Source organism: Pinus tabuliformis, chromosome 7 (genome assembly GCF_031772625.1).
Source record: "Pinus tabuliformis cultivar Carrire ecotype Pingquan chromosome 7, CPIR1, whole genome shotgun sequence".
Classification (NCBI taxonomy): domain Eukaryota; kingdom Viridiplantae; phylum Streptophyta; class Pinopsida; order Pinales; family Pinaceae; genus Pinus; species Pinus tabuliformis.
In genome coordinates this window covers 1,961,098,080-1,961,170,168 of record NC_142293.1, presented here as the reverse complement: position 1 = coordinate 1,961,170,168, position 72,089 = coordinate 1,961,098,080, and positions in this window count along the sequence as shown.

Here is a 72,089-nt window from a genome sequence, read left to right as displayed (position 1 = left end):
TTGTAGGATATAATTTCAGATGTAATTTCCAGCATTATTTCTCAGTGTGCCCATAAATCAACACTGCAATGATTGCAGTGATTCCTGGTGTTGTCTTTTGAGTCACTGAGCAGTGGTGAAAGTCCTATTTCTGTTCGTTTGCTTAGGAGATTTTTGATGTTAGGTACCTTTCCTTGGTTTTCCATTTCCCCACTGCTGGTTTTCTGTTCTTGTACTCAATAAATAGAGCCTTCTTACCAGCATCATTAAGGTTCTTTACTTCAAATGGGGTAAATTCCTTTCTGATGTAGCCATGTAGTTCTCCTCAATTTTTTATCAACGTTTGAGGAACTTCTACTTTGAGATTTAGCAAGCTTGTTGGTTTCTTATATTCAGTGGTGTAGTCCTGAACAATTTTTCTTTTGTTTGTGAAAATATCACAATTAAATGGATCTTCTTGATATCCAATATCGTAGAACTGATCCTTCAACAGCATTTTGAATGTCTGCCATGATACTATCGAGGGTCTCCTTTGCTGCTTCAAAGATTGCATATAGCTGTCTCACCTTAAAGCATGGTGGAAGATAACGAGGAAGTCCTCAAATTCAGAAGGTTTCAGGCTGTTTAACCTTAGTATCCTCTTGATGAGAATTTCCTTCTTTCTTGAAATTTACTGAGCATTCCTCTTTCTTTGTCATTCGATGGGTCATCATTTTTGTTAACATACCAATATTTGTTTTTAACCGACTAAGGATGATCTTTTGTTATTCTCTTTCTTCTTGGTATTGTTTGTCAATATGAAAGACCAAATACACAATGCATGGGAGATGTAAAATATGATCTTTATATCAAATGGGGCCATTGCATACAATGAGGCAGATCTCCTTTTATATTACTGGTTATTTGTTGTACAACTAATTTCCCTAATCACGTTATTTACAAGTGAATTTGAATTAATCTTACCAAATTTTTTAGTTCCTTGAAGTTTATCTATTATGTTATCAATGCATGGCAATGGATATCAGTTTTTAAGGGTATGGATCAACAATCGTCAACACTTTTAACTGCTTTGAAGTTTTGCTCTGCTCTGTTGGATCAGGTGACACACTTTTAACCGTTGATTTGAAGTGTGACTGCTTTTTCCAAATATCAGTTGAGTTGACTGCTTGTCCAATAAAAAAAATTTAAAATAAAATTAAAATAATTTAAAATAAAAATTTCTAGAAAACATTGGCTTAAATCAAGCCATATGGAAAAAATCTAAAGAAAATAATAAGCTTTCAGCAATTTATCGATTGCTATATACCTAGCATACCTAGCAGTGGGCAGGTATAATAACAAGAAAGAGGCTAGGTACTTTTTTCACTCATTTGATAAAAAAAATCTCACCACTCCTTATTTTTGTTCTAGCAGTTAATGTTGTATTAACTAACTGTTTATTAAAAAAATCAACAATAGAAATCAAATAGAAAGCGGTATGGTTCAATGCCTAAACAGTGGATATCAAGCTCTACAACATCTTACTTAGATTTTCGATAAACAAATTGCACAATGAAAAGGATGCCAACTTTGATGGTTATTGCACATCCACCATAGAACGTGTCTTGACTCCTTATGTTCTTGTTTCTTCCGTCAAAGTCCAATATAAGTGTTTAAACATATAACGAAACTTCTCTTGCAAAGTATTTACAGTAGTTGAATTTAATGTGATTGTACATTTTTTGCATATAGAATATTTTTGAATTTGATTGATAAAAACGATGTCAATTATTTAACATTTTTTTCGTCAAATTTTAAAATAGTTTCGAAATCTAATTAAAATAAAAATAACCAGTATAAAATAACTTGGATTTTTTTTTTTCTATTTGTTTACTACAACGAGTCTTTTAATATTTTTCTGTGCTTGAATTGTACTATTGTGACAATATTTGCACTGGAGCTTATCATGAAAGAGACAAGGTGGTTGCAAATTACATATCAATTCCCAACATTGAGCGAGATGTATGCACTATATGGCAGAGTAATAAAAGCTATGACACACCTGTACATATGTCACTAAATCTGACACACCTGTACATATGTCACTAAATCTGGAGTGGCTTTATTTAGAGTTGGCTCGTGATAGCGAAGAAATTCTTTCAAAGTTGGTGCTGGTCTTTAATGTTCATGTTGATACTCTTCTTTCTTCTTAGTTTTTTTCAAATGTTCAATGGTGTATAATGTAATTAGGTAAATGTTTAATAATATTAATGGTGTACAATGTAATTAGGTCAATGTTTAATAATATTAATGGATTAGGTAAATGTTTAATAATATTAATGGTGTAAAATGTAATTAATTTAATTACATTTTTTTCATTATTTTTGGGTGAAATGTTTGATATATTATATTATAATTTTGGTTACTTAAAATAAAATAAAAATAACATTATTAAAATAAAAATTATAAGTTATTATTTATTTTATCAATTTTTGTTGGGTAGTTAAGGTAAATTTGAAATAAAAATAAAAATAACCCTATATTAAAATAAAAAGTTATTATTTTTTTAATTAATTTTTATTGGGTAGTTATGGTAAATTTGACTTGGTCAAGTTAGTTTTTGAGCTCTGAGTTTATGAGAACCCATGGTATTGTCCATGGGATTTAAATCCCTTTTTAGTAGATAAAGAGTTAAAATGGATCTAGATTGGTATTAATGATAGACAGTTTAACAAATTGTTTAAATTAAATGCTTTTTAACTAAATAAATTATATATAAGAGAGCCTTCTAAGTTATGTAAGTTTGAGCCTTTTAATTGAATTGTGTATAAATGTTAATATCTTTAAAATTTTGAAATATCAATAGTGATTTTAGTAAACTTTTTTAAAAATAATAAAATTTTAATATTTAATAAAAATAATGAAATTAATATAAGTGAGACAAAATTATCATTAAATCTAAAAAAAATAGATTTAAAATTTAATATAAATGATATATTTAATTATCAATTATTTAACAAGTATAATTTCTCAAATATATTTTGAATTAAAAGAAATATAAAGTTGAATTATAAATGATTTAATAACTTTTTATATTAATACAATGTGAATATCAGCTATTTAAATCATTTAATATATTAGCCTAAATCATTTATCAATTATTGAGAGGGGTCAAATTTTTTGAAGTGAAAACCTTTAGTGCAAAACCTGAAGAAATGTTTGCATGCCAAAAAATTTGATCCCTCTTAGCATTTAATAAATTCAGAATTAATATGGATCTACACTGGTTCTAATTAGTGTACCATGTCATTGCTACTCAACAAGTATTTAATCTTATTTATAAATTAACATAACATTTATTATTAGGCTTACCAATCTAGTTCCAAAATGACAATGGTATGTTTACAACATTTGATTGAGTGATTACACTTGTGACTCAATAACAAGGTAATATTCAACTATGAAAGACATAATTCCACTAGGAGGGTATGCTACCATTTGGTTCACTTTCCATATACTTCATGATAATTGTTCTTTTTTTGCAAGGTGTTGGTTCTCATTATTACTTTGATTATAAACAACATAGATAATAAATCATAACACTGGTTCAACATATACCATTCATGAATTTTAAGGTTAGCATTGAATATAGTAGTAATACATAAGCATACTCTTGTATGCTCCTCATAGTACAATGGTATTTCCCGTAAATTAAATCTTGTGATTATGTTGGAGTCCTCAACAATAACTACATCCTTTTGCACAATGCCCTTGAGGAACTTGACTCCTTGATACATTGTTAGTGCTTTCACTTTTTATTAGTTGCTTGTCCCTATCTCCAAGAAAATTTTAATTTATAGGGACCTCTTCCACTTAGCAAAGCACAAAGCAAGGTCTTGATCTCCATTGAATCCATTCCCTCTAGTTTCATAGTGTTGGCATAAAGAATTTTAGCTACTGGCTGCTCTTTGGGTATCCCTAAAATTCGTATACCTTGGCTCATTACAGTGATGAATCAGACAAGTGTATAATGTGATTTCAATGACACCTTATCTCATTTGTAGTGAACATTTCTACCAGCTCCATGCAGAGGACCCTCTTTTCAATATGTTTTCAATTCTATGTTTTGAAATTTTTTTAATTAGAAATGTAAAATCATAAATTTAATTAATTATATGTTTTAAATTTTATTTTTAAATTAAAAATATAAAATCATAAATTTAAATGGTTCAAATTACATTATAATGCACTTAATATTTATAATATGGGTAGCCCTTTCCAAATTTATACTTTCCATTATATATTAAATATTATCCATTAAAATGAAAATAAATATTGACAAATTTTAATAATAATAAAGAATTTGGCATGTTAATATTTTTTATTAGTAATTTTAAAATTATAAATTACAATTTTTGAAATTATATTACATTTTTCATGTATTATTGTATATAATATTTATAAAATTAAATAAAATAACCATATATTTAATAAAATTTTTATTATTATCAATTTTATGGTTTGAAATTTTTCCAAAATAAAAATATAAAATTATAATTTTAAATGGTTCAAATTTCATTGTAATTCACTTGATATTTATAATATTTATGGGCTTTTCCAAGTTTATGTTTTTTACTTTATATTACATATTATTGATTAAGATAAAAACAAATATCTACAGATTTAAATAATTGCATGGAGAGACTTTAGTCCAACATGAATGATTACATGGGAGATTTTAGCCCAAAGTGAATGAGATGTTCTAAGGTTATGTAATGTTATTTAAACTTGTTAATTTAGTTAAATTACATAAATATAATATAAAATAAAATAAAGTAAGAATTATAATTATTAATAATTAAACCATTTTAGATTCATCTTAACTCTAGATTTAGATAGCCTACAAAGGGACCAAATTTCTCAAGGTACAAGCTTTTCCTTTAGATCCATCTTAAGAGTTTGTTCTATTTGCATGGTTTGGGAAATATTACAAAGACCCAGGATTTCACATGAATGAGAGAGACAATTTACTTGATGTGGTTTATAAACATGTATATGCATCTCCTAGACGGGGAGGAGCATGTGGAGGGATATGGAGGTGAGTATGAGATTGTTTTGTGTGAGAAATCCATCACAACTTGTTAGATTTCTCACTCTACAATGTTTCTATGTGCTTCAGTTTGTGCTAAAAGGAAATTTAACACATGTTAGATTTTCTTTTACATTGCAATGTTCTTAATCTAGAACACATTAGACTTATTTAGTCCTAAAATGTTGTTATGTTCTTGTGTTTGTGCTAGAAGGAAATATAGCATGTGTTAGATTTATTTCAAATTTAAATATGCTTGTGTTTGTGTTGAAAAAAAAATTTAACACAAGCTAGATTTCTTATACTCTACAATGTTGTTGTTGGCAACGTGTATGTATTTGTGGTAGACATAAATCTAGTACTTGTTAGATTTCTCACTCTACAATGTTTCTATGTGCTGGAGTTTGTGCTAAAAGGAAATCTAGCACATGTTATATTTTATTTTATATTGTAATGTTGTTAATCTAGCACACATTAGACCTATTTAGTACTACAATGTTGTTATGTTCTTGTGTTTGTGCTCGAAGAAAATATAGCATGTGTTAGATTTATTTTAAATTTAAATGTGCTTGTGTTTGGGTTGGAAGAAAATTTAACACAAGATAGATTTCTTATACTCTACAATGTTGTTGTTGGTAGCGTGCTTGTGTTTGTGGTAGACATAAATCTAGCACTTGCTAGATTTCTCACTCTACAATGTTTCTATGTGCTCTAGTTTGTGCTAAAAGGAAATCTAACACATGTTAGATTTTCTTTTACATTACAATGTTGTTAATATAGCACACATTAGACTTATTTAGTCCTAAAATGTTGTTATGTTCTTGTGTTTGTGCTAGAAGGAAATATAACATGTGTTAAATTTCTTTCAAATTTAAATTTGCTTGGGTTTGTGTTGGAAGAAAATTTAACACAAGCGAGATTTCTTATACTCTACAATGTTGTTGTTGGCAACGTGCTTGTATTTGTGGTAGACAAAAATCTAGCACTTCCTAGATTTCTCAACCTACAATGTTTCTATGTGCTTGAATTTGCGCTAAAAGGAAATCTAACACATGTTAGATTTTCTTTTACATTGCAATGTTGTTAAACTAGCACAAATTAGACTTATTTAGTCCTAAAATGTTGTTATGTTTTTGTGTTTGTGCTAGAAGGAAATATAGCATGTGTTAGATTTCTTTCAAATTTAAATGTGCTTGTTTTTGTGTTGGAAGAAAATTTAATACGAGTTAGATTTCTTATACTCTATAATGTTGTTGTTGGCAATATGTTGTATTTGTGGTAGACATAAATCTAGCACTTGCTAGAATTCTCAATCTACAATGTTTCTATGTGCTTGACTTTGAGCTAAAAGGAAATCTAACACATGTTAGATTTTCTTTTACATTGTAGTGTTGTTATATTTGTGGTAGACATAAATCTAGCACTTGCTAGAATTCTCAATCTACAATGTTTCTATGTGCTTGACTTTGAGCTAAAAGGAAATCTAACACATGTTAGATTTTCTTTTACATTGTAGTGTTGTTAATCTAGCACACATTAGACTTATTTAGTACTACAATGTTGTTATATTCTTGTGTTTGTGCTAGAAGGAAATATAGCATGTGTTAGATTTCTTTCAAATTTAAATGTGCTTGTGTTTGTGTTGGAAGAAAATTAACACAATCTAGAATTCTTATATTGTACAATGTTGTTTTTAGCAATGTGCTTGTATTGGTGGTAGACATAAATCTAGCAGTTGCTAGATTTCTCACTCTTGAATGTTTCTATGTGCTTGAGTTTGCGCTAAAAGGAAATCTAACACATGTTAGATTTTCTTTTACATTGCAATGTTGTTAATCTAGCACACATTAGACTTATTTAGTCCTAAAATGTTGTTATGTTCTTGTGTTTGTGCTAGAAGGAAATATAACATGTGTTATATTTCTTTCGAATTTAATTTTGCTTGTGTTTGTGTGGGAGGAAAATTTAACACAAGCCAAATTTCTTATACTCTACAATGTTGTTATTGGCAACGTGCTTGTATTTGTGGTAGACATAAATCTAGCACTTCCTAGATTTCTCACTCTACAATGTTTCTATGTGCTTGAGTTTGCACTAAAAGTAAATCTAACACATGTTAGATTTTCTTTTACATTGCAATGTTGTTAATCTAGTACACATTAGACTTATTTAATCCTAAAATGTTGTTATGTTGTGTTTGTGTTAGAAGGAAATATAGCATGTGTTAGATTTCTTTCAAACTTAAATGTGCTTGTGTTTCTGTTGAAAGAAAATTTAACACAACCTAGATTTCTTATACTCTACAATGTTGTTGTTGGCAACGTGCTTGTATTTGTGGTAGACATAAATCTAACACTTCCTAGATTTTTCACTCTACAATGTTTCTATGTGCTCGAGTTTGCGCTAAAAGGAAATCTAATACATGTTAGATTTTATTTTAAATTGCAATGTTGTTAATCTAGCACACATTAAACTTATTTAGTCCTACAATGTTGTTATGTTCTTGTGTTTGTGCTCAAAGGAAATATAACACGTGTTAAATTTCTTTCAAATTAAAATGTGCTTGTGTTCGTGTTGGAAGAAAATTTAACACAATCTAGAATTCTTATACTTTAGAATGTTGTTGTTGGCAACATGCTTGTATTTGTGGTAGACATAAATCTAGCACTTGATAGACTTCTCACTCTACAATGTTTCTATGTGCTCAAGTTTGCGCTAAAAGGAAATCTAACACATGTTAGATTTTATTTTACGTTGGAATGTTGTGAATGCTTACATGTTTCTGTTTAGGCTAAAAGGAAATCTAGCTTGTGCTATATTTTTTTTGTCGTGTAATGTTGCCATTGGAAATTTTTATATGTTTGTGTTATAAGTAAATGTAACACAGACTAAATTTTTCTCACCCTACAATGTTGTTATGTGATTATGTTTCCATTAGAAGGAAATATAGTATGCATTATATTTCTTTCACCTTGTAATGTTGTTATTTGCAATGTTCTTGTGTTTTTTATAGGAGGAAATCTTTGTACACTATCCCATTCTTAGACTACATATTCCATATGAAGGGCCTTCTAATCATTTTGGGGTTTAACATTTTTTATATTATAACAACAGTCTATGTAGGCATGGACTAAAACCTCATAGTCTCTAAAAGGCAAGGTCAAATGTCCCAAGAAATATTATTATTACAGTGTTTTTATTGACATTGTGTTTATGTTTTTGCTAGAAGGAAATTTAGCATCCACTAGATTTGCTTTACAATACAATGTTGTTGTTGGCAATCTTCTTGTATGCAATAGAATATAGTCTAGCATGGGTTACATTTCCTTTGCCTTGCAATATTTTTAATGACAATGTGTTTGTGTTTGTGGTAGAAGGAAATCTAGCTTGTGCTATATTTATTTTGTTTTGCAATGTTTTTCTTGGAAATATGAATGTGTTCGTACTAAAAATAATTCTAGCACGTGCTATATTTATTTCACCTTACAATGTTTTTTTTGACAATATCCATGCGTTTGTAATATAAATAAATCTAGGATGCGAATATTTCTTTTGCTTTTTAAGATTCTTGTTGGCAATATGCTTTTGTTCGTGTTAGAAGTAATTATATCACATTTTATATTTCTTTCACCTTGCAAAGTTGCTATGTGTTTTTCTTTGTGCTAGACGAAGATCTAGAAGAAAATCTAACGATCGCCATAGTTAATGTTCTTTCATTGTGTTTTGCTTTTATTTTTTCTAAAGCAAACTAAGAATGTACATGACTAGAAGAGATAAATTTTGTGTACATATGATGTTGTAGTTTCTACAATTGTTTTTATTTATTCACAATGTAATGTCTTTTGGAAATGTTCTTATGCTCGTGCTAGAAGGAAACCTAGTAGATGTTTGCTTTCCTATATTCACGATTAAAAGAACATAATAAATTATTTGGGGGTGCCCTTTTTCTAACCTTGATTAGCTATTATTGTGAGTTCTACACTTGTTATTGTTCTTGTTCATTTTGTTACACATATAATGATGTGAGTAGTTATAGTATTTATAAATTCATATTTTCATCAATAATTTGAAACTATGATAACAATTTTTTACTTTATTTTCAGATACCATGGACTATGAAGCTAGCGAGAATTCAAAGGAAGCACCCAAGGAAAAAGGAAGTTCAAGAAACACGACACCAAATTTTTTAAATGGTATGACAATTTTAGTTTATACTTTGTTACAATTGTTAGACATTGTGTTAATAACTCGTTGTTGATTAATAAACCTATGGAAATAGCCTTAGGAGTGAGGTTTTAATGAGGACAACCCATACTAACATGGGTATTTTTTTTCCAAGAAATTTTAACTATGTGATAACTTTAGTGTCATATACTAAACTTGCATAACATATGTACTCATTTATTATTGTGCGTGTAAATGGAAATCGTGTATTATAAGGTTGTTTAATACTATTTGTTATTTCATGTCTTCCATAATATTTTTCTTTCTAGAAACCATGGAAACTGCTAGGCATGAAATTTGAAGTAAAGTAGCAAAGAGAAAAAGAAAAACAAATGATATACAAATGATGCCCCCTTCAACTGATATGGTGGTTTTATATTTTATGTACTCTTTTAGAAATGGTTGGATTGGGTGGTTTCTTTTCTTAGCAATTTTACCCACGTGATAACTTTTGGTGTCATATAGTAACACTTGCATAGCATATGTACTCATTTATTATTGTCCATGTAAATGGAAATCATGTATGATAAGGTTGTTTAATAATATTTGGTATTTCATGTATTCCATAATTTTTTTTCTAGAAACTGCGGAATCTGGTGTGCTTGAAATTCAAAGTAAAGTAGTCAAGAAGAAACAAAAAAAAGTGATATACAAACATTGCTTCCTTCAACTCGTATGGTGGTTTTATATTTTATGTACACTCTCTTACAAATGGTTAGATTAGGTGGTTTTTTAGTATTTATAAGAACATTATGTGACAATATTTGAAATTATATTTTCATTTTGATTAATGCAAATATTTTTTTGTTGTTATTTGCAGAATTGGTTGGCCCAAAAGCAAATGAAATGTTACAACCATCACTTAAGAAAAAGAAAAGTTATTCAACTGAAAAGGTAGTATTAATAACACCTTCTACTTCTACTTTTGAAATGATTAAAAAATACAATACATATAATGAGTTTGTGCAAGATTGGTACATCCAAATAGAAGCTCCGATGAATATGTTTCATGATATGTATCTATTTGGATCAATAGATGGAAACGAACCAGAGATATTAGGAATAATAATTAATTGCTATGCTTACAATGAAAATGACATTGACTTTCAAGTGGAAATGATTAAAGAAAATGAGGTAAAATTAATTTCATGTCAAGTGGAGTATACAAATTTTAAACCAGATTTGATTGAAGCTTCAAGTATTGATTCAACAAATACGATAAAGATTTCAATGTTCAAGTTGGATAACTTTGAGAGCTTCTCTAAATCTGGACTAAATAGTTGTGCAGATCTTTTAAAATGCATCGCCATTGTTTTGAGATATCGCTATGTAAGAAGTAAAAAAACATCATATGTACTTCATTTACAACAAAAAGGTAAATTTCTTGATAAAATTGATTCTCAATTACTTGCTTTGAGAAGAGTATATTTATTTGATTTGGAGGAGAATATAACAAAAAGTGATTTCAAGCTCACTATAGAATTTCAAAAAACTAGGAAAGTTGAATTTGAAACAACTATAACCTTGCAAACCAATGTGATGAGATTCATGAAGCCTTCAAGCATTGCTATCTATTTTCAAACTCTTTTAATACAAAAGTGGTTGTCGAAAGATGTAAAAAAGCCCCCAAAGTGTTCAAATTAAGATCACAAGATAATTTAAATGTTCAAGTATTAGTGAAATCATTCCTAGAAAAAATTCAAACCTCATTACCCGATGCTCTTCTGATTCCATTTGACATCAATGAGCTTGATCCATTGGTAAACTCTATCAAAATTATAAATGAGACAGATCTAAATTCTAAGAATATCAATTTTTGGATAGTTGATGGTCAACATACCATTCAAGCAGTGAATTTTTTTTTAACAAATCCTAAGTATAATGTATCGAGAGAAGTGAAAAAAATATAAAAAATGTAATGCTTGATTGTTGCATCCATTAGTTGAACCCACTGAGGTGATCCGCATTTGTTGTCAATTAATTATGCAAATAAGGTATTCTTCAAAACTCCATTTATTGATTGTGTGCGCTCGGCAAGACATTTCTTAATTGCCAATGACAAATTAAAGAAAAGGAGGATTGGATGTTCTGAGACAGTTGAAGAGAAGGTATGTAATTTTAATTATTTTTACATTTAACATTTTATTATTGTATCTATTTTTGTTGTAGATAAATGACTAAAGCTGATAATATAAGTCATATTTTTTTTATATTTATAATGATTTCTCATTAGATTATAACACATTATTTAGTTTCATTTTTCCATTGAATTTTTATTAGTTTATATTTATTATTTTATCATGTTGATGATGAAATGTTGTGCTCATTCTTTGTCTCTCCAATTACAAATTTTTCTTATAAAAAAATTCTCTTATATTTTGATGAACCTATTTGGGATAAATGGGACACTGTTTTTAACTGTTACCAACTAGGCACATTAAAGTGTTCTCCAAGCCAACTTGATTTTGAGAACTACAAGAGAAATAGTTTACACAGTTTGACACCAGCGACTCTTCAGCCCATTCAGGGATTAACCATGGAAGAAATTGCTTTAGTAGCATATAAGCTATTGGATGAAACCATTTGGTTTTCTATTCCAATTAATCATCCATCAAATGCCATAAAATTAAAATATTATTGTTCTAAATTGAAAACCAACAGAAAAATATTGGATGCAATCGTTACATATTGTCAAAGTCATGATCAAAATTTGAATGAGATGACTCTTACTACATTCAACATTCTTGAGCATTATGAAATTAATGATATCATATTTACCAATTTTTGCAACACGGTGGAGGGGTCTACTTATGTCAAAGGAACACGTAATACAAAGATAGAGTCCCTTTCTCAGCAAGCATGTGGAGTCCTTGATAGAATGATAAATAGATCAACAAGTGTTCAACAGGTTGATAACAATTTTGAATTTGGTTGTCATTTTGGGGGCCCTCATCTTTTGTCAACACTTTTGCACTATTTCCATGTCAGTTGCAACCAATTTTACATATGACCTTGTTGGTTTGGATACACTTGCTTTGAAAAAAACAATTCCACAAGCGATATTACATTGAATTTTTTTGATTTCTTATCGAAAAAAATGAGTTGAATGACTTTACTATAGTTCTCTTAGTAGAACTTTGGTTTTGTAATGATGTATGCCAGTCTTTAGAAATTTTCATAAAGAAATCCAAGTTCAACTATAAAATGACTAGTGACATTTATGAATATAAGTCCCAAAACAATTATAGTTATGATATAGTTCTTATTATACATTTCTATACTTCAGAATTAAAATTTTTGAAGGCTATAAAAGACTCACATATTTGAAGACACATTTGATGAAAATGAGAAAGATTATGATTTTTGGATGGATTTAGTGGAGAAACACCAACAATGTAGTGATGCAAAAGTCGTCAGTTCTCTTTATGCGGGGAAAAATTTAATCAAGGCTTGTTGTACATAGATGATTCTTTTTTTGTATAGTTGTTTAATGAATTTTGTTCATTGTCACAATTTATAACATTTTTTTAATGTTTATTATAGTGACAAGCAAAGAGAACCGAGACATTGATCAAATGAAAGTTAAACAAAACTTTAATCAAGAACAAAATATAACATCATGTACTTATAATTTGTCCACTTGTTTTCCTTGTTATTTAATGATTATATTCATTTTCACAATTCAAAATATTTTATATGTTTAATTTGGAAATGCAACGTTACAAAGATGAAGATAATGTCATATCAGATACTTATAACTTGTCTTCTTGTTTATCATATTATTCTTCAAACTCAAATGCTTGTAACTACAATAACTTTGTATATTTTTATTATAGGAAGAAATAAAAAGGATAAAGTTAACAATCAAAGTAATGTTAAAGGTGTGTGTGTGTGTGTTTCTTTTTAAAGGTTGCATTACTAATGTTTTTCTTGGTATTGGTATTTGATTGAAGGTTTAATATGTTTACTCTAGGTCCTATCAAGATGATAAAAGAAATTATTGTTTCATTTATAAATAGTGCAAAAACCACTCAAGGTAAATGTATCGTTTCAACAATTATTTTAGTAATTTTTGTAACATGAATAAAATGGTTTGACTATATTATTTTCCATTGTGTTGCAGCCAAAATAATTGAAAAGAAACTAGTTATTTTTGAACTAAAGGACATTTTTTTATCATAGCATCGATGATGAAGCAACAAACAACGAGCATATTGAGAAAATGGGAGCTGATGCTGATTACACAATAGAGAAAAAATTATTTTGGATTCATCCACATGCAAAATCATTTTTTGAAATGTGTTTCAAAAATGAATCTCTTGACATTGCAATTTGGACGACAGCTTTGAAATAAAGCACAACAAGATTTCTGAAAAAATTGGTTTTAGAGACATTACAAGAAACTTGTGTTTAAGTGGATTGCTTCAGACTGTAAGCCACAAAAGGGACATAAGGTCATTGATAATCCAATGAAAGTTATACACACTAAATCATTGAAAAAAGTGTGGGAAATGCATACCCAATATGATGCAACCAGTACTATTATAGTTGTTTGTTTAATTGAGAGGGTGAAAGAGAATCCAAAAGAAAATGTGATTCTTGCCCCTCCATTCATTGGAGCAAATCAAGGGGATAATTGGTTGATCAATGAGCTATGGAGAATATTGCATAAACTCAAAAGGCTATGGATGTGCGAGCTATTTTGAAGGATGTTCAATTACATTTAGAAGTACCTTAAGATTACAGATGTTTATATCATGCTATTATATGTATGACATCATGAATTATTACTTCTATTTAACAACACTAATAAAAGAATTGTTGATTTGGTTTGTCATTACTGAAAATAAAATATTTTGATTTTCTTTATTTTTGGTGAGATGAATGGTCATTTAATGTTTTCATATCAAAATTTCCCATGCTATATATATATTTTACAATGGATTACATTATATGTAAAATTAATAGATAATTGGTCTATTTGTTTTAATTAGATCATTACAATTATTTGCTTTAAATGTGGTTTAAGTTATCGTTATACCTCTTAGAAATTAGTAATGTGAAGGATGACCCATTGCATTCTTATAACCCTTTTTATTCCATATAAGTTGAAAAATTATATTAAGTTGTATGTAGCACCAACAATAAACATACAATTTGTACTAAAAGAAACAACAAAAAAAACTAAGGTAGAAACTCTATAAATTAACATATAATTAATTAGGTTTGAAATTTAAAAATTGTATTATATTGTATGTGAAAATTAATATATAATTAGTTTGTTTACTTGCACTAGACCATTGTAATTATATTTTTCAATTGCAATTAAATAAATCGTTACAAGTCTTAAAATCAATGATTTAAATGGTGGGTCAATGCATCTTATAAGACTTTTATTGCATACAAATTAAATAAAGGTATTAGGCTCTATGTATAAAGTAAACATATTATTTGTTTGTTCATTTTAATGGGGCAATTGTATTTGTATTTTGTGATACTTTGAACTCATTGTAAAATTACGTTTGCATACAAATGGAAATAGTTCATGATAAATATTAACATCATTTTTAAAATGATAGGTTTTTATGTCCTTAAACAATGAAGTGTTGAAGTGGAGATATATTAATATCATACATGTGGTTGCAGTGCAGATGCAGTTGGGAATTACTACAAGTCAAAAGATGTTGTTGATATTTGAAGTGGAAGAGTATTCTTCCAATCATACACCAAAGATGAACAAAATTTTCATATTCAAAGAGAACCAGATTGGCAGATTGGTGATAGGTCCTATTTTTTAAGGCCTTTTCAGTAAGAAGTATTAAAATATTGCTTAAGAAATTATGATGTCGCAATATGGACATTAAATGTCACTGACAAGTACATTTGAAAAGTACTTGAAAAATCAAATATTTTATTGACATAGAGGACATTAAATTTGCATGGGACAGGTCTCATTGTCATTTGCAAACAAAATTGGAAGTAGGGAAAGGAAGATAATTTTACGAGAAAATGTTGATTGATGTGTGGTCCCAATATGGAGATAATTATGAAGAATCAAATGTATTGCTAATAGATACATAAAAGCATACTTCTCATTTCATTAGATATCGATCAAACCACATCTTGATAAAATCATAAACAGGAAAAGAGCGAGATACATGGCTTATGCAAGTTTTATTCCCCTTTCTTAAGACACTTCATCGTATCAAACAAAAACATGAGTACATTCGAATGTTCAATAGAACATGTACTTCATTGTAGTTCATGGAGATAAGCTCTTTTATAAATTTGTTGAAAAGTACATTCTATTTTTTCAATACATTTTGGACATGGTTTTTGTTGAATCAATTTGTATGATTTTATATTTTTTGAAATATATGGGAATTGCCAATTATATTAATATGTATATTTCTTATTATTTATAAATGTTTTTGCAATGACTTTGTTGTATCGATTTTTTTCTAAGATATGTGTGCGCGCGCACGTGTTCTTAAATGAATTATTTGCCATTCAAATTATCTTACATGAACCATCGAGGTGTGTTATTTTTAATGACTTATGTTTACTTATATGTATCAATAACCATATATAAATGTGAAATATAAGTTTTGAAATAGGACTCCTTGCAAACAAAGGTGCTATTCTTACTAAAGAAATTATAATAATTTACTTGATAAATGTTATGTGCATTATTCACTATTCACAATGCATTATTCACTATTAAGGCTAATGATAAATGTGTCATAGGTAAATGATTTGATCTTTTTGAAGCATAAGATATGTGATTTCTCAATTGATAGTTTTCATAAATTTATATGCTAAAATCAATTAATGGTTGTAACTGCAATCATATCATATTGAAAATCAACAAGGCACAAAGTTAGTTATTCATTGTTTACATATAAAATGCACTTATATGAATGCATAAATGAGATATGTAATTTTTTAGATAAAAATATATTGTAAATAATTTTGCATTTCTTAAAAAAACATATATATGATGATAATGATTGATAAGTGGATTATCAAGGTTTGATTACATACTATCATGGATGAATTATGTCATTGAACTTTTTGAATCGTAAGGCATCTAATTTCATTATTTAAAGTTGTTTTTTTGTAAATTTATATTTTAAATAAACTGAAATCATATCACTTGAGCTATAATTATATTATTGACTTGTACTTAGTTATGTCCATTAATATGAGTGTATAAAAGTGATTTATAAGAACCATATACTATGATGCATTTTTTCAAAAAATAAGTCTTTTAATTTCTTGATAATAAGTATTAAGTGGACTATTTAGGCTAACAAGTGATGGCTCATAAGTGAATACTACTCGTTAAATTGTAGGGCATTCAATTTTTAACCCATATTTTTTTCCATATATTCTTGAATCAACTATTTGTATATGTAATCATCTCATCTCATTTAATTTAATAAGGAATCCATTTATTGACTTTTATTTGTCTATTACATAATCTATTAAGAGTGTATTAATCTCATATTGTATTGTTTTGAAACAAAACTATATGAAAAACAAAATTCTTTTCTTAATAAAACATGGAATAATTAATTAACAATGTGTTAAGTGGATCATCTAGACTCATTAAAGAGATGGGTAAAAAATGGTTGTATTTAAACTTTTTGCACCACAAGACATTGATTTTCCAATCCATATTAGCATTTTGTCATTTTCAATTCCTAAATAGTTTATTTGTGGTTTAAATAATTTCATAGAATTCAATATGACTTGAAGAATTCTATTTGGTTATATGCATTGATAGAAGTTCATAAATGTGATGCAATTTTTAAATGTAACCCTTAATGTAAGTAAATATATATATTTTACAAAACACATTATAATTAATTGATAATGAGTTTTAAGTGGTCTATAAAATAAAACTCCATGTAATATGAAATGTTTTTCCTAACAACACATGGAATAATTAATTGGTAATGAATGTTAAGTAAATTGCTAAAGTTATTTCAAGGTATGGGTCATAAATAAGTGTACTTAAACTTTATGTAACATATGACATTTGATATTCCCACCTTTACTAACATTTGGTAAATTTCAATTCTTAAATAAATTATTTGTAATTGAAATAATCTCATAGAAACCAACAAGACAAGTATGTCTTAAATTATGTTTAGAATGTATGTATGTATAAATGGAATTTGTTTTTGAAATAAAGATCTCAAAGTAAGTAAAAAATATATTTTTTAGAAAATTAATAATTTAAAATCAATTATTTATGAGTTCTAACTAGTTTATTCTATTTTGAATTGACAACTTTTTCTAACTATGCTTTATTAAATCAATTGTTCATATATGTAATCATGTCATATAAGTCAATAAGTCAAGAAAATATTAATTGATTTTTATTTAACTATCATGTGGTTTAATATGAATGTATAAATGTGAAATTGTTATTTCTAGAATAAAAAACCATGTAAAGAAAATGAATTTTCTAATAAAACATGGATTAATAAATTCACCACGAGCATTAAGTAGACTGTTTAAGCTCATTCAAGAGATGGGCCATAAATGGATGCCTTTAAACTTTTTACACCATATGACATGCTTTTCCCATCAATATTAACATTTTGTAAATTTGAATTCTTAAATAAACTATTTGTACTTAAAATAATCTCATAGAATCCAACAAGACTCAAAAGTTATTTATTGAATTTCATTTAGTTATATGTATTCATATAAGTTTATAAATGTAATTTATTTTTGAAATAAAGCTATTAATGCAAGTAAAGATTTATCTTATATAAAACTATTTAAGATTAATTGATAATCAGCTTTAAGTGGTTTATTCAGGCTACATGAAAAATCAAGTGTCATAGATGAATGCCTTTTAATACATATTTAATCTTCAAAATCAATATCTTAATGATAATTTATTTGTATTTACATTAAGTATTTAATAATTAAAGAACACAGGGACTTATATAAATTTCAACTAAAATACATGAGTTATGTTTCACATTTATTTCTTCCCCATTAAAAATGCTTATCATTTTCTCTTCTTAGTGAAAGTAATGGTCAATCATGATTTTCCATACAATTGGTTGACACTAAATTTACATCGAGACTGTTATTGGTTTTGACAATGTTTACAAGGAGAGATAAATATCCACACTACCATCAACTGTGCTAATATTTGAAAACCCTTGCTTCCACTACTTACAAGAATTCACCACTAAAGTTTCTTGTTTACTTCAATTTGTGACACTGTCCATCATAATGGAATGACTTGAATACCCATTTAAGAAATATCATTAAATGTACTTGGATTTGAGTGGAGATAGATCAATGGTACCTAACCTTCTTTAAATACCTAGATCAACAATGTATAACTTTTATAGTGGATGCCTGCATGCTATGAAGATGAATGATGACCCCCTCATTAGTGCTTCATAAAGGCACAAAGGGACCGTAGGAAATTGAGCACAAGAACATTTTACTAAGGTTTTAGTAGACTAGTCTAAATGCAATGCAAGGGACACCTATCCTTGTCATTTACAATAACATCCTCACAGCACCGTCATTCAATCAACAAATCCCTCGTAGGTTGGGGGAAAGGGGGTTAGAGTTGCCAAACATAAAATTTAAACATTGAGGAATTTAGCATGTTATCCATAACTATAATATCTTTATTTTATGTTTGACATACTAATATGATTTAGCTTAAATCAATTTCTTCTAAGAGTTTGATTTCACACTCCTATTGTGTATTGATACTATTGTACATAACAACCCCATGTTTGACCTATTCATGATCTCTAATTGGTTTGAAATTACTTGCAAATTATTTTAATGTTGAATCAAGTTAATATGGCGATTTACAAAAGAATGAATGTTGTTGAAGGCCTTGTAATAAAATACTTGCAAACAAAGGTGCTATTCTTACTAAAGAAATTATAATAATTTACTTGATAAATGTTATGTGCAATATTCACTATTCACAATGCATAATTCACTAGTAGGCTAATGAGAAATGTGTCATAGGTAAATGATTTGATATTTTTGAAGCATAAGATATGTGATTTCTCAATCGATAGTTTTCATAAATTTATATGCTTGAATCAATTAATGGTTGTAACTGCAATCATATCATATTGAAAATCAACAAGGTACAAAGTGAGTCATTCATTGTTTACATATAAAATGCACTAATATGAGCACATAAATGTGATATGTAATTTTTGAGATAAAAATGTATTCTAAATAATTTTGCATTTCTTAAAAAAACATATATATGATGATAATAATTGATAAGTGGATTATCAAGGTTTGATTAGACACAATCATGGATGAATTATGTCATTGAACTTTTTGAATTGTAAGGCATCTAATTTCATTATTTAAAGTCATTTTTTTGTAAATTCGTATTTTAAATAAACTGAAATCGTCACTTGAGCTAGAATTATATTATTGACTTGTACTTAGTTATGTCCATTAATATGAGTATATAAATGTGATTTATAATATCCATATATTATGATGCATTTTTTTTCGAAAAATAAGTCTTTTAATTTCTTGATAATAAGTATTAAGTTGACTATTTAGGCTAATGGGTGATGGCTCATAAGTGAATACTACTCGTTAAGTTGTAGGGTATTCAATTTTTAACGCATAATTTTTTTTTCATATATTCTTAAATCAACTATTTGTATATGCAATCATCTCATCTCATTTAATTTAATAAGGAATCCATTTATTGACTTTTATTTGTCTATCACGTAATTTATTAAGACTGTATTAATCTCATATTGTATTGTTTTGAAACAAAACTCTATGCAAAACAAAATTCTCTTCTTAATAAAACATGGAATAACTAATTAACAAATTATGTGTTAAATGGACCATCTAGACTCATTAAAGAGATGGGTAAAAAATAGTTGTATTTAAACTTTTTGCACCATAGGACATTGATTTTCCAATCCATATTAGCGTTTTGTCATTTTCAATTCTTAAATAGTTTATTTGTGGTTTAAATAATTTCATTATTAGAACCCAATATGACTTGAAGACAAAATCACTGCTGATACTGGACATGAATGGGAAGTTATTTATTGAATTTCATTTAGTTATTTGTATTCATATAAGTTTATAAATGTAATTTATTTTTGATTTCACACTCCTATTGTGTATTGATACTATTGCACATAACAACCCCATGTTTGACCCATTCACGATTTCTAATTGGTTTGAGATTACTAAAATTATTTTAATGTTGAATCAAGTTAATATGGCAATTTACAAAAGAATGAATGTTGTTGAAGGCCTTGTAATAAAAAACTTCCAAATTTAATGAAATATGTGTTATGTAGGAAATCAATCAATAGTTGTATTCATATAAATTCAAAAAGAGATTGCAACCAATGCCTTGATGTTGTTAGTCTCCTTCGATGTATTTGAGTTCCCACACTTCTGCTAGCATCTCATGGATAGCCCCAATAATGGGAGTTTTAAGGCCTCTTCCCTTTAGTCTAAAACCAAACCAAGCACACTAATCTCCCTCAAGCATACACTAGAAAGCTACAAGCTATATATCTCTTGCTGATCATTAAAACACACTCCAAAAACTAGTTTAGCTTGGGAAAAGATAGGTTTATATAGCTTGGATTGATGGGAGATGGTTCCTCTCATCATGGGAGAAGGTCTTATCTCTTGAGTTTGTTCCATCCTAATAGGCGAAAGGAGCCCAAACTGACTTCTTCGACTCCATCCAGCCCAACCATCTACCATACATCCGTTACGAAGCTTCTAGATCTGGAAGCTTCGACTCCATATTTAAAAAAAATGCCAAAAGAGGATCAAAACGACTGAAAAAAGGCTCAGTCGCTCTGTACGATGCTAGTACTAGTTTTAATATCTACAAATCAGCATGAGGAGGAAACTGGTCAGTAGCGCTGGTCTTGTAAACTGGGATAAAAGGAATATGCTTGGGAAATGATGCAAAGGGGAATTATTCTACTCATGAAGAGGGACATACTGGGAGTTTTTTCATGATGGGAAAGCATGTAGGGTTCACTATAGAGGTCCTCTGGGATCGTGGATGGGAAGTACAGGGACATTGACAAAATGTTGTGTAACATATGCCCCCTAAAGCATGAAGGTAAAACTAGAGTGGGGGGATAAATGCTTTACAAGTGGATGTGGGGAACTGGAGTTTGTCATCAGAAAACCTGCAAGCAAGCATAGATACATATACATCACTAAAAACTCTGAGAAATGATAAATGAATTGTGGTATGGATGCAGCCATCTAGAGAATGATCATGTAAAAGGATCGAAGGCATGGGTGTAGCCATCCAATAGAAAGGATCATAATGGAACTGAGGTATGGTTGTAGCCATCCAATAATGAGAAGGATCACATATAACAACTCATGGTATGGTCGCAGCCATCCATCTATAAGAGACATGTATATTCACATGATCATGTCACATCACCTCGCAACCTGGACATGGGTAATCTGAGTCCAGGGTCTTGCGCTCTAAACAACCCGATCACTATACACATCCTAACATGTGAATGAATGTACTGAAGTCGAACATGCTAGAAATTCACTTGATTACTGGTCAATGATGTGAACTATTAACAAGCGTGAGAGAAACCACCAATAATGAAAATGGCTCTTAAGGTAACAACAACACAGTTCAAGGAATGTGAATAAAGGAAATGAAGTTGAACACCCGTGAAATCACCCGATCAAAAGCCAATGATGTGAACTTGTTGTCGAATGTGAAGAACTTGCCATTAGGGCATGGAAGCTCTAGGGTACTAGAAGGGAGTCTCTTGGCCAGCTTCCGAGATAATGAGCTGAAGTCAATAGGAAGCGACTGTGTCCAAGGAGGGCCATGATGTATCCCATATCATCGACATGAGACAAAGGGATGCAAAGGATTTTAGATGATATAGAGAATCAGGAATAAGTGTAACTGCAGAGGGACTAACTCTTGAACATATCGGTGAAACAACTCCGGAGTTTGGTAGCTTTTGGATCCATAAGAGCGGTGGTAATTATGACATCGTAGAGATCAAATGGAAGGAAAAAAATGAATGGCCCAACTTGGGAAGGTCAATGATGAAAAGGAGGATATCCCAACCTGACACGAAATAGAAAGTGTCATGTTCAAGAGTGAGCTACCGACACAACCGATAAAATTTCCAATTTTCCCCCAGGATTTATAACAGGTACCCCAATTATTTTTTATCGCAAGCTTGAAGGTGATAACATATGCTTGCATTATAATTTCATCCTTTGGATGAATCCGACCTAGTAAGTTTAATGATCCATAAGAAGGAGAAGCTCATGTCCGTCATAGTGACGAATCCAATGTCGTTTAATGTTTTAACCAGTCTGACAAGGGTGTAACTTGGTATCTTTTCATGTTTAGAGAGTTTGAAAAAGACACATAAAAGAAAAATCCACATGGTCCCTTTCCATACATTTGTGTCTCTCGAGCCCGAAAAGGTAGAAAACAATACTTTAGAGAACTGCTTGACCATTTTAGTCAAGGAGTACCTTTATCATAAATAGTTTATCCCAGCCTGAAAAAGGGGTAAACATATACTAGGCAAATGATGTTTCACAACCTTTAACGAGTTCAAAACAACAAGAACTTGGCAATCTTTTCGTGTTTAAAGAGTTAGAAAAGAGTTGAAAGTAAACCCCCATTTGTATTCTCTTCTACGAGTCAAAAATGGAAAAACACTTGACAATCTTTTCATTGGAGTTTTATGAGTCAAAAAAAGAGCTAAAATGTGACTCGAGTACGATCATTAGTAATCTGTCACATGTTGCTACATAAAAGGTAAATGCATTATCCATTTTCTGAGGCAAGAATAGGTCAAAAATACATTTAAAACTCTAATATTTCATGAAAAATGAATAAAAGGAGGAAAAAGTAATTATTTTTACCATTTACCATTTTACCTTTGTGTGAAGAGATTTTCACCCATTTGTGCCCTAGTTTTTGAGGAGCTGATTTCGGGGGATCTTGGAGGCCATTCGTTGACCTATGAGTTGCAAGTAAGAGGCAAGACCTTAAGCTCCATTTTCATGCTTCTTTTACCTGTTTTGAACCATTTTTTGGATTTTTTGAGGATATTTTGACAAAAAAAAATCGCCCTCGGTCGGTGTGATTTTCGGGCATGGAGTTGCACCGATTGGGGGTTACGAAGACTGTCAAGTGCGCCATCAGAGCTACTATTTTTAAAACAGTCGCGTCGATGCCGTGAACAATTTTTTTTTCAATTTTTTGCCTAACTTGTCTGATTGAATCCAATTTTTTCTAGCCAAAGGTGTTTATTGACTTGATTATATAGTTTTTGCATGGAAAAAAATCGTGAAAAATGGTGGATTGAAAGGAACGTGAGCATCAGGATATGGACACACAAGAAATGATAGACCCAAATTTCTTGGATGCTCTGAGGAACTATGGGCTCCTCAAATTCTTTCTCACATTAGGTCTGCGGGCTCAACCTGAATTGCTACTGTACTTGATCAGCCTTTGGGATATCAATTAGGAAGTTTTCATGATTCGTGACCAAGAACTCGAGTTGGAAACTTTAGACATTTATTTCATCACAGGACTGTCCCGAAGAGGGGAGCCAGTCAATCTATATGGGTCAATGCCTATTGGGGCAAGTGTGACCATGCTTCTTGCAGAGCACTGCCCGAAATAACTCAAATCAAAGATTGGAAAGATCAAGATCATGACTGTTTAGGATGTTGTGCAAAGAGTGTTACTGTTGACCATAAACAAAGTGGCTGGGGCTCAAGCATAGCATGAAACCAACAAGTCTAAGTTTTAGTATACTATCGACTGTACAGCACCAACTATCTTATACTAGGAAGAAGCCATCATGGTAAATATGAAGCGCCAACTATCAAAAGCTAAGGCATGAAACCTGAAGTTGTTCTACTATGGGTTTGTTTTAGTGACCTTCTTCCTGGAGCGGGTTCTGTTGTTTCACTACCAGCTGGCTGAGGTGGAACTGCCATTTCCACGAGACCCATAGATGGTGCGTTATAGTGCATTGATGCCTAGGATTACCAGGGTCCAACAAATGTCCTATAAGCCCGCTTCTTCTCGTGGCTATGACTATAGCTAATCGTAGGAGAGGATTGTCCTTACAGTGGTACCGAATTCCTTAGTGATCTAGATATGCCACTCCCAGAGGGGGAGGATTATGATGATGATGGTAAAAACAAACAATTTTAATTTTTAATTTTTAATTGTCTTTGAAATAAATGTGTTTGTGAAATTTTGATTTTATAAATGCAGATGTTGGACCAGAGCGTCCCACCGAGATGCTCCCGATTGCTAGGTGTGTTGCTCAGCAGTTCGATGTCACTACTTATCAGGAAGGAAGCAATAATGAGGAGGAGATTGTGCGGAAACTCAAGGGATTGAACCATGGTATCCCTCAGTATGCCAGGTCAGTGACATCCCACGCGAGTATCAGAGGCACACAGTGGGGGTATCGGATCGGATCAGCTGACTCCTAACTCATGCAGTTCGAGTAGTTACATGCTACCATGAGCATCATGCTAAATAGTTCATAGGTCTAGCATTCCACATTTTTTAGGCCTGTGAGCCATGGATGTATAAGGCCTACGAGCCACTGATGTATTTGAATGCACATATTACTTTTTGTGGTTTTGATGTATGACAAACATTATCGACATATATATATATGCTATATTTCCTGGCTTACTATGATACAAATGTTTTTGTTTTTGTGATTTTCACATGTTTCGCAAATGTCTATCCAACACATAATTAGCTAATGCATCTGTCAATGTATTCATGTGCCTAGGAATATGATGATATGTAATGTAATCAAAAGTTCTCTCCAATAGATGAATATGTAGATACATTATCAATATCTGAGGGTTTCTGACAGAATATTTCCCGTTGAGTTGTGAATCAAGTTTGAAAACCAATTCTCGGATGCTAAGAGTGATAGCTTCTGACAACAATTCGATAACTGCACTATACTCAACGATGTTATTAGTTTTTCAACCTAGAAGAATACCTTGAATATCAATCAACTCACCATGGGGGTCATAAATGGCCCATGCCGTAGATGATAGATTCTAGGTACTACGATAATCACCATTAACAAAACTGATGTGAGGAGATAGTGACATCTGCAAAGTAGGTAGAAACATAATAAGCAGGAAAGTTGCTTGGAAAAAAACACACCAAACCACACTGCACAAAAATGAATAACACACTATTGTACAAAAGTAACCATGCAAAATGACCTAAGCATAGTAATTTTTGAGATAAAGCCCATTACGGGGCTTGTCTAATGGATTTCCCTCATATTCAATAAGCTCACATGCCCCTTTCTATAACATGCGTTTAACAATGTAGGGCCCATGCCACATGGGTTCTAACTTTCCTGCCCCCAGATTATCATTAGCCTCATCATACAGTAGAACCAAATCACCTTCAGAAAACGCTCGAGGAGAAACAGATTGATCAAAATGGGACTTGACCCGCTTTTTATATGCTTCGATGACCAACCCAGCAAGACGACGAGTCTCATCTAGTCATTCTAAATACAAGAGGTACTCTTCCTCAGATGAGGTCTCGGGGAGAAGTTAGACAACCAGCTTGAGGGATGGAATTTCGCACTCAATCGGTAAGTTGCTTCCAGATCATAGACTAGCTGGAATGGTGTGAATCCAGTTGCGTCCTTGGTTAAGGTTCGATAAGCCCATAGGGCTGAAAAGAGCATGAGATTCCAATTTGGCTTATGCATCCCAATGGTGTGTTGAAGCATTGTAACCAAGACGTTGTTCACGGCTTCAACTTAGCCATTGGCCTAAGGGTAATTCGAGGTTGAGCCATTGTTGCATATACCCAACATAAAAGTTAGCTCAGCCATCATGTAATCTCAAAAATGGGAGCCATGGTCGGTGAAAATGGCCTGAGGCACACCAAACCTGGAAATAACATGATTGAATAGAAATTGAGCTGCCATTTTACCATTCGAAGAGTATGTAGGCATCGCTTCGGCCCATTTGATGAAATAATCCACAACAACGATAATATACCCATGCCCCCCAGCTGAGCGAGGGTTATAGGTCATATAGTCGATGCCCCATTTGGCAAAAGGACCAACAGTAATAACGGGGTGTAGGTGAGTGGGTGGGGCACACATTTTACATTGATAAATTTGGCACTCCTGACACTTGCGAACAACAACGATGCAATCCTTGAAGATGGAGGGCAAAAAGATAACTAGCACGAAGAGTTTTTTGAGCACTAGCATATCCAAACAAGTGACTGCCACATGCGCTAGAATGGAAGTCATTCAAGACTCTCTTAGCCTCCTCAAGGGTGAGACAATGACGAAGAATTGAATCAACACTGATGTGGTATAAAGTATCTCCAATGATATGGTAGGGTTGAGATTGATGCCGAATGTGTCAGCGATCATCTTTGGCCAATTTATACTAGAAAGTGGATGTATGGAGATACACGATGATATCAGCATACCATGGGTCGAGAGTGCTAATTGAGAAAATAGTCTCATCCAGGAACTACTCATCGGCACCAACAGGAAGAGAAGCGGAGGGAAGGGATCAAATCAACTCAACGAAGACCAGTGATTTCTTAGATTTGGCAGTATTGAAAACAAAATAAAATTCTTGTAGGATGACAATCCATTTCAAATACTTGACCCCCAGTAGCTGAGGAGTCAGGATCTAGGTCATGGAGTTGCATTCCAAAATCATAGTGGTAGTGCGGAGTAGAATGTAATGCTGAAAATGCTGAACAACCTGTACGAAAACCAAAGCCAACTTCTCGACATGAGAATAACATGTTTCAGTGTCAAGAAGGTTGCGACTGAGGTAATAAATAACATGTCCATTTCCTTCGTCATCGTCATGTACCAGCACCATAACGATGGTACTAGAGGCTACAACTAGATAAAGGAAGTAATCGCGATGATTGTTTTGGAAGGTGCGACAAAGGAGCATTGATGAGGACATCCTTTAGGTCATTGAAAGACTTTTGGGTGATCTCATCCCAAACAAATGGGGTTCCTTCCTTGAGCAATTGGATGAACCCTGAAACTAGCTCAACACAGTTCGGTACGAAAAAGACGGAGGAAATTTGCTTTTCCCTGCAAACTCTGTAGTTGATGCAATGAAGATGGAGGGGATAAATTAACTATGGCCTCGACTTTAAGAGGATCAAGGTGAATTCCTGCTTTCAAAATGATAAAGCCGAGGAGTCATCTGGATTCGATGCAGAAGACCCATTTATGCAAATTTAGCTGAATATTGTAGAGTCTACAGTGAAGAAAAATTTTCCGCAGATGATCAGGGTGATCATGGTGTTTACGAGAATGAGTGAGGAGATCATCCAAGTAAGGTTTAATGATATTTCGAATGTCATGGAATTCATAATACATCACTCTGTGAAATGTGGCCCCATTGTTCTTAAGGCCAAAAGGGAGGCCTTTGTACTTGAACATCCCCCACAGATAGATAAAGGTTGTCTTATCTTGATCAGCCAACACAATTTTATCTAGTTGTATCCAAAAAAACCATCCATAAAGGAAAATAATTCACTCTCAGCACATTCATCAATGATCTGGTCAATGAAGGGAGTGGGGTAATTATCCTTAGGACAAGCACGATTGAGATTACGATAATCGATGAAAACGCGAATAGTGCCTTTTTTCTTTGTCACCAGTACAATATTCGACACCCAATTGGTAAGAGGGATTGGATAGATAAATCCAGCTTTCAAAAGTTTTTCAACTTCACCCTTGATGGTAGCTGCTTTTCTAGGGTGCACTGGACGAAGCCAATGGTGAATGGGCTTCGTATGAGGATGAGTTGGAATCTCATGCACGACTATACTTGGGTCAATGTCAGGCATTTCTTCATATGACCACACAAAAACATCCCAGAACTCTTGGAATAGATGAGTATAGAGCTTGATCTCATCCAAAAAACAAGTTATCATGATATGGACATTTTCAACGACACTAGGCTTGATAGAAATATCAATTGACATCATTTGGGTAATGTTACCCATGTTCCCTTCCGACCAAACTTCATGAGTCATGATCGGCGTTTGAAGTGGTAGGGACAGAAACTGAGAAGAGAACTCCTTGAGACAAGTAGACATGACTGTCGGGCTAGGAAAGAATGAGGAACGATGATGAGTGTCGTTCCAAGGTACTTCCTCTAGAGACATTACTTCCATGATACTCTCGTCAGAAAGAAAAGTCTCAACTAAGGGATCGGGAGATTTCGAAGAACCAAGCCATGGGGATTGAGAATACACATCGAGAGATGTTCTTGAAACAGGATGATCAGAGGACATCGAAGGTGAAGCTGAAAAAATTTCCACATAATTAATTTCGGTGGGACTTAACAACATAACCTCGCCCCATGTATCAACAAGATCTGGTGAGGGAATGACCCAAATATCATACTTGAATGAAATCATGTTGACAGAGGTGACATGAGGAGGTGGCAGTATAAAAATGGCCATCAAGTCAGGATCTTTAAAGAGTCCTACCCCCACACTCTCATAAGGAGCACCGGTGTGCTTGACATATGGAACATTGTCTTCTAAGGAGGAAGAAGCAAAGAAGGACAGTTGTTCGATTGTTACTATCTTCCCTTGATGGGGAAAAATAATCACACGGTAAAGGGAGGAGGCTATAGCATGCATGGCATGGTTCCAGCTTCATCTGAGTAGAATATTGTAGTTAAGATTAGTGTCAACAATCTCTACTTCGACGTGTGTTTTCTTGCCCTCCAAAGTGATGGCAAGATTGGGAAGGATACCGAATGGTCACGAATCACATTCATGAAAAGCTTCCAAAGTGTCAGGGGACTAGTTCAGAGTAGGTGAACCAATTTCCTTCCAACAAGTGATAGACATGATGTAGGTAGAAGCACCTTCATTGATGACGATCCTATGAATGGTTTTCTCATTTATGATCACCTGAATGAGAAAGGTAAACATAGAATGTGGTTTTCTAGGTCAAAATAAATGAGACTAGATTCAGCTGGATCAATACCCCCAATAACGGATAGTAACTATTTCGGCTGAGAAGGACAAATTTGAAGGACCTCGAGAGTAGACATAGCTTATGGCGCTTGAGCCAAATATTCAACAATGTTATAATGTTGAGTGCCTCGAGCATTGGGATTGTACGAGGACTTTCATAACACACCTTGAGAAGGTGGTCGAATGGCAGAATTAGGATTAGGTCACTCTATATGGAGAGGACCAAAACTGGACCAAGTAGAAGAAGAAGGGGTACCTTCTTTCTCTTTCCATGTTGTTGGGGTAGGATTTTGATAATCTTTTGACCTGGTAGCCACATTAATGATTGTACTCATCATGAAAACTTGTGAACCTGTGGAAGCAGATGAGTGAGGCTGGTCTACCACTTTGGTCTGCTGAGATGGAAAGGGATCTTTCAGGACAGCTGGGGTCCCTTTGAGAAAATGACTAACTTCGGATCGTCTAGGACAATCCTTTGTATAGTGATGCTCCTCGCAGATGAGGCATCGATATTTAGGCTTCTGTTGGGAAGCATCACCAGCAGATGACTTAGGAGGGCCCTGTTTCGAGGCATCATATTTACCCTTGCCTTTCCCTTTCTTCTTACCTTTAGAGGATTTGTTCACTTCGATAGACTAGATAGCCTGAACCTCTCAGGTTTTACCAGAGCCTAATGAATTGTGAGAGGAATCATTGGGAGCAGTATTGGAGATTAACTTTTGTTTGGAAGAAGATTTTGCAGTGGTCTGAGTCACTGAACCAATTACTCCATCAACAGGAGGTGTAGTTGGAGACTTAAATGTTGTCATATTAGATGATGGTCTGGGCGCATTGTGTAACATGTCATATAACGTTCTAGATTGTGAATAGATGAGGTCTAGATACTGGTCACACATGATGGCTTGTTCCTCAATGATGCATCCACCCATGGCAATGTCCTCAGCAGTTTTTTTAACGAATGATTTGGTAAACCACTCGGTCAACAACTGATCAACAATTTCAAACTTAATTAGGTGGCACCTACGTCTCCATTCATGGATGTGATCAGAGATGTGGGTTGTAGTGTCTTACTTGAGTGACATTAGTAGATGGGTGCTAGTTTCATAGTGAACTGACAACTACAAATGTGTGAGAAAGGCCATGGAAAGAGCGTTAAAGTCATGATATGTATTTCAAGGTAACTTGATATACCACTTGGCTGCAACACCTATAAGAGTTTGTTGGAAAATTTGAAGACGAATGGAATCATCAACATAGGAATTCGAGGAGCACCAGAGGTGATATGTCATCACGTGGGCTTGTGGATCCTCTTTTTCATTTCCTTCAAACTTCAGACAATCGCTCGGGATCTTGGATGGAACTGGAGGCGAGTATGGTGAATGAAGAGTTGGGTCATTCGTGAGTCTAGACACATCTGGCAATTCCCGTGTATCCAAGAATGACAATTGGGTATTGAAATGCACTTGAGGTCGATAAAGGCGCCCAACTGGCGGGGCCCATCCCCGCTAGTAAGGATTTTGACCCCATAGTGGAGGATTTTGTCCATATGGCATTTGATTTTTCCCCCACTGTAGTTTACCTTTCCTGTAGGGAAGATTCTAACCTTGAAAACCTTGAAACTTTCTGACCATAGGCTGTTGATAAGAAACATATGGGTTAAAAGGTTGTTGAGCCTGCTAGCCTTGGACATATGGATTTTTCACCTGATGTCCCTGAGCATAAGGGTTTTTGACCTGATGCCCTTTGGACAAAAGGGTTTTGGACCTGTTTCCCTTGGATGTAAGGATTTTTCACTTGATGCCCTTGGACATAAGGATTTTGGACCTACTATCCTTGGACAAAAGGAGGCTCAACTTGTTTCCCTTGGACATAATGATTTTGCGCCTACCGCTACAGGACATGACCCTGACCTTTCCCTTGCAAAGATTGACCCTGTTGATATGAGTACAAGGGTTGTCGCTGCCCTAGTTGACCTTCTTGCTGCAAGGGATCACCTTGCGGCTGTAAAGACTCTCCCTGCAGTTGCATAGGTTGAACTTGCGAAGGCATACGCTGGGATGATTGTGGCACATACTATACTTGCGGCTGCATGGTTTGTTGCAATGGTTGTGAGGGTTTTCCCCTGCGGTTGTTGCAGTTGTCCTTGATGTGGCATTATCTGGCCTTGTTGCTGCATGGATGGCCCTTGCTGCAACAAAGGTTGCCTGCAGAAGTCCTTGCTACTGCAAGGGTACTTGAGTAGTTCTCAGAATGACACCCTCAAAGATCCTAAATTGTATCTAGCCATATCCACCAAGTGTTATACAACAAATTGACCTCCTCATCAACTTAGAGCGGAAAGACATGATAACTGAAGCAAAGACCACAATTATAGGCCTTGATTCCACACTAACGCTAGCTGTGCACTAACAGCCTACTTTATAAAGCTTTTTTGCAATCCTAAGGGAGTGTTAGTGACCCTACTAACTCATGTTTCTAGTAAGGGGACAGCGTTAGTGAAACTTGGTGAAGTTCCAAGGGTCAAAGGAAAGAATTGACTCATAAAGATCGAGATATTTTCTCCTAAATTTACTCAAGAAAAGCAAGGAAACATCCAAAATCGACCTATTTGGAGAATTTCTAATCTGAAAGAAGGAGGCAAATGGGAAAGAGCTGAAAAGCATGGCAAGTTCATTTCTTTTGCCCTAGTGAACTCAAGGAGGAACTTGGCAACCCTAACTCAATTTCTACATAAGCAAAGCTAGGGCTATTATGATAGGGGTCAGAGCATTTGAAAGGATAGCATACTTGACTTTTGAGCATTATCTCATATCATCAGAAGTGGGCAAGAAGGGGGAGAGAGAGAGAAGCTGGAGGGGTAGAGGAAGGTTGATGCAACAGATGGTTGTAATCACTCTTCCAATATAAATACAGAACTGCAGTTGTGTTGTCTACTCTATGGTGTTGGTATTATCATTCATTAAGTTGTTTCTCCAATACATGTTTATATGAGTAGCTTGGTTGTATGAAATTAGATGTCCTTTTATATATTCATGTACTAGTTATCAGAGTTGTACGCTGTGATTATGCTTGTCTATTTTTTGTGTAGGACTTGATCTGGAGCTGGCTTAGGGGATTTCCACCTAGCTGCATTGCACTCTCCTACAAATATACACGAAGGCTTGAGGTAATCTCCTTCTCATACTTTGATAGTTGGTTATTGTCTATGAGCATGCATGTAACTTTGTGACAATTGCAGACAATCTTACAGTCTATCGAAGGTCCCAGGAAGACCTCTGAGGGTATCTTCATTCTCCATACATCGTGCATTTTACCCCATAGTAGAATTAGCGACTCCGCTGGGGACTATACATCTAGTTCCTAGTTCGTCTAGACAGTTTCTTGGTTTTATCCTCCTTCTAATATCTCCCTATACTTCTGAAATCCCTTTCTGACCCACCAAAAATCTTGTTGCATCTTGCCTACATGTATTCATCTCTGAATCTGATCTAGAAAGCCCTAGTTTTGACTGATTTCCCACACTAATGTAGGTTAGCAGACTACACAGAGCTTTATAGAGCACTGTGTCTACTTATAGGGAGCCACTATTAACTCTATGTAGCCACTATTACAGAGCGTTAGTCTCCCAATAACTTGATTTTCAGTTGTTTCTGTAAGCCAAAAGGGATATGAAGCCTTCTCATGGACTGAAATAAGATCCGTTATTGCATTTTGCTAGCAAAATTGGTGTCCTAAAGAATTTTTTTTGGGAAATAAGTTTTGTTTTTCTTTCTTAAAAGCATTTTTTATGAAAGAAAGACCCACATTTTTTATTCATCCTTCTGTTTAGCTAGTTAAAAGCTGCTTTATTTTGGTTTCAAGTAGTTGTTAAGAAACATTGGAAAGAAGTCTTTTGGTTATGCATGTGTTAAATGACTAAAATGCATGGAAAATATATGAATATGTGAAAAAATCTCACTTGTAGAATACAACTTGCTTTCATCGAATTGAAATTTTTTTAAAGCATTGTCTTGTGCATGATTTATTGAGTCAGTGTCTCATCACATTTCATACGTCAACTCCCCTACCGAAGCCAATAATCAAGTACACATAAAATTTGCCTAAAATGAATCAGAAACTCTTTATTAAGCAAACAAACATTAGTGTAGGCTAGGTTCTTGGGCTAAGCAGTGTGAGTAAACTGCCCAAGGTCGAAAACCAAACTAGTGTCATTTAAAGAGAGAAAAATTCCTTCTGCACTCATACTACTGGGACCACTCCAATAAAAGCGGAGCAAAATATGAGACAACATCGGATTGTAAGTGAAGGTAGCCCACCTTCTCTTACAACTCCTTTGGGTATTTTTTTGTATTGGGGATCCCTTCGGGGATTTTGGAACTGAGTCAGGGACTCAGGTATCCTGCCCACACAGCATGCTATCTACGACTATGTCCCCCCCTGGTGGTGTCTATGATCTAGGTATCTTTAGTGGCCAAAATTTTAGGGACTTACACAAGGTGACTGGGACAGGTTGTCCTGGTACCTAACACAGATGGATCTACTTTGTCTTCAGTTTTTGGGAGGGTGCTCATCTTCACGAGAGTACTTGACTCCTCAATCTGAGGTTCGAGCGAAGCTCTAAAGTAACACTAACTGTACATCTAGCCATCCTTCTTTGTTATTCATTGACATACTAGGTTTCATCTCCAGTGATCGGTGCTTATCAGACAGGGTAATTTTCCCTCTGTTTGCTGATTGATCAACTAGGTGTATTTTCGTTGGGCCCCTATACTACTAGTGTAACCCCTTATTGTTACTAGTACAACCCACTTATTATATTGATGTACCCATGTAGTGCCCATATTGTTACTATTGTGCCCCATAGAAGCCCACTATTGTTATTATTGTTCCCTTACATTATTATTGTTATGTCGGCTCTGATTATGTTATGGCCCCTTAGACTCCTATATATAGAAAGGAGGTATTTTCATTTGTATCATCAAGAATTGTTCATTTATGTAATGTAAAGGAGGTTTCCCCCTCGAAGAGGCTGAATTCTAAGTTGTTGATCTATCTTTTCTATCTTTTCTTGAGCTGGTTTCATAACATTTGGTATCAGAGATTTGGATTCTAGGGTTTCGCTGCTTCAAACAGGTCATCGTGGCATTTTTGCTATAACTTTTTTTCTGTGATGTTTCAGAAGATAAAAAAAAACCCATTTGAGAAGAAATCGCGCTAAATCTCAGGTCCGAATTTCAGAGCTTTTTGCGCTATATTTGAGGAGATATGATCTAAGGAAGTTGGTCTTTTTGCAGACTCCTGAATTACATTCCAAACAGGTGACCTGGGGAAAATCGTCATAACTTTCTCTCTGAGCATCGGATTGAAATTTCATAAGAAGGTATAGAAAGAGGACAGACTTTAGATTCTTGTATATATTTTTTAGATCCAAAGGTCGAAACAGTAACACGTGGCACTTCATACAAGTTCGCTCTTCTGGAAAGGTCTATAATTAGGTCATCTTGGGAGATTGTGCATAACTCTTTCTTGGAGAATTCAATTTTGATCAGACTAGTGGCATTGGAAAGAGAACAAAGAGAGATACCACAGGTTGCAATTTCAGAACTTAAAGATCTGAAAGTATAGAGTTATAGTCGTTTCAAGATCGAGCTCCTAAAATCAAGAAAAAGCAAGATGAGGAAGTTTGATGGCAAGGATCCGGTAAATTGGATACTTCAAATGGAGCAATATTTTGATATACATGGTGTACCACTGTTACAAAAGGTATGTATTGCATCTTCATATTTAGAACCAGATCAATTTTTATGGTATGAAGGGCTTTGTTCTCGTAAACAACTTGTTACATGGTCAATTTTCATGCAGGAAATGATAGCACTTTATGAGGATACAAAGAGCAACACCTTCTTTAGAGCAACACCACAACAATTGGAAAGAGTAAAAGGGCTTTGTGACATAGTGGAAAGAAAAATTATGGAAACCAAGAAGCATACCCCTCATAACTATAAAGATGGAAGTGTTGTTTCTCCTAGCCTTCCACAACCTACAAGGGTTACACCATAACAATTGGAAGAAAAAAGAGAAAAAGGGCTTTGTTACAATTGTGATAGCAAATGCACTAAAGGTCATAAGTGTGCTAAGAAGAAATTATTTTACATAGAATATGAAGAGGAGGAAGAAAAGGATCAAGAAACATCAAAAGAAGAAGATATACACCAGGACCCCACCCCAGAGAAAGAAGAAATGAATCAAACAATATCTTGTAAAGCATTGGCAAGAATTACCACTCCTCAAACTCTCAAGATAGAAGGACATATCAAGAAGAAAAAGGTGCAAGAAGTGAAAGATCACATCGAGAAAGAAGAAATGAATCCAACCATATCTTGTAATTCATTGGTCAAAATTACCACTCCTCAAACTATCAAGATAGAAGGACATATCAAGAAGAAAAATGTTCAAGAAGTGAAAGATCACATCGAGCATCAAGAAATGAATCCGACCATATATTGTAAAGGATTGGAAGAAATTACCACTCCTCAAACTCTAGAGATAGAAGGACATATCAAGAAGAAAAAGGTTCAAGCAGTGAAAGATCACATCGAGCATCAACAACAAGTTTTACAAATTTTAAAGGATAACGCCACTTCGGTGCAAAATCAAATGAAACAACAGGTAGATCAATATCGTAGTGAAAAATATTTTGATGTAGGTGATTGGGTATTTTTACTGCTACATCTCAAGCAAGCTATTTATGAGAAGGAAATGTTGGCAATACTACATGCACTTAAAAAATGGAGACCTTACCGAATGGGAAGACTCTTCAAGGATGAGGATGTGGAAGCATTGTTTTGTGCTATTTCTATTATCCAACTAGATTGGATAAACGAAGCAAGGGATGAATGGAAGAAGGATGAAGAAGTATGGCCACTTATTCAAAAGTTGCAAAATATCCCAATTCAAACAATATTGCCAGAAATTGGAGAGGAAGGAAAAATCATATTGAAACCTGGAGCAGTCACAGAAACAAGAACCTGAATCGATCAATTTCAGAGTATCTCATCAAGTGGAAGAACTTACCTGCTGAAGATTCCACATGGGAGGACAAGAATTTTATACAGAAGCATCAAGAACTACTCAAGCGTTGTGGACAATGCTTTTTGAAGGAGAGGGGCATGTTAGGCCCCTATACTACTAGTGTAACCCCTTATTGTTATTAGTAAAACCCACTTATTATATTGATGTACCCATGTAGTGCCCATATTGTTACTATTGTGCCCCATAGAAGCCCACTATTGTTATTATTGTTCCCTTACATTATTATTGTTATGTCGGCTCTGATTATGTTATGGCCCCTTAGACTCTTATATATAGAAAGGAGGTCTTTTCATTTGTATCATCAAGAATTGTTCATTTATGTAATGTAAAAGAGCTTGCCCCCTCGAAGAGGCTGAATTCTAAGTCATTGATCTATCTTTTCTATCTTTTCTTGAGCTGGTTTCATAACAATTTTTTATATTTTTTAGGCACCCGAGTGTTATCATTTTGAGAGTTTAACAAATATCACGATAAAAATTAACGGTCACCGTGGCTACATCTGACCCTCATCGTCAATCTAGACAATTGCTAGGACTTCCTCCACTCATTTTGGAAGATCCGCCGAGCTCCAGTGAACCGGATTCCACATCTTCGAGGAATCAGTCTCCCAGATCTCACACGGGATCTGTTTAGACAACCAATGATTCAAGTTTGCCAGAGACTTTCTTTACTGAAGGATTCCTTCCTCCCTTAAACCCTCTTCTTACGAATCCGTCGGACCCAATATTGGATCTCGCGGTACTTGTACTTCCTACTTCGGTAGTTGGAACATTTCCATCTATCCCATTGACGACTAACGGGTCATGGAACTTTGTCGACACTTTTGGTCCTTCACTACTTGCCCGGTCGACAGTCACCACAATAGTGTTGATGGTGAACCCCGCTATCCCATTTGTCCCAGGTACAACCACTCACATGACACTCTCTATGAGCAGGACCCAGCGAATGCCAAGTTCCACTCCTTTAGTGTCAAACTGCATACCTTCGACAAGTGCTACATATAGCACTCCCTAAAATGCTCAATATAGCAATATAGGTGCGGTTCCCATCCACCAATAATATGGTCAGCCACCATTATACAGTTTGATTCCCTAGATTCAAATATCTAGGGGCATTCCCAATATGCACATGCTGATAGGGAACGTAACAGTTCCCCCTCCGATCTCAGGCATGCATGGGTAGTCGCTAATTGACATGAGAATTCCTTATGTCAATCAAGGACAAATGGTTAGTTATGTGATGGGTGGGAATCCTCTAGGAGGTCCCAACCAATCCGTGGGGGCACCCTACTCACACATTCACATGAGTCAAGTGGGCACCGCTTATCCTGGTGGAAATTCTATACCCTAGTATCAAAATCCTCATGGAAATCCACTCTACAACACCATACCTCAAAGCAACTACTACACCACGCAACCCATCTATAATATTGGGAGTCAAACGATGGGAGGACTGCAAGGCTCCTCATGTCATATGTCATCACCTTGGTCCGACTCGGGGGGACCACACTCTCTGCCTTTTTGGGCAACGTTGGATATACTCGACCTATACAAGCTTACAAACGACCCCATCTATCATAACTTATAATGGTCGCTGATCTCGCATAAGATACCAATGGACATCCCCAAGTTCGATGGCAAGAAAGGGGAGGATCTAGGCACCGATATCACCAACTACCATCTTTGGTGTGTTTCAAACTCTATGGTGGATGATAGTGTCCGATTACGTATTTTTCCCCACACCCTCATTGGCAACGCAACTAAATGGTACATTGAGTTACCACACACATCAGTAAACTCCTTTGACGCTTTAGCAATGGAATTCCTAAAGCACTTCCAGCTACCCATCCGCTATGAGACTAGGACAGAGCTCCTCACTTAATTACATCAGGATACTTCCACCCACATCTCCGATCATATACATGTATGGAGATGTAGGCAGAGGTTAGTCAAAGCTCCCATCCCAGACTATCTCTTATTGGACTAGTTCTGCAAGTCCTTACTCCTGCAAATTGCTAAAGATGTCGCGTTAGGTGGTGCGGTCACAAAAGACCAATCCATACGTCGTGCCTAGCACTTGGATCTGATATATTCGTAGTTTGGCACTCTTTATGAAGTAATCCCTAATGCCCCTTATAACTCCAATGTCTACCCCACTTAGCACCCTGGAGCGCACGTCGACAGCATTGTCGGTGCAACCTCTGGGGCTGTGGTGCAGTAACTCAGTGGTCACATTGCCCAGATGACAATGGACTCCTCTACCAAATCGACTGCTCTTCCTACCACCGTGATCAACTCTGTGTAGTCTACGCAAAAGACCAATGGTAGGAACAAGAAGAATAAGAAAAAGATCGCTCCTTCTGAGGAGCAGTCAACAAAGTAGCCAAACCCAAAACAGAAGGTCGTTGCACCTAGTGATGATGGAAAGGACAAACCCACCATATTTCCTTGCAAAATCTGTGTTGAAGACCACATGACCTATCGTTTTCTACGTGTTTAGGAATGCACAGAATAAATTGCTAAAAAGGATACTAGCTAGACCCCTGCTGTCCTCAAAAATCCTTTTCCCACTCAACAGTAGCAAATCTTATTGCCAACCAATCGCAACCCTCGCAAGGGGGCAACGATGGTTCGTAGCATACTTCAGTTGGTGAAGGATCTTCTACCGTTTACATATTTGAAATGGTAGATCTACAAACACGAGTCGAATCTTATGGAGTTCCTATCACTCATGCAGAGGAACCTTCCTCAAGTCCAAACCCACAGTTGCCCAACGATTTGCATATCGAAAGGCTGGTTGCAGACCTTGTAATTCAACCCCAAAAAGGGGCACTTCGATGCACAATGCACAATACATCAGCACGTGCCACCCAAAACTACAGCATTCTAGAAGACTTAGCGCAAGCACCATCAGCTATGTTAGTGCTCGAAGTATTACAAACATGCCCAACACAACGGAAAGCTTTGCTTTATGCTATTGGTGGTATCGACCCACAGGATTCCATGCTTACAATTTTTGACATGGAAAAGTGTAAACCTCCCCTTTCTCACCAGCTTGCATTTCAAGCGCAAATTACTTCAAAAGGTAAAAGTATACACAGAACTATCATTGATGAGGGTGCTTCTACCTGTGTCATGTCAGCTTCATGTTGGCTTGCCCTACGTTCTCCAACCCTATCCCTGTTGTTGAACTCCCTTAAACCTTTTGACAGCCACACTTTCATCCCAAAAGGTTACTTGGCTAGCTACCCCATCACTTTGTATGGGAAAAAAGTAACGATGGACATAGAAGTCATAGACAAAAAAATCGACTATAATCTCTTGTTGGTCACAGTTGGACATACACCATGACGACCATAGTATCTAATGTCTTTTGCATCATCCTATTTCCATTGGATGGAAAGGTAGTTACAGTAGATCAACTGTCTTTTTGCACCCCTGAGTATTCACCATTACCAAGTAGCTCCGTACCCCTAGTAGGTGGTGTATCTGACTCTAATGTTAGTCTCGATACCGGTGTATTGAAGGCTTCTTCCCTCATGGGTTGTTTCCCTCTTCAGCCACCCAAGGCTCCACAGTCGATCAACATGCTTTCATCTATTCCTCATGAACAAACTGATCAATGGATCCTACCGGCTCCTTCAGACCTTGACATATACGGAGACAAAATGTCACTATCACTAGCTAAACTGGCCTACCAAGCCATTCAATATGCATCTGCATCTCTGGTCACATTGGTTATGGCCAACGATACCACTGCCCTTCCCATAACTGTTCCTCCTTTTAATCTACTTGATCAAGCCCTACCTACAGACGAAGCTATTCGAGAAATCATGAGTTTAGGAGAGCAACCTTGGGAGGATTGGCACCATCGTGTTTCGATATCTGATTCGGACATGATGCCTCTTCAAATCCTGTCCCTTGACATACCAGAAATCGTTTCCTCACCCTATACAATCCTCCAAACTTTGGAGGTGGAAGGAAACATGGGAAATAACATCGCTCATCACTATTTCTGTCAAGATAGGCACTGTGGAAAACATTTAGATTGGAGCCGATTGCAATCCTGAGGAAATTGCAAGCTCCACCTACCTATTTAAGGAATTCCACGATGAATTCACCTAGTCTCATGAGGAAATGCCCAACATTAATCTGTCTATTGTCACGCATGAGATCAAGCTTTATGATGATTCAAAACCCATCGAGTGTCATATCCATTCCCTGCAAATCGTCGTTGAAATCCTACTTGGCACTACTGCTGAAGAAGAACGCTTACTATACCTTAATCAGTTGGACGAAACCCATCGAGATGCCACATTGGCACTTGAGGCTCACAAGCACTGGGTAACATTCCAATATGACAAAAAGGTTAAGCTTCGTTCTGACCAAGAGGGCAACGTTGTTTTTGTCTATTATTAGAAACATGATCTCTTGGGGGCAAGAATACTTCAACCCTTATGGCTAGGTCCCTATATCATCAAGAAAGTCCTCTCACAAGGGGCATAAGAAGATCAGGATTGGGAAGTAGTCTTGCTCACGGAGCCCAGAAATGGGCTCTATATGAAGAAGTATTATGCCTAGTATTGCACTAGGCATGTGCTTTGTAATTTTATGTATTCATCAGTTTTTCTTCCCTTTTTGGTGTGATTGGATTGTTTTGATATTTATTGGAGTACTTGTCTCATGCATTCTTCTGACAATGCAGATGTCTTCATTACCCTTAGCATACGTAGGATACGTGGATGGTGCCAGTCGTCACACACGACACATTGCATCAGCTGCTTGGGTCATCTACACACCCGAATCAGAACTATTTTGCTCTGGGGGAGTCTTTCTTGGTACTACCACCAACAATATTGCTGAGTACATTTCTGTCGTTTAACTTCTCACGGAAACGACATCAAGGGAAATCTCCAATCTAGTGGTCAGATTAGACTCCCAGCTAGTCGTTATGCAATTGACAAATCGTTATCACATTCGTAATCCAACCTTGTTGCATCATTATCTAAGGGTACGACTCCTGGAACGTCGATTTGAAATAATCACATATGAACATGTTCCTTGAGAATTAAATACGGTTGCTGATTCATTAGCTAACTATGTATTAGATTGGCATCTATCTCATTCTTTATAGAAGCATGCATGAAAAGTAAAAATTTACTGAGTTAAAATTTTACAAAATCATTTAAAAAAACATTTACACCATCAAAATACCAAAATGTCTGTATATATATAGATCGAAATCCAGTGTTTTACATCAAAATATTCCAAAACTTGGATGTTTTAAGTACAAAATGGCTACTAAGCCCAGCTACAAACACCCATTTGGCTACGCCAAAAGACCTCCTAAAAGGAGCCTATTGCTCTTGAAATGCTAAAATTGCTCTAGCTACCATCCAAAGAGGAACAATAAACTGCTTAGGTACACCGACTGTGTGCCACTGCATATGAGCAGGAATCTCCCTCATAAGAAGGGTGGGGACACCCATGGTCAAACCCTCCAGGTTCCTCAGAACCGCGCGGAGACTATCGACATCACCTCCTCCAGTAGGTAGTTGGCCTCCTTATCGCATATGGCGAGGTTCGCTTGTTGGTCGTAATGGCACCACATCTGTGTTAAGCATAAGGTTTCATGTCAATACTTATTTCGCCTATAAAAACATTACATAAACATTCAAAAGCTAAAATATACTTAAAGTACTGTCAAAAATCATTCTCACCTTGAGGATCCCAGTTGGTCCCAGGGTGTAGCTTCAAGTCCGAGTCACCGATAAAGTCCATGCCCTCATAAGCATAGTCATCAATTAGCACAATTTGGCCACCAAGCCACTGGAAGAAATCTTCATCGAAGAAATGCTAGATTGGTCCTCCTCCTGTGCGAGGATTGAGTGATGACCAACGACCCTGCCTTGGCTCCCTCAGATCAAGCGGACCTAAGCTCATCCTTGGGTGCATAACAGGAACCCTCTTAAGAAAGAATGAAACTATGATAGTACCATACCTAAAACTATGTTGGGTACGAGTCTTGCATGCCGTTAATTCTGCCTTCAACTGGCAAAGCATTGCTTCACACCAGTTGAACATCTATGGCTGGACATAGTCAACGGCAAGCAACAGTTGGGCCTTTGTCGCAACATGGGGACTCCTTGACCCTGCCAACCGCATAATCAACCATAAAACTTCCCTCATAGACCTGGACCTTATCCTCTCTTTAGGGACTCTATTGTTGACTAGTCCACTCTCAAGGATACGATAGGATTGCACCAGCTCTGAGGTGCATCGTGGATCTAGCCTACCATCGATGAGGTTTACATGTGCCCCACAGCATGACAAACCAGTCAAAAAATATCTATCATCACGGTTAATAACCAGCTCCTGATCTCCAATCCTGAACACTTTCTTATGTTCATCCCAGCGCTGGATAATCCATCTCAATAAATCCTCCTGCCCTTTCATCAGCTCTAGCTTTGCATACTTCAGTAAACCACAACGGCACAATGCAAGTATGCATGTTGGATCATCTCGCATCAAAAATTCCTGGCTGTCATGGGCCCATTCTCTCCATAAGTGAGTCATTATGGCCTGAAACCTGCACAAAATAACCCTAAAAACAGTAAAAATGGGGCAAAATAGCTTCAGGAATACATGCATGGGGTTTTTAACTACACCCTTCAGCTCTAACGCTACCCCCAATGATACACAAGGAGGATTAACACCCTCCAGTGGCTCGTACAGAGCGTTTAACGCTCCCTACAGGCCATCTGGAGGGCATTAGTGCGCAAACAGGGCTTTAGGGCACCTCAGATCTGCAAAATTCCACCCCTGAAACTACCAAGAAAGGTTAAGCAATGTATAAAGCAAGGTTTTAGCCACTACCTGGGACTGACAGCACGTCGAATGGTCGCCCAGATCTCCTGCAATGATCCGTGTAAAATCTACTCCTCTTTAGCTCCAAAAGGCTCTCACAAATCTCAAATAGTGAAAATGATGAATGTGAAAGCTCAAAACATATCCTTATATTTATTTTAGGAGACATGATTTTTTAAAAAATCATTAAAGAGGAAGTAGTCCATTCTCCATGATTTTTTATCATGCATGAACCTAGATGCTAGGAATTGTCGCCTTTTTATACTTTTTACTGCTTTTTTATGAAAGTACCTTCAGGAATGAAAAGCAGTAAAAGCTACATGCAATTCTAAAATAGAGCACTTTTTGGGATATTTTATTTCTCTTTAAAAAATAGAAACATCTTCGAGTTTTTCATCGTGGGCCTCGTTAAACTTATGCAGTGATGGTCTGAGCAACTCTTTTTTCATTCTTTTTCTAGCTCATTAAACTAAAAAAGACCATTAGAGCATTCTTTTTAGGCGCTTTTTTCTCGCTCGTTAAACTGAAAAGTCCCAAGTTTTGCCTTTAGGCTCGTTAAACTTTATAAAGATGACCCGAGAATTCTTTTAGGTACTTTTCTTGCTCGTTAAACTGAAAAATACCGAGTTTTTGTTACCGGGCTCGTTAAACATATACCGCCAACAACAAGAGCACCTACTTTTTCGGGACCATTTCTTGCTCTTAAATTGAAAAATCCTCGTGTTTTTCTCCCCCTTCGGGCTCGTTAAATCTACAAAGGAGGAATGAGCAGTTCTTTTACCTCTTTTTCCTTGCTCGCTAAACTGAAAAAGATACTTTGAGTTTCCTTCATTTGACTCATTAAAATTTCACGACGAAAAATGAGTTTAGTCCATCTCCTCGTACTCGTAACAAAATGAGGTTGACACGTATAGAACATAGGTTTCTCCTTATCCGGATTCAATAGATTAACTAACGAAAAAGTAACTGATCTGGGTATACTATTAACCTTTTGTTGCACCCATTTAACAACTATGACAAAGGGACCACCATGGAGTTGCTCGTTACGATATTTGCAAACTCTCTAAATATGAAAAGACCACTGAGTTGTCTAGTCTGGACTCTTTAAATTACACAGACAAGATATAGAGTCGTTCTTTTTGCAATCCTTTTCAGACTCTTAAAACGTGAAAGGATCGATGAGTTTGCCTGTCTGGACTCATTAAACTAATCAAATAGGGCACAGAGTCACTTTTTTTGTGGTCCTTTTCAGACTCTTTAAATATGAAAAGATCAATGAGTTTACCCGTCTGGACTCATTAAACTAATCAGACGGGGAAATTTGATAGTACAACTGTATTCCATATTAGAAAGTGTGGTTTGGCAGCAGTCGTTCCCTTGAACATGGCACTCCGTTAGATAAACCTTCCTTGTGACAGCGTCTCAATATGAAACATGCCATCCTTTGAGTTTAGCCAATATATCCAGATGTTCTTGCATCTCCGTATCCTAATACTCTTTGGTGTTCATGAGTCTAGTGCTATCTGGTTGAAACCGTTGTCGTGCCTTCTATTGTTCAAAGGTTAAACTTTTGTTTCCTCCATCAACCCATAAAACATATCCTTTCATCATGCCCTCTATTGATTGACCCAAATGCTCAAAAGATTCCTCAAAAAGAAAATCATTCTTGTTCGGTTTCGTGTCGATTGATGTAGGACACATTATTGCATACCTTTTGATAGGTATCTTCCTATCGACTTCAACACTCTATCTAGGAAGCCAGCCCAAAAACACATTCAGTGCCTTGGTACCTACAGACATTAGTGGCAGGTTGCCTTGTGTTTGATCAGGGGTTCTCATTATTGGATCCTTGTTGAACGATTCTACAAGTGTTCAACGACAAAGACATCTTTCACACTTGTTATATTGTACTGTGCATCTTGGAGACCATCACCATTATCAGTGGCCTTCCTCGCATCTGTTAACGGTCTCCATTATTGACTGGTAATCAGATGATTTCGTGCATGTTCAATGTCAACGCATATATTCACATGTATCGATCTATGCTGTTTGGTGAAGCGAAAATCAATACCTTGGGTAGAGGCTTACATCACTTAGCCTTGTTTCCTCTCCCAAGCTACGGATATTGTTTTTTGGAGACAACTTTTCAGGATGATTCTATTATGATACTAGATCCGCATTATGCTTATCAGCGGCCAGTATCGTCATATATATTTAGAGAAAAATCACTCTGACATAACTACTGAGCATGGGAATGCCCGACTGAGGACATGATTTTAGAAGTTTATATATATGTGTTGCATTAGGTTTCTCGTACCGCCTGAAGCTTCGATCCTCTCTCTCTTTTTGAAGGAAAATTAAAGTTAAAGTAAATTATTTCGACCATCGTTGCAGCCTCTGATCTCATACTTTAGGGGGCATTTGTTATACAACAAATTGACCTCCTCATAAACTTAGAGGGGAAAGACATGATAGCTGAAGCAAAGACCACAATTACAGGCCTTGATTCCACACTAACGTTGGCTGTGCACTAATAACCTGCTTTATAAAGCTTGTTTGCAAGCCTAAGGGAGTGTTAGTGACCCTACTAACTCAAGTTGCTAGTAAGGGGACGGCGTTAGTGAAACTTGGTGAAATTCCAAGTGTCAAAGGAATGAATTGACTCATAAATATCTAGATATTTGTTCCTAAATTTACTCAAGAAAAGCAAAGAAACATCCAAAATCGACCTATTTGGAGTATTTCTAATCCGAAAGGAGGAAAATGGGAAACAACTGAAAAGCATGGCAAGTTCATTACTTTTGCCCTAGTGAACTCAAGGAGGAACTTGGCAACCCTAACTCAATTGCTACATAAGAAAAGCTAGGGCTATTGTGATAGGGGTCAGAGCATTTGAAAGGATAGCATACTTTACTGTTGAGAATTATCTCATATCATCAGAAGTGAGCAAGAAAGGAGAGAGAAAGAGAAGCTGGAGGGGTAGAGGAAGGTTGATGCAACAGATGGTTGTAATCACTCTTCCAATATAAATACAGAACTGCAGTTGTGTTGTCTACTCTATGGTGTTGGTACTATCATTCATTAAGTTGTTTGTCCAATACCCGTTTATATGAGTAGCTTAGTTGTATGCAATTAGATGTTCTTTTATATATTCATGTACTAGTTATCAAAATTGTATGTTGTGATTACGCTTGTCTCTTCTTTTTGCAGGACTTGATCTGGAGCCAGCTCAGGGGATTTCAACCTAGCTACATTGTGCTCTCCAGCAAATCTACACAGAGGCTTGAGGTAATCTCCTTCTCGTACTTTGATAGTTGGTTATTGTATATGAACATGCATGTAACTTTGTGACGATTGCAGATAATCTTACAGTTTGTTGAAGGTCATAGGAAGACCTTTGAGGGTATCTTCATTCTCCATACACTGTGCATTTTACCCCATAGCACCAGGTGCGGCGGACGGACTAGGCTGAACATAATGTCTAGGCTGAGGGATGTAGAGTGGATTAACCATCACTTGTTAGTATTGAACTTGAGCCATATTAGGCTGTTGGTAATGGATGTTACTTGACCCAGATAGACTAATAGGGTTCGGCTATTGGTATTAGACATTACTCGATCCCGCAGGGTTTAGAATGCACCCAAAGAGGGTTGGTTCATGCCAACCATGTGAGCTTGTGATCCACTCACATTGGTTGTATCGGACATCATAGAGACATTCAGAATTTTTCCCCGAGGTGGTGGCACAACCTGTCCACTTACTGGAGTGATCGAAGAATTGAGAGAGACATGACTCAAGACCGTCGGTTGAACCGGACGAGTTACTTGGACCGACGAAACAAGAGGATTTGGAATGGTGGGTTGCACCGGGACTCAAGTAACTACAACATGCACCATCGATTGGGAGGTTGGGTTCTAAATTAACAGACCTGAGGTAGGCATAGCACCATATGCCCAGATAGGGTTGTGACACAGTGATGAGGTAGTAGGTGTGCGCAAAATCAACTGAGCTAACGTCACATAATTATGTGGTAACTCAGGATGAACACTGGTCAGAATGCTTCTCGTGTAAAGAAAACCTTTAGGATGGAAAGGGTATTCCTGCTCCTTGACTATGAGTGGAGTGGAAATCTCCAAGTGACATGGAGAGGAGACTGGGATTTCACCTTCTGATTCCATGGGTGGAAACAGGCGATGACGGACTACCGAAGTTGTTCGAGGGGATAATTCCAAAGGAATACCCGACTGATCATACGAACTGTAGAGAAGATGTGGTGATATGGCAACAGGATTGTACAAAGGATTCATAGGATAAACAACAAGATCAAGCTAACCTTTAGAAGTCAGCAAACCCTCGGGAGTCTGGATAGGATTATTCGAAGATTCTAGGACAATGTCCGGAATGTGACCTAGTATTTGAAGGAGGGGGAGGAGGAGATGACAAAGGTTGAATACATAGAAAAATTCCAAGCTCAACACCTTGGTCCTCAAGTGACTGTGGCAATTTAGGAAAAGGCTCCTCAGACAATATTTTAGAGAGAAGAGAGGAAGAGGAACTAAGCGAAGTAGTTGGTTCAACCACGATAATTTTGTCTCAAATAATCAGAAGAGAGATTGATTCCAAGGATTTAAAATGTATTTAAAGGTATACTCATGATGTGGTCTATAAAAATACTAACAGGAATGTAATATGATCATGGGCAACAATTTTTTAAGATGCAAAAAAAAACCTATGCTCTTTCATGCTTTGAGAGTCGAGAAAGAAGCAAAGGTGACTCTATCAATTTTGGTTTGAAACAAGCTCGAAAGAACAAGCGCTTGGGTGATATTTTATATTTAGGGAGTCAAAAAGATCAAAACGACTACTCAGTATGATCTAGGAAAAAAGGATTACCAAGTAATCGTGAACTATAGAATACCTCCCAGCGAACTGGGAAGTACGGCAAGAAATCTCCCTGAATGTTGTGTTCGGTGTATCACATTTACAAGGTGGCAGACTTGGCTTCCTATGGATAAAGGATTGCAACCTAGTGGGGTCTCCCTTTAGATACGTGATGGTACGGGGAGCACAAGTCCATACTAGCGTTTTCTAGTGCCGATGCAAATGACAACTGCTAGGTTTAAAGACACTAAAACACTTCTCTAGCCTAGACCTTATAAATGTGATCGTCAGGTTTAAAATGCACCTTAGGTTAATTGAATACATTTTAGAGTTTATCTTGAAATTATGTCTCATTTTTCAGGCCTTATCGATGTGAATCGAAAAACATCCTATACGCAGCTAAATGGGACAAGACCCTTTCAATTCGATGAATTGCTTACACTAATGAGAGTAGGAAGCACACTCAAATGCAACAAAACAAGTAATCGAAAGCAAAATGACTTTTTGACTATTTCTCTTTTTGAAAACAAAATGATGAAAAAACTCTTTCCAATTCCTAACTTTCCTATCAAAAGCACTTCAAGTAGTATTTTCACTAGTAAAGAGAATTCATTTCTTTTCAAATGCAATTGAGGATGCAACTCTAGTCTTCAGTAATGCTAACTAATGTAACATATTGATTCAAAAAACTAAAATTATGTATTTTTCAATGAAGTGAGAAAATGAATCTTTCACAAACACTTCACTGAAAAATTTCCAATACAATCAACCTCAAGTAAATGCAAAGCACAAAAGAGATTTCCTTTCAAACTAATGATGAAAAGACTCAACCAAGAACAAGATGAGAAATGTGATATATGCCCAAAAAGAGACGCTTAATCAACAAACCAAACTTTTAAAACTTGTTAAATGGAAATCAAAGTAACAATAGGACTAACAAACGAAATGCAAGAAGTAACTTCACTATCGACTTGACTTGCTGAGAACACAAACTGATGAATGGGTGACGACCTAGATGCCCTAGGGTTATACATCATCCAAAAACTCAAGAAACCAAGTGAAGAAAAATGCAAATCAAACAAGCATATAAACCAAGATAAAAGAGTTTTCTAGCCAGAGAGAACAGAGTCAAAACAAGCTAAGAGGTAGAAATCATAAGGGTAGGACACACTGGTTATGATCTTGAGGAAACCTTGACCTTCACCTATAGGAATTAGTGCGTTTGCCTAACTAACAACAAGTGGCAAAAGGGGATCAACGCGATTGGTTTTGAGAAAATCGCGTTGGTCGGTGCGACTGTCAAAAAAATAAACGTGTTGACCGAGGATTCAACAAAAAAAATAAAAATTTTCAAAGGCTAAAACTAGACTTGCCACTGTAAATTTCAGGCTCATAGCAGTAAACCATGTAAAGTAGAGAACACTAAAGGGAAATGGTGATACTATAAAATTTCACACAAAACCATAAAATGACAATCAATCAAACAGAAGGATTGGCTCCTTAGCGGAGTCGCTAATTTGTGGTGTAGGTAAATTCTAAGTGCGGACACAAAAAATTCCTCTCGCATGAGAGAACAGGTCTAGCAACAAATAAACAATCTATGGAAAATATCCTTAATCTAGAATCAAATAAGAGGGCCTACCTCTTAGAACATTATTCCGCTTGGTGATGATCATGCTTCCTCACTCCAGCTATCTTTCAATTCCTTCCTTCGAATACCTGAAACAAGAAAATAACAACAAAAACAAACCTGATAGCATATAATATTGTATTTAACCTACTTAACAGGTCAAGGAACATTAAGCCATAAAGATGTAAGATAACACTTCATGTAGGAAATTAATCAATAGTTGTATTCATATAAATTCAGAAAGAGATTACAACCAATGCCTTGATGTTGCTAGTCTCCTCCGATGTATCTGGGTTCCTGCACTTATGCTAACATCTCATGTATATCCCCAGCAATGGGAGTTTTAAGGACTCTCCCCTTTAGTCTCAAACCAAACCAAACACACTATTATCCCTCAAACATACACTAGAAAGCTACAAGCTATAGATGTCTTGTTGATCATTCAAACACACTCCAAAAACTAGTTTAGCTTAGGAAAAGAGAGGTTTATATAGCTTGGATGGATGGGAGATGGTCCGTCTCATCATGGGAGAATGTCTTATCTCTTGAGTTTGTTCCATCCTAATAGGGGAAAGGAGCCCAAAATGACTTCTTCAGCTCCATCCAGCCCAACCATCTACTAGAATTCCATTACGAAGCTTCTAGACCTGGAAGCTTCGACTCCATATTTAAAAAACTTGCCAAAAGAGGATTGACATGACTGGAAAAGGGCTCAATTGCTCCGTATGATGCTAGTGCTAGTTTTAATCTCTGCAAATTGGCACGAGGAGGAAACTGGTCAGTAGTGTCAGTCTTGTAAACTGGGATAAAAGGAAGATTCTTGGGAAATGATGCAAAGGGGAATTATTCTGCTCATGAAGAGGGACATACTATGAGTTTCTTCATGATGGGAAGGCATGTAAGGTTCATTGTAGATGTCCTCCAAGATTGTAGATGGGGAGTACAGGGACAGTGAAAAAATGTTGTGTAACAAGTAGGTAATCAAACATATAAGATTAACCAAGGTGTGCCCATATATAAGTTGGTAAGTCATCCAAACCCTCACAAGTATATAAGTGATGTAACATAAGGGTGTTTAATTTAGAACATATGCATTATACATAGCCAATTACACTTAGAGACATTAGGCATCTTACAATATCAGAATGTACATCTTAGGAAAGAAATGGGTTGAATAAATATTAGACATAAATAATAATAATAATAATAATAATAAATAAATAAATTGGATGTTCTAATGTGAAAGATGTGACATATGGTATCAGAGCCCATGTTCTCCACTTAGCCTTAACAAACCATCATAGCAGAAGTTATGAAAGGAGGAGAGTATGAGCTTGAAAAATTTGAGAGTGAAGGAGAATCAGATAAGACCTATTTCCGGAAGTCTAAGCAGAAAAAGTAGCTAGATTTGTAAGGAGAATTTCAAACGATCAAATCCCCCATGTTTGATGGGGAAAAGGAGGAGGACGTAGAAGACTGGTTATTAAATATGACTAAATACTTTCAAGTTTATGACTATGAAAGTAATTTGAAAGCCATGTTAGTTGTTTATTAGTTACAAGGAAAAGGTGCCTTGTGGTGGCAAGAGGAAAAAAATGTATAGGGAATCGAGGAGAAAATAGTCATGTGGTAATAATTCTGTAAACATTTCAAAAATTGCTTCTTGAGTGAGCAATACTATGATGACCACGCTAAAGAATTTCACGAATTAAAGTTGGGACAATTAACTATGGATGATTTTGTATCCAAATTTACTACCCTACTTAGATATGTTCCATACCTCAATGATGAAAAAGCTAAAGTACAATGGTTCATAAATTGCTTGCCTACTTTGTATAAGGAGTGGATCGAATTTGATAACCCAAAAACTATGGATGGAGTGGTGATAAAGGAAAGGTTATGCTACTAATATTTTAAAAACAAAGGTGAAGGGTTCAAGACTTCGCCAAATAAGGAGAAGACCAAAGCTAACATGGGAGGAAGGTTTTCAAAACCAGGGTATCTCAAAAACTTTGGTCGGGATCACTAGTGGAAAAAGTTTGATAACGTGGATGTAAATCAACAAGATACTTCTCAGGTAGGATCGAAAGTTGTTGATACGAATGTTAGAAAGGGGAATGGACACAGGGAGAAAGGAGTATTGAAGTGTTTGGGATGTGGTGAACATATTTTACTAAGAGACTACCCACATAATCCTAGGTCAGTACAAAACATATAAACTATATACAAATCCTCGCTATCCACCATGATTGAGCTTGAAAATATTCTCGCTATCCAATATGTTTCTATTTTAATAGACCCAGGAGCTAGTTTAATCTATGTGGGACTGCAAGTAGTAGAAAGATGTAAATTAAAAACAAAAAATATAAGACAACTTTTTTGGTACAATTGGCCATGGGTACCAAGAGAAGAGTCACTAGCCAAGTCAAGCAGTGTCCATTAAATTTAAATGGGTAGATGACCATGGTAGATTTAAATATACTTCCCCTTGGGTCATATGATATCCTAATTGGAATGGATTGGCTGGAGCGAGAGGCATCACTTATAAACTGCCTGTGAAAAAATGTAACCTATGTAAACTTGTATGAACAAGCTCATACCATTCAAGGTATATCAAAACCAATCTCACTTAGGAAAATTTTTATGCTACAAATGAAGAAGAGTGCCTCAAAGGGATGTCAAATATTTATGATACAGGTAGAAGAAACTAGAGAGTAAAGTGAGGAGAAAGAAATAAGTGTTGAAACTGGACGTTTTTCGTAAAGAGATTCCTAGTGTACCACCCCATTAGGATATAGAATTCACCATAGAATTGGTACTAGGTGCGGCTCCAGTGTCTAGAGAACCTTACTGAATGAGCCCCCAAGAATTAGTAGAGCTGAAAATGCAGCTACATGAGCTTCTAGATAAAGGGTATACCACGTGTAGTGTGTCACCTAGGGGAGCACCTGTACTATTTGTTAAGAAAAAGGATGGTACATTTAGTATGTGTATTGATTATTTTAGTTAAACAAACTGAATATCAAGAATAAATACTCCCTTCCCCCACATTGATGATCTATTCGATCAGTTAAGGGGAGCCACTGTTCTCTCAAAAATTAATCTGAGAACACGATACCATTAGTTGAGGATAAAAAATGAAGACATTTATAAGACCTCCTTTAGAACCAGATGTGGACACTATGAGTTCATAGTGTTACCATTTGGCCTAACTAATGCTCCTACAACTTTCATGTGTCTAATGAACAATGTACTCAGTAAGTATTAGGACAAATTTTCTTTCATATTCATTGATGATATTTTTCTCCATACTCACAATGAGTAGGAGCATAAGGAACACTTAAGAATGGTGTTGCAAAACGTAAGAGAAAATAAACTATACGTAAAATTTAGTAAGTGTGAATTTTATAAGACCAAAAATTAGTATCTTGGGCATATCATCTCAAAGGAGGGGTTAGCAGTTGATCCCAATAAAGTGAAGGCCATGGTAAAGTGTCCTATATCTCAAGATGTATCTGTTGTCCAGTCATTTATGGGGCTTACAGGATATTACCGTAGGTTTATTAAACACTTTTCAAAAATAGATTACCCCATCACATCGCTAAAAAAAAGGGAGTAAAATTTGAATGGACAGCTAACTGCCAATCAAGTTTTGATAAAGTAAAGTATTTATTGACTACAACTCCTATTCTAAAACTCACAAATTTAAACAAAGAGTTTACAATGTGTACAAATGTGTGTCTGGAGGGGTTGGGAGGAGTTTTGTTCCAAGAAAATTCTATAATAGCATATGAGTCAAGGAATTTAAAAGGACATGAGAAAAATTATGTTGTGTATGATCTAGAATTAACAGTTGTTATACATGCCCTGAAAATGTGGAGATATTATTTGTTGGGAAAAAAATTCACACTGCTAATAGGTAATTTCAGTTTAAAGTATATGTCCAGTCAACACAACCCTAATGCCAGACAAGCTCGATGGATGGCATTCCTAAGTGAATTTGATTTTGAGATTAAGCATATGAAAGGAAAGGAAAATAAGGTAGTGGATGCTCTGAGTAGACATGCTTATACTCTAACAACAATAGTTGTTAGTAGTGTTAAAACAAAATTTCTAGAACAAACTAAAAACTTTGTGCATAAGGATTTCAAATACATAGAAAGAAAACAAAAATTGAAGCAAGCTCATATACTGGGGCAGCAGAAAATGAGGAAAAAGTATTGATGTATAGTGGAAAGTTGTATATAACCAAGGATCTAGAATTGAAAGAAATGATATTGAATGAGCACCATAAAAGTCCATTTGTAGGACATCCGGGATACCAGAAAATTGTCACAACATTAAGAAAAAGTTTATTACTTAGCAAAGTGTATATAATGCCAAAAGCATCAAGGTAGAACACTAGAACCCTACTAGGTTGTTGAATCCACTACCCATTCCTGAATAGAAATGGGAGATAGTATCGCTAGATTTCATGACAGGGTTACCTCAGACAAAACGACAGCATGACTCCATCATGGTGGTAGTGGACATGCTTAGCAAAGCCACCCATTTCATATATATACAATCTACGTTCGACACCGCTCAAACTTCCAATGTGTTTATGAAGGAAATCTTCTGATTATATGGTGTCCCTAAAATGATAGTATTAGTTCGAGATTGTAAGTTCACCATAGCCTTTTGGAGAGCCCTATTCAGAAGAATGGGTACGAAGTTAAATTTCAGCACCGCTACCATCCTCAAATGGATGGACAGACTGAAAGAGTTAACCAGATCCTTGAGGATATTCTTAGAATGTATGTGACGGATAATCCTACCCAATGGGTGGAATTCCTACATTTGGCAGATTTTTTGTATAAAAATAGCTAGGAGAGCTCCATCAAAATGAGTCCCTTCAAGGAACTATAGGACAAGAAATGGAAAACACCCCTCAGCTGGAGTCAACCAGAGGAAAAATTGATTGTGGGACTGGATTTATTGTAGGAAATGGAACAGATGGTATGAAGAGTTCAACAGAATACTAAGGCAATGTCGAACTGTTTAGGGACAAAGTCCCCTAGGGTCTTGGGTCGATACCCTAGCAGATCGGGGGTTATCTACAAAGAAAAACAAGCATTCCACACAACCATGATGCTAATATAAACAAACTACACGAAGAGAGGTGCACCTAGGGGTCCTTCATTTGGGAAGATCCAACTAAGGTCCAAACCCTCTTGGAGTTCCTCTCGATCCTTCAACCTGCAAAACAATCAATTCAAGAAAGCATAGCAGTATATGGATCAAGCATCATAAGGAAATTAACTTCATAACATATTGAAAAGTAGTTAGTTATACAATTGAAACAACCATTCATATGTAAATCATAACATTGATATCATAAGCATGAAGAAGATTAATATCACGAACAAGACAAGTGTTTCTTTTATTATAGATAACTACAGTACAGAAAGGAATGATTGCACCTAAGTCTTCCTTTCACAGGCTCCAATCTCAAGCCTTCAACAAGCTCCTTCCATGCCTCACTCAAAGATATCTCAACTAATGGAAAGACATCATAACTCAAGGAAACAAGGGTTTCTTGTAATGGGGGAAGTGCTAGAAGCACAAGGATCTTCAGACCTGATCGGGGATAATCTCAGCAGAGTGATTTTTCTCTCTCTTCTCTCCTTCTTAGGCCTTCCCATTGAAGCCTTTTTATACTTCTCCCAAAGTAGTTTCTTAGTTGGGAATTCGTTGGGAACAGTTGGGCCACGAGCACTAATAGGTAATCAACAGGTAAAACCTGTGATCTCTGTCCGAAATTAAGGAGATTTAATTTTTTTAAGTGTTTTAAGACATATACGCGGGTTGGGTATACACAGACCTGCGTACACACGCGTTTAGCTCAGGGAAATGTCGTGTATAGGGTGTAAAACACTGTTTTTTAAGTATTTGGAGTAGGTCTGGAAGGAGGGGTTGCCCTAGGCCATGAGTGCAACATCACAAACATCAAGAGTGAGATTTGGAGCTATAACAAATGCCCCCTGATATATGAGGTCAGAAGGGGTACATGATGGTTGAAATGTATTAAGTAAGTGCATGGAAAGGAAACTTGTCAAAAACTGAGAAGGACTTCACCGGAGCTCAACCTGCCAAGCCACAAAAGGATATCCGAAAGAAATATTGTCTGAGGTGGGAAAACCCATGCTCAGAGAAAGTAAAGCATGTCTGCATATCAAGTACAAGCGGATCCACTAAGTATATAAGTATAAAAGACTGGAAATACATAATGGATCATCTGATCATGATCGAACAAGTACATGTCTGAATATCACATATAAGAATGTCAATGATGCTGAAGGATGAAGAAAATCATTGATATCAAAGACTGATCCCAAAAGTACCAAATGAACATGATGGAGTAAGATGGTACTACACTGCAAACTCAGGTGCCAGCATATAGAATGTCGCCATCAATAACTGAAACATATAAGGTGGAGTGGTATCAACTAGCAGCAATAGGAGCAACTATCAAGTGAACCAATGAATGATAATGCAACCTGAGGTCTTCACTGACCACCGTGGTACATTTCTACATGATGGGAATAAATGATCTAAAGTCAACCATGTGAGAAATCATTTGATTACCGGTCATTGATGTATACCATTAACAAACACGAGACTACTCACCAATAATGATAATGAGTGTCAAGGTACCCAGTGTTAGCCTCCTATTGCAATAGGTATTCATATTTCATGATTGACAGTGGAAGTGCCAAAAATGTTCATCTTTTTCATGCTGCAAAAATTCCATTTTTGAAGGATTTGACAATAAAGAATTGTGATCCATTTCGTGTTTTCAAGTGTTATATCTATTCAAATCACAAGTATAAGGCAAAATCCATTTGGAGCAGCTCAAGAGAGGCATGTCTAACCTCCCTTTCTTCCTCTTTCCCAATCACTCACTAATTCCCCTAAAAAGAGATCAATATCTGCTTGATATCTCTTAATTTCATCATTTTCATATCATTTGCCTTAGTAAAGATCTTCTTTACTTAAGGAGTGTTCATATGTCCTCTACAAAGTTCTATCTCCCCTTTCAAGCCTAAGATTTCTAAAACTTAGCGCTTTCTTCATACTTTCATGTTAACTACTAACTTTATTATATAAATCCCCATCTATTTCCCCTTCCCCTTACTAAATATGTATAAAATCCCCCTATTTACATATCCCCTCCCTTTGGTTGAAAAATAACCATAAATATCCCTTGGGAATTACTAAGCTTGCATGAAACTTAGTAAGAACCCTTTGTTTTTCTCTAAAAACCATCTCCCAATGCAAATGACTCCTTCCTATGCATAAAATCCCCTCCAAAGTGTAAAATCCCTCTTTTAGGCCTTGATTCCACCTTTCTAAGGCATAAAAGCCCCTTATAATGCTTTCGGACCCCTTCCGAGGCCTTAAGAACCCCTCCAAAACCATAAAAATCCCCCTCCGATCTCCAAAAGTCTTCCTCCGATCGGAGAAATCCATCTCTGATCTATAAAATCCTTCCCCCATCATCATAAGCCTTCTTCTGATTTCATCAGTCCTCATCTGTTCCCAAAGAGCCCTCCATATCGCATTTTCCCTTTTTTCCGCATATATCATGTTTTACCGCAAACCTTAAGTTTTATCGCAAAACTTAGGTTTACCGCAATTCCCCATTATATAATAAAACACATGTATTTATCGCAAAGCCCACATTTCCATATATCGCAAGACTTATCGCAATATCCCCTATGGTAAAGCGCCGACTTAATGTCAGCCGTCTGATCCCCCCTCTCATCCTACGGCCCAGATCATTTCGGCGATCACCCATTTCGGCGATCGCATATATATAAACCTTCCACCCCGCCGATTGCCGAAACAACGATTTAATCGCAGCCGCCCATTCAGGCCCTCAATATCAACGACCCATATTTAATCGCATCACCCCCATATATTGCTCCGACTGGCCGGAGCCGAAATTCTATAGAGTGCATCATATAAGGAGTTTGGGTCCGCTTATCCATTTTCATCAAATCCGCCGATTGGGTTCTGCCGATGCATCGGACCCGATTTCAATAAAAGAGGGCCTTAATGCATTTTCGGGTCCGCGGGGTTCATCACTCATAGGAGGTATTATGTGTTGGGATTCGCCGATCCGCCGATCGCCGATTTAGCGCCAGCTGTTGGATTTGCTTTCGCGCGATCCAATGGCCAGGATTTAATTCTTGCTACAGTGATCGCTCAGTGCCCAAATTTCATCAAATTTCACGTTTAAAAGGCATTTTTTGCCTTTATATGGAAAAGGGTCTTTTTTGCAGGTTTTCTATCCGGCGCCTGCGCCTGCTCAGCTCTAAAAGAAAACATGGTTTCCTTGGCCCATGGTTCATCGCTCCAAGCCCGAAATAGTTCCAAAATACATCATTTCGCCTCAGCGTGCCTCCGGAGAGCCCACCCTTCCGCTAGTGTGCAATTATTCATCTTTTTTAAAAGCCATTTTTGATCGGCCAAGTGCCGATAGCTTTCCAAAGGCAGCGGAATGCCCAGCAGCGTTTCTTTTATGCCAAATGTGGCAAGCAGGGGTGATTTTGCAGCGGCAAAGTGTATCAGTAGGAGAAAAGTGGCCCGATTCAAGTTAAAGTGTATCAGAGTTGCGGCCGAGAGTATGAGTTAATGCTTTTCAGTGGAAATCTTTATTTCCAAGGCAGATAGACAATAAAGAAGCCTCCATCCAAATTAAAGAATCAGTAAAGGCCCATTTAAAGCTCACGAATTCAGATTTGTGCACATTAAAGCCATATGAGGGCAGCGCTTCAGGTTCCAAGGCATAGTTATATCCAAATGGACAACGCAGAGCTCAAAGGACACCTCAGAGCTCATTTTTTATGCTACTACCTCCAGCGCAGCTTAGATAGATATTTGTAGCATTTATTTCAGCAGATGTTAGGTTAGAGACAGTTATTGCATCAAATCTGTCTCAGATCTATTTTTTATAGATATTTTTCCTATTTAAACCACCCAGTTCATTGTCAAAGGGTTGGTTGGTTGATAATCCTCTTTCTGGACTTGCGTTGTATACTTCGAGAGATTTAATGAACAAAGATTGCTGGAATGTTGGCTTATGGACTGTCTCTTTGTGGATTTGATGGCTAAAGATCTGATTGCAGAATTCTAATGCTTTCTTCATGGAACAATAAGTCTTTCTCCCTTGTTTTCTGTTTCTATGTATGCTATATCATCTATATGTCATGATCTAAATTGCAGGAAGAAAGAATAGTCCAGATGTTGCTTAGTTGTACTCTGTTCTCAATTCCTGTTATTTCTCCATGTTTTCCTCTGAATTAGTCCTAAATATGAATACTTCTTTGCTCATATTTACACTAGTTCTTTCATATATGACTGTTATTTAGGAATCCTTGATTGCTCCTATATAATGCTCACTCGCCTTCCCTCTATTAGCATAATGAAAGCTGCTTAGCTATCTTTCATTCCCTGACATCCATTTCATCCTTATTCCAGCTTTGATATTGTTCCTTGTTTAAACTATAATGCTTTGTAGTTCCTCTTGTGACCAAGAAAATGCACCAGCAGCCTTAATCCTTGACTCCATGCCCAATGGTCTAAACTTCTCACACTATGCAGGCCAACTCTGTCTGAATCATCATCCATCCCACCAAATTTCAAACAAAACCCAAGTACATCATAACTAGCCTAAAATCACCCTTAAACAAAGCTATATTATAAAGAGAGAACCCTCTCTGACTGCAGGTAGGCTAGGACCTGCAGTCCAAAGATTGGTTTGTGGTTACCTCAGCCGTATCCCTTAAGGAGCCAAGGGACAACCTGAGTGATAACATACTGGCGACTCCACTGGGGACCTTATTGAGAAAATTCCAAAAAACAAGTTAGAAGCTGGCTCCAAAGAGGAAATCTCGTTTTCTGGAGAAAGTGATCCTTTTCTTCATAACTTTTTCATGTTTAGTTCTGATCTTTGATGCTGGATAGGGATCAGACATACCAAGGTTAAATCATCCACCTGGTGACTCCACATCATTTTTACAATCAAGACTCCACTGGAGGAGCAAACCTGAAAGGGAAATACAAAAATATTTTTGTTCAAAGATCCAGAGCTTCAAGTTTAGGAGCAATTCTACAACCAAATAATCCATATTCCAAAGCATTGATAAGTGAGACAGGATGACCGGGTGTGTGGAAAATCTTGCAATAGATCAAGCTTTAGATGAATTCAAGAAGCTGTTATCCGAATATGAACTTGATGAAGATTTTGTTAGATTGGTGTTGTTAAAGGTCAAAGCAATACAACAACCTCAAATCAAAATGTATTTTCTTGATTTAGTTGTTGAAGAACATGAAAATGAAATTGAATTTTTTCATTCTCAAATTTAGTCATTTGATTTTTGCGATCCTAAGGAATTCTTACAAAACTTTCCTTCTCCAAGTCATGAGGAAATTGTACTACCTTCTGACATACAGATTGAGGATAATCATGCTTTCAAGACAAAGACTGAAAAATTGGTTGCAGGGTTTATTACTGAGGATGCAGCTGTTCCATTAGACCAAGAAGGCCCAGAAGAAACTATCCCACATTATGCTTTTGTTGATCCTATATCAGATTACATGGAGGTTCTTCTCAACTCGAAATCTGTAACATGTTTTCTCTATGAGGACCAAGTATATGAGCAGTGGCCTTTCTATGTCACAATTTTGATTATGGGGGCACATGACCGAATTATGCTTCCAATTTCATTAAAAATCAGTCAGCCAGTTCATTTCTTTCTACAATTACTTAAGTGGTTGCACTGGCTGTTTCATTTTACCTAACCAGAAAATAGAAGGCTGATTAGAGTAAGTAGGTAGGATTTTGGGTTTTGGTTGGATAGCAACTTGCTCCAGTTGAAGCCTGAAGTGAAGGCCCTAAGCTCCTCAAGTGTGCTATCATATATACAATAAAGCAGCCAGCAAGGGGAACTTTTTCAGATTACAGCAACAGTTGAAGACTAAGGCATTCTGACCTGCTGTTCTTGACTTTTCACAAGGAAAAGCCATCCCCTTGTGGAGCCACTGTTAGCCTCCTATTGCAATAGGTGTTCATATTTCATGATTGACAGTGGAAGTGCCAAAAATGTTCATCTTTTTCATGCTGCAAAAGTTCCATTTTTGATGGATTTCACAATAAAGAATTGTGATCCATTTCGTGTTTTCAAGTGTTATATCTATTAAAATCACAAGTATAAGGCAAAATCCATTTGGAGCAACTCAAGAGAGGCATGTCTAACTTCCCCTTCTTCCTCTTTCCCAATCACTCACTAATTCCCCTAAAAAGAGATCAATATCTGCTTGATATCTCTTAATTTCATCATTTTCATATCATTTTCCTTAGTAAATATCTGCTTTACTTAAGGAGTGTTCATATGTCCTCTACAAAGTTCTATCTCCCCTTTCAAGCCTAAGATTTCTAAAACTTAGCGCTTTCTTCATACTTTCATGTTAACTACTAACTTTATTATATAAATCCCCATCTATTTCCCCTTCCCCTTACTAAATATTTATAAAATCCCCCTATTTACATATCCCCTCCCTTTGGTTGAAAAATAACCATAAATATCCCTTGGGAATTACTAAGTTTGCCTGAAACTTAGTAAGAACCCTTTGTTTTTCTCTAAAAACCATCTCCCAATGCAAAGGACTCCTTCCTATGCATAAAATCCCCTCCAAAGTGTAAAATCCCTCTTTTAGGCCTTGATTCCACCTTTCTAAGGCATAAAAGCCCCTTATAATGCTTTTAGACCCCTTCCGAGGCCTTAAGAACCCCTCCAAAACCATAAAAATCCCCCTCCGATCTCCAAAAGTCTTCCTCCGATCGGAGAAATCCATCTCCGATCTATAAAATCCTTCCCCCATCATCATAAGCCTTCTTCTGATTTCATAAGTCCTCTACTGTTCCCAAAGAGCCCTCCATATCGCATTTTCCGTTTTTTCCGCATATATCATGTTTTACCGCAAACCTTAAGTTTTATCGCAAAACTTAGGTTTACCGAAATTCCCCATTATATAATAAAACACATGTATTTATCGCAAAACCCGCATTTCCATATATCGCAAGCCTTATCGCAATATCCCCGATGGTAAAGCGCCGACTTAATGTCAGCCGTCCGATCCCCTCGCTCATCCTATGGCCTAGATCATTTCGGCGATCGCCCGTTTCGGCGATCGCATATATATAAACCTTCCGCCCCGCCGATTGCGGAAACAACGATTTAATCGCAGTCTCCCATTCGGGCCCTCAAGATCAACGGCCCATATTTAATCGCATCGCCCCCATATATTGCTTCGACTCGCCGGAGCCGAAATTCTATAGAGTGCAACATATAAGGAGTTCAGGTCCGCTTATCCATTTTCATCAAATCTATCGATTGGGTTCTGCCGATGCGCTGGACCCGATTTCAATAAAAGAGGGCCTTGATACATTTTCGGGTCTGTGGGATTCATCGCTCATCGGAGGTATTATGTGTTGGGATTCGCCGATCCGCTGATCACCGATTTAGCGCCAGCCATTGGAACTACCTTCGCGTGATCCAATGGCCAGGATTTAATTCTTGCTATAATGATCGCTCAGCGCCCAAATTTCATCAAATTTCACGTTTAAAAGGCATTTTTTGCCTTTATATGGAAAAGGTTCTTTTTCGCAGGTTTTCTATGCGGCGCCCCGCCCGCTCAGCTATAAAAGCAAACATGGTTTCCTTGGCCCATGGTTCATCGCTCCAAGCCCGAAATAGTTCCAAAATACAACATTTGGCCTCAGCGTGCCTCCGGAGCCCACCCTTCCGCCAGTGTGCAATTATTAATCTTTTTTAAAAGCCATTTTTGATCGGCCAAGCGCCGATAGCTTTCCAAAGGCAGCGGAATGCCCAGCAGCGTTTCTTTTATGCCAAATGTGGCAAGCAGGGGCAATTTTGCAGCGGCAAAGTGTATCAGTAGGAGAAAAGTGGCCCGATTCAAGTTAAAGTGTATCAAAGTTGCGGCCGAGAGTATCAGTTAATGCTTTTCAGCGGAAATCTTTATTTCCAAGGCAGATAGACAATAAAGAAGCCTCCATCCAAGTTAAAGAAAAAGTAAAGGCCCATTTAAAGTTCACCAAGACAGATTTGTGCACATTAAAGCCATATGAGGGCAGCGCTTTAGGTTCCAAGGCATAGTTATATCCAAATGGACAACGCAGAGCTCAAAGGACACCTCAGAGCTCATTTTTTATGCTACTACCTCTAGCGCAACTTAGATAGATATTTGTAGCATTTATTTCAGCAGATGTTAGGTTAGAGATAGTTATTGCATCAGATCTGTCTCAGATCTATTTTTTATAGATACTTTTCCTATTTAAACCACCCTGTTCATTGTCAAAGGGTTGGTTGGTCGATAATCCTCTTTCTGGACTTGCGTTGTATACTTCGAGAGATTTAATGAACAAAGATTGCTAGAATGTTGGCTTATGGACTGTCTCTTTGTGGATTTGATGGCTAAAGATCTGATTGCAGAATTCTAATGCATTCTTCATGGAACAATAAGTCTTTCTCCCTTGTTTTCTGTTTTTATGTATGCTATATCATCTATATGTCATGATCTAAATTGCAGGAAGAAAGAATAGTCCAGATGTTGCTTAGTTGTACTCTGTTCTCAATTCCTGTTATTTCTCCATGTTTTCCTCTGAATTAGTCCTAAATATGAATACTTCTTTGCTCATATTTACACTAGTTCTTTCATATATGACTGTTATTTAGGAATCCTTGATTGCTCCTATATAATGTTCACTCGCCTTCCCTCTATTAGCATAATGAAAGCTGCTTAGCTATCTTTCATTCCCTGACATCCATTTCATCCTTATTCCAGCTTTGATATTGTTCCTTGTTTAAACTATAATGCTCTGTAGTTCCTCTTGTGACCAAGAAAATGCACCAGCAGCCTTAATCCTTGACTCCATGCCCAATGGTCTAAACTTCTCACACTATGCAGGCCAACTCTGTCTGAATCATCATCCATCCCACCAAATTTCAAACAAAACCCAAGTACATCATAACTAACCTAAAATCACCCTTAAACAAAGCTATATTATAAAGAGAGAGCCCTCTCTGACTGCAGGTAGGCTAGGACCTGCAGTCCAAAGATTGGTTTGTGGTTACCTTGGCCGTATCCCTTAAGGAGCCAAGGGACAACCTGAGTGATAACATACTGGCGACTCCACTGGGGACCTTATTCAGAAAATTCCAAAAAACAAGTTAGAAGCTGGCTCCAAAGAGGAAATCTCGTTTTCTGGAGAAAGTGCTCCTTTTGTTCAGAACTTTTTCATGTTTAGCTCTGATCTTTGATTGTGGACAGGGATCAGACATACCAAGGTTAAATCATCCACCTGGCGACTCCACATCATTTTTACAATCAAGACTCCACTGCAGGAACGAACCTGAAAGGGAAATACCAAAATATTTTTGTTCAAAGATCCAGAGCTTCAAGTTTCAGAGCAATTCTACAACCAAATAATCCATATTCCAAAGCATTGATAAGTGAGACAGGATGACCGGGTGTGTGGAAGATCTTGCAATAGATCAAGCTTTAGATGAATTCAGGAAGCTGTTATCTGAATATGAACTTGATGAAGATTTTGTTAGATTGGTGTTGTTAAAGGTCAAAGCAATACAACAGCCTCAAATCAAAATGTATTTTCTTGATTTAGTTGTTGAAGAACATGAAAATGAAATTGAATTTTTCCATTCTCAAATTTAGTCATTTGATTTTCGCGATCCTAAGGAATTCTTACAAAACTTTCCTTCTCCAAGTCATGAGGAAATTGTACTACCTTCTGACTTACAGATTGAGGACAATCATGCTTTCAAGACAAAGACTGAAAAATTGATTGCAGGGTTTATTACTGAGGATGCAGCTATTCCATTAGACAAAGAAGGCCAAGAAGAAACTATCCCACATTATGCTTTTGTTGATCCTATACCAGATTACATGGAGGTTCTTCTCAACTTGAAATCTGTAACATGTTTTCTCTACGAGGACCAAGTATATCAGCAGTGGCCTTCCTATGTCACAATTTTGATTATGGGGCACATGACCGAATTATGCTTCCAATTTCATTAACAATCAGTCAGCCAGTTCATTTCTTTCTACAATTTCTTAAGTGGTTGCACTGGCTGTTTCATTTTACCTAACCAGCAAATAGAAGGCTGATTAGAGTAAGTAGGTAGGATTTTGGTTTTTGGTTGGATAGCAACTTGCTGCAGTTGAAGCCTGAAGTGAAGGCCCTAAGCTCCTCAAGTGTGCTATCATATATACAATAAAGCAGCTAGCAAGGGGAAGTTTTTCAGATTACAACAACAGTTGAAGACTAAGGCATTCTGACCTGTTGTTCTTGACTTTCCACAAGGAAAAGCCATCCCCATGTGGAGCCACTGTTAGCCTCCTATTGCAATAGGTGTTCATATTTCATGATTGACAGTGGAAGTTCCAAAAATGTTCATCTTTTTCATGTTGCAAAAGTTCCATTTTTGATGGATTTCACAATAAAGAATTGTGATCCATTTCGTGTTTTCAAGTGTTATATCTATTCAAATCACAAGTATAAGGCAAAATCCATTTGGAGCAGCTGAAGAGAGGCATGTATAACTTCCCCTTCTTCCTCTTTCCCAATCACTCACTAATTCCCCTAAAAAGAGATCAATATCTGCTTGATATCTCTTAATTTCATCATTTTCATATCATTTGCCTTAGTAAAGATCTGCTTTACTTAAGGAGTGTTCATATGTCCTCTACAAAGTTCTATCTCCCCTTTCAAGCCTAAGATTTCTAAAACTTAGCGCTTTCTTCATACTTTCATGTTAACTACTAACTTTATTATATAAATCCCCATCTATTTCCCCTTCCCCTTACTAAATATGTATAAAATCCCCCTATTTACATATCCCTTCCCTTTGGTTGAAAAATAACCATAAATATCCCTTGGGAATTACTAAGTTTGCCTGAAACTTAGTAAGAACCCTTTGTTTTTCTCTAAAAACCATCTCCCAATGCAAAGGACTCATTCCTATGCATAAAATCCCCTCCAAAGCATAAAATCCCTCTTTTAGACCTTGATTCCACCTTTCTAAGGCATAAAAGCCCCTTATAATGCTTTCAGACCCCTTCCGAGGCCTTAAGAACCCCTCCAAAACCATAAAAATCCCCCTCCGATCTCCAAATGTCTTCCTTCGATCGGAGAAATCCATCTCCGATCTATAAAATCCTTCCCCCATCATCATAAGCCTTCTTCTGATTTCATAAGTCCTCATCTGTTCCCAAAGAGCCCTCCATATCGCATTTTCCCTTTTTTCCGCATATATCATGTTTTACCGCAAACCTTAAGTTTTATCGCAAAACTTAGGTTTACTGCAATTCCCCATTATATAATAAAACACATGTATTTATCGCAAAACCCGCATTTCCATATATCGCAAGCCTTATCGCAATATCCCCGATGGTAAAGCGCAAACTTAATGTCAGCCGTCCGATTCCCCCGCTCATCCTACGGCCCAGATCATTTCGGCGATCGCCCGTTTCGGCGATCGCATATATATAAACCTTCCACCCCGCCGATTGCCGAAACAGCGATTTAATCGCAGCCGCCCATTCGGGCCCTCAAGATCAACGGCCCATATTTAATCGCATCGCCCCCATATACTGCTCCGACTGGACGGAGCCGAAATTCTATAGAGTGCAGCATATAAGGAGTTCGGGTCTACTTATCCATTTTCATCAAATCCGTCGATTGGGTTCTGCCGATGCGCCGGACCCGATTTCAATAAAAGAGGGCCTTAATGCATTTTCGGGTCCGCGGGGTTCATCTCTCATCGGAGGTATTATGTGTTGGGATTCGCCGATCCGCCGATCGTCGATTTAGCGCCAGCCGTTGGATCTGCCTTCGCGCGATCCAACGGCTAGGATTTAATTCTTGCTATAGTGATCGCTCAGCGCCAAATTTCATCAAATTTCATGTTTAAAAGGCATCTTTTGCCTTTATATGGAAAAGGGTCTTTTTTGCAGGTTTTCTATGCGGCGCCCGCGCCCACTCAGCTCTAAATGCAAACATGGTTTCCTTGGCCCATGGTTCATCGCTCCAAGCCCAAAATAGTTCCAAAATACATCATTTCGCCTCTGCGTGCCTCCGAAGCCCACCCGTCCACCAATGTGCAGTTATTCATCTTTTTTAAAAGCCATTTTTGATCGGCCAAGCGCTGATAGCTTTCCAAAGGCAGCGGAATGCCCAGCAGCATTTTTTTTATGCCAAATGTGGCAAGCAGGGGCGATTTTGCAGCGGCAAAGTGTATTAGTAGGAGAAAAGTGGCCCGATTCAAGTTAAAGTGTATCAGAGTTGCGGCCGAGAGTATCAGTTAATGGTTTTCAGTGGAAATCTTTATTTCCAAGGCAGATAGACAATAAAGAAGCCTCCATCCAAGTTAAAGAAAAAGTAAAGGCCCATTTAAAGCTCACCAAGACAGATTTGTGCACATTAAAGCCATATGAGGGCAGCGCTTCAGGTTCCAAGGCGTAGTTATATCCAAATGGACAGCGCAGAGCTCAGAGGACACCTCAGAGCTCATTTTTTATGCTGCTACCTCCAACGCAGCTTAGATAGATATTTGTAGCATTTATCTCAGCAGATGTTAGGTTAGAGACAGTTATTGCATCAGATCTGTCTCATATCTGTTTTTTATAGATATTTTTCCTATTTAAACCACCCTGTTCATTGTCAAAGGGTTGGTTGGTTGATAATCCTCTTTCTGGACTTGCGCTGTATACTTCGAGAGATTTAATGAACAAAGATTGCTAGAATGTTGGCTTATGGACTGTCTCTTTGTGGATTTGATGGCTAAAGATCTGATTGCAGAATTCTAATGCTTTCTTCATGGAACAATAAGTCTTTCTCCCTTGTTTTCTGTTTCTATGTATGCTATATCATCTATATGTCATGATCTAAATTGCAGGAAGAAAGAATAGTCCAGATGTTGCTTAGTTGTACTCTGTTCTCAATTCGTGTTATTTCTCCATGTTTTCCTCTGAATTAGTCCTAAATATGAAAACTTCTTTGCTCATATTTACACTAGTTCTTTCATATATGACTGTTATTTAGGAATCCTTGATTGCTCCTATATAATGTTCACTCGCCTTCCCTCTGTTAGCATAATGAAAGCTGCTTAGCTATCTTTCATTCCCTGACATCCATTTCATCCTTATTCCAGCTTTGATATTGTTCCTTGTTTAAACTATAATGCTCTGTAGTTCCTCTTGTGACCAAGAAAATGCACCAGCAGCCTTAATCCTTGACTCCATGCCCAATGGTCTAAACTTCTCACACTATGCAGGCCAACTCTGTCTGAATCATCATCCATCCCACCAAATTTCAAACAAAACCCAAGTACATCATAACTAGCCTAAAATCACCCTTAAACAAAGCTATATTATAAAGAGAGAGCCCTCTCCGACTGCAGGTAGGCTAGGACCTGCAGTCCAAAGATTTGTTTGTGGTTACCTCGGCCATATCCCTTAAGGAGCCAAGGGACAACCTGAGTGATATCATACTGGCGACTCCACTGGGGACCTTATTCAGAAAATTCCAAAAAACAAGTTAGAAGCTAGCTCCAAAGAGGAAATCTCGTTTTCTGGAGAAAGTGCTCCTTTTCTTCAGAACTTTTTCATGTTTAGTTCTGATCTTTGATGGTGGACAAAGATCAGACATACCAAGGTTAAATAATCCACCTGGTGACTCCACATCATTTTTACAATCAAGACTCCACTGGAGGAACGAACCTGAAAGGGAAATACCAAAATATTTTTGTTCAAAGATCCAGAGCTTCAAGTTTCAGAGCAATTCTACAACCAAATAATCCATATTCCAAAGCATTGATAAGTGAGACAGGATGACCGGGTGTGTGGAAGATCTTGCAATAGATCAAGCTTTAGATGCATTCAGGAAGCTGTTATCCGAATATGAACTTGATGAAGATTTTGTTAGATTGGTGTTGTTAAAGGTCAAAGCAATACAACAGCCTCAAATCAAAATGTATTTTCTTGATTTAGTTGTTGAAGAACATGAAAATGAAATTGAATTTTTGCATTTTCAAATTTAGCCATTTGATCCTAAGGAATTCTTACAAAACTTTCCTTCTCCAGGTCATGAGGAAATTGTACTACCTTCTGACTTACAGATTGAGGATAATCATGCTTTCAAGACAAAGACTGAAAAATTGGTTGCAGGGTTTATTACTGAGGATGCAGCTGTTCCATTAGACCAATAAGGCCCAGAAGAAACTATCCCACATTATGCTTTTGTTGATCCTATATCATATTACATGGAGGTTCTTCTCAACTCGAAATCTGTAACATGTTTTCTCTATGAGGACCAAGTATATCAGCAGTGGCCTTCCTATGTCACAATTTTGATTATGGGGGCACATGACCGAATTATGCTTCCAATGTCATTAACAATCAGTCAGCCAGTTCATTTCTTTATACAATTGCTTAAGTGGTTGCACTAGCTGTTTCATTTTACCTAACCAGCAAATAGAAGGCTGATTAGAGTAAGTAGGTAGGATTTTGGTTTTTGGTTGGATAGCAACTTGCTGCAGTTGAATCTTGAAGTGAAGGCCCTAAGCTCCTCAAGTGTGCTATCATATATACAATAAAGCAGCCAGCAAGGGGAAGTTTTTCAGATTACAGCAACAGTTGAAGACTAAGGCATTCTGACCTGCTGTTCTTGACTTTTCACAAGGAAGAGCCATCCCCATGTGGAGCCACTGTTAGCCTCCTATTGCAATAGGTGTTCATATTTCATGATTGACAGTGGAAGTGCCAAAAATGTTCATCTTTTTCATGCTGCAAAAGTTCCATTTTTGATGGATTTCACAATAAATAATTGTGATCCATTTCGTATTTTCAAGTGTTATATCTATTCAAATCACAAGTATAAGGCAAAATCCATTTGGAGCATCTCAAGAGAGGCATGTCTAACTTCCCCTTCTTCCTCTTTCCCAATCACTCACTAATTCCCCTAAAAAGAGATCAATATCTGCTTGATATCTCTTAATTTCATCATTTTCATATCATTTGCCTTAGTAAAGATCTGCTTTACTTAAGGAGTGTTCATATGTCCTCTACAAAGTTCTATCTCCCCTTTCAAGCCTAAGATTTCTAAAACTTACCGCTTTCTTCATACTTTCATGTTAACTACTAACTTTATTATATAAATCCCCATCTATTTCCCCTTCCCCTTACTAAATATGTATAAAATCCCCCTATTTACATATCCCCTCCATTTGGTTGAAAAATAACCATAAATATCCCTTGGGAATTACTAAGTTTGCCTAAAACTTAGTAAGAACCCTTTGTTTTTCTCTAAAAACCATCTGCCAATGCAAAGGACTCCTTCCTATGCATAAAATCCCCTCCAAAGTGTAAAATCCCTCTTTTAGGCCTTGATTCCACCTTTCTAAGGCATAAAAGCCCCTTATAATGCTTTCGGACCCCTTCCGAGGCCTTAAGAACCCCTCCAAAACCATAAAAATCCCCCTCCGATCTCCAAAAGTCTTCCTCCGATCGGAGAAAACCATCTCCGATCTATAAAATCCTTCCCCCATCATCATAAGCCTTCTTCTGATTTCATAAGTCCTCATCTGTTCCCAAAGAGCCCTCCATATCGCATTTTCCCTTTTTTCCGCATATATCATGTTTTACCGCAAACCTTAAGTTTTATCGCAAAACTTAGGTTTACCGCAATTCCCCATTATATAATAAAACACATGTATTTATCGCAAAACCCGCATTTCCATATATCGCAAGCCTTATCACAATAGCCCCGATGGTAAAGTGCCGATTTAATGTCAGTCGTCCGATCCCCCTTCTCATCCTACGGCCCAGATCATTTCTGCGATCGCCCGTTTCGGCGATCACAAATATATAAACCTTCCACCCCGCCGATTGCCGAAACAACGATTTAATCGCAGCCGCCCATTCGGGCCCTCAAGATCAACGGCCCATATTTAATCACATCGCCCCCATATATTGCTCCGACTGGCCAGAGCCGAAATTCTATAGAGTGAAGCATATAAGGAGTTCGGGTCCGCTTATCCATTTTCATCAAATCCGCCGATTAGGTTCTGCCGATGGGCCGGACCCGGTTTCAATAAAAGAGGGCCTTAATGCATTTTTGGGTCCGCGGTGTTCATCGCTCATAGGAGGTATTATGTGTTGGGATCCTCCGATCCACCGATCGCCGATTTAGCGCCAGTCGTTGGATCTGCCTTCGTGCGATCCAACGGCCAGGATTTAATTCTTGCTACAGTGATCGCTCAGTGCCCAAATTTCATCAAATTTCACGTTTAAAAGGCATTTTTTGCCTTTATATGGAAAAGGGTATTTTTTGCAGGTTTTCTATGTGGCGCCTGTGCTCGCTCAGCTCGAAAAGCAAACATGGTTTCCTTGGCCCATGGTTCATCGCTCCAAGCCTGAAATAGTTCTGAAATACATCATTTGGCCTCGGCGTGCCTCCGGAACCCACCCTTCCGCCAGTGTGCAATTATTCATCCTTTTTAAAAGCCATTTTTGATTGGCCAAGCGCCGATAGCTTTCCAAAGGCAGCGGAATGCCCAACAACGTTTCTTTTATGCAAAATGTGGCAAGCAGGGGCAATTTTGCAGCGGCAAAGTGTATCAGTAGGAGAAAAGTGGCCCGATTCAAATTAAAGTGTATCAGAGTTGCGGCCGAGAGTATCAGTTAATTCTTTTCAGTGGAAATCTTTATTTCCAAGGCAAATAGACAATAAAGAAGCCTCCATCCAAGTTAAAGAAACAATAAAGGCCCATTTAAAGCTCACCAAGACAGATATGTGCACATTAAAGCCATATGAGGGTAGCGCTTCAGGTTCCAAGGCGCAGTTATATCCAAATGGACAGCGTAGAGCTCAAAGGACACCTCAGAGCTCATTTTTGATGTTGCTGCCTCCAGCGTAGCTTAGATAGATATTTGTAGCATTTATTTCAGCAGATGTTAGGTTAGAGACAGTTATTGCATCAGATCTATCTCAGATCTGTTTTTTATAGATATTTTTCCTATTTAAACCACCCTGGTCATTGTTAAAGGGTTGGTTGGTTGATAATCCTCTTTCTGGACTTGCGCTGTATACTTCGAGAGATTTAATGAACAAAGATTGCT